General features: G+C 42.7%; 5 non-coding genes and 1 pseudogene across 5 annotated transcripts; 1 reads left to right on the top strand and 5 right to left on the bottom strand.

The window, feature by feature from the left end:
- Window positions 1-12,162: 12,162 nt before the first annotated feature.
- LOC140282412 (U5 spliceosomal RNA) lies at window positions 12,163-12,276 on the bottom strand. The gene has a single exon (XR_011909850.1). It is a non-coding gene; the product is annotated as a U5 spliceosomal RNA (small nuclear RNA).
- A 33,420-nt stretch (window positions 12,277-45,696) lies between these two features.
- LOC140282485 (U5 spliceosomal RNA) lies at window positions 45,697-45,810 on the top strand. The gene has a single exon (XR_011909914.1). It is a non-coding gene; the product is annotated as a U5 spliceosomal RNA (small nuclear RNA).
- A 12,727-nt stretch (window positions 45,811-58,537) lies between these two features.
- Window positions 58,538-58,728, bottom strand: LOC140282430 (U2 spliceosomal RNA). Its single transcript, XR_011909866.1, has one exon. It is a non-coding gene; the product is annotated as a U2 spliceosomal RNA (small nuclear RNA).
- Window positions 58,729-59,025: 297 nt separating this feature from the next.
- Window positions 59,026-59,139, bottom strand: LOC140282481 (U5 spliceosomal RNA). Its single transcript, XR_011909910.1, has one exon. It is a non-coding gene; the product is annotated as a U5 spliceosomal RNA (small nuclear RNA).
- A 3,694-nt stretch (window positions 59,140-62,833) lies between these two features.
- Window positions 62,834-62,907, bottom strand: LOC140282460 (U2 spliceosomal RNA; annotated as a pseudogene).
- A 285-nt stretch (window positions 62,908-63,192) lies between these two features.
- LOC140282480 (U5 spliceosomal RNA) lies at window positions 63,193-63,306 on the bottom strand. Its single transcript, XR_011909909.1, has one exon. It is a non-coding gene; the product is annotated as a U5 spliceosomal RNA (small nuclear RNA).
- Window positions 63,307-72,089: the final 8,783 nt, after the last annotated feature.

Here is a 72,089-nt window from a genome sequence, read left to right as displayed (position 1 = left end):
GTTTGAGTGAAGGAATTAATTTTATACATAAAATCCCAAATCATGCAGAACGTATGAAAATAAGCTTATTCTCGGATTACTGATCCTTCAGTGTTGCTCTTTCTTCTACTGCAAAATCCAGTGTTGTTCTTTGTTGAAGTCAATCTAGACATTGATAAATATGAAGGACAAAGCAGTTTTAACATAGTTTGAGTGAAGGCATTCATTTATAGTAAAATCAATAATCGTGCAGAACTCATGAAAATAAGCTTATTCTCGGATTCCTAAAACTTTTGATTTGCTCTTTCTTTTACTGCAAATTACAACGTTTTTTTTTTTTAAATCTATCTAGACATTGATAAATATTAAGGTAATAGCCGTTTTAACATAGTTTGAGTGAAGGAATTCATTTTATAGATAAAATCCCAAATCATGCAGAACTCCTCTAAAGGGGCGTATGGCCTTATCACAAGTGTGGTTCTTTCTCATTCAGGGTAATATGAGGAAGTTTATGCTTGAAATATATGTAGAAATGGGTACATATGAAGGACAAAGCAGTTTTAACTTAGTTTGAGTGAAGGAATTTATTTTATAGCAAAATCCGAAATCGTGCAGAACTCATGAAAGCAAGCTTATTCTCGGATTCCTGATCCTTCAGTGCTGCTCTTTCTTCTACTGCAAAATACAACGTTGTTCTTTGTTTAAGTCGATGTAGACATTGATAAATATGAAGGACAAAGCAGTTTTAATTTTGTTTGAGTGAAGGAATTCATTTTATAGTAAAATCCCAAATCGTGCAGAACTCATGAAAATAAGCTTATTCTCGGATTCCTAAAACTTTTGATCTGCTCTTTCTTTTACTGCAAATTACAACGGTTTTTTTTTTAAATCTATCTAGACATTGATAAATATTAAGGTAATAGCCGTTTTAACATAGTTTGAGTGAAGGAATTCATTTTATAGATAAAATCCCAAATCATGCAGAACTCCTCAAAAGGGGCGTATGGCTTAATCACAAGTGTGGTTCTTTCTCATTCAGGGTAATATGAGGAAGTTTATGCTTGAAATATATGTAGAAATGGGTACATATGAAGGACAAAGCAGTTTTAACTTAGTTTGAGTGAAGGAATTTATTTTATAGCAAAATCCGAAATCGTGCAGAACTCATGAAAGCAAGCTTATACTCGGATTCCTGAAACTTTAGATTTGTTCTTTCTTTTACTGCAAAGTACAACGTTGTTATTTGTGGAAATCTATCTAGACATTGATAAATACCAGCCGAACATCTCTGCTGTCGCTTTTGATAATTTATGGTTGGGCATTCTTACCTTTTCTTACCCGCTTTTTATAAATTATGATCCGACATTCACACCTACTTGTAGTCGAAAACCTTCTCTCCCGCTTTTGATGATGTATGGTTGGGCATTCGCACCTTTTGTTACCCATTTTTCAGTAATTATGGATGGACATTCAGACCTTACAGCCGAACACCTCCGCTGCCGCTTTTGATGGTGTATAGTCTGGTTTTCGAGCCTTTTCTTCCCCGGTTTTTACAAATTATGGTTGGACATTCACACCTTCTTGCAGCTGAACCACCTCAGCTCCCTGTTTTGATCATGTTTGGTCTGGCAATACTTCCTTTTCTTACCCGTTTGTGAGTAATTATGGCTGGACATTCACATCTTCTTGCAGCTGAACACCTCTCCCGCTTTTGATGATGAATGGTCCGGCATTCTTACCTTTTCTAACACATTTTTCAGCAATTATGGTCGGAGATTCACACCTACTCACAGCCGAACAACTCCGCTCCTGCATTTGATGGTGTATAGTCGGGCATTCTCACCCTTTCTCATCAGTTTTTTTCAAATTATGATTTGACATTCACACCTACTTGCAGTCGAACAGCTCTGCTCCTGCTTTTGATTATGTTTGGTTGGATATTCGAACCTTTTCTTAACTGCTTTTTAAAAACTTTGGTTGGACGTTCACACCTTCTTGTAGCCAAACATATCCACTCCTGCTTATGATGATGTATGGTTGGGCATTCGTACCTTTTTTTTACCCATTTTTCAGGAATTATAGGTGGACATTCACACCTTCTTGCAGCTGAACACCTCCTCTCCCACTTATGATCATGTGCGGTTTGATTTTTCGAAAATTTTCTTTCATGTTTTCTAGCAATTATGGTTGGACATTCACACCTTCTTGCAGCCGAACACCTCCGCTTTTGATGGTATGTATTCGGGCATTCGAACCTTTTCTTACCCGGTTTTTACAAATTATGGTTGGACAATCAGATCTTGCAGCTGAACCACCTCCGCTCCCTGTTTTGATCATGTATGGTCTGGCAATACTACCTTTTCTTATCCGTTTGTGAGTAATTATGGCTGGACATTCACACCTACTTGCAGTCGAACAGCTCTGCTCCCACTTTTGATTATGTTTGATTGGATATTCGAAACTTTTTTAACTGCTTTTTACAAACTTTGGTCGGACGTTCACAATTTCTTCCAGCCGAACACCTCCGCTTCCGCTTTTGATCATACATTGTCGGGCATTCGCCACTTTTCTTACTCGCTTTTTACAAACCATGGTCGGACTTTCACACCTGTTAGTAGCCGAACAACTCCGCTCCCGCTATTGATTGTGTACAGTCGGGTATTTTAACCTTTTCTTACCCGCTTTCTACCAACTATGGTCGGACATTCACACCTTCTTACAGCGGAACACCTCCGCTCCCTCCTTTGATGGTGTATGTTCGAGCATTCAAACCTTTTCTTACCCGCATTTACAAACTATGGTCAGACATTCAAACCTTCTTGTAGCCGAACACATCCACTCCTGCTTTTGATGATGTATGGTTGGGCAGTCGAACCTACTTGTTGCCCGCTTTTAATTAATTATGGGTGGATATTCACACCTTGTCGCAGCAAAACACCTCCGCTCCCTGTTTTGATCATGTATGGTTTGACATTCGCACCTTTTCTCACCCGCTTTTTACTATCGTCGGCCATTCACAGCTTCCTCTCCACCATACTTGTATGGTGGGATATTCACACCCACTTGCATCCGAAGACCTCCGCCCCCACTTTTGTTGATATTTAGTCGGTCATTCGCACCTTACCCGCTTTTGGCAAACTATGGCCTTCCAAACACCTCTGATCTAGCTTTTGATGATGTAAGGTTGGGCATTCAGACCTTGCTTCACCTGCTTTTCACCAAATATAGTCGGACATTCACACCTTCTTGCAGCCGAACACTTCCGCTTGACCTTTTAGTGTTCTATCACACCTTTTTTTTCACCGCATTTTATAGATTATGGTTGGAAATTCTCAATCACTCTCATCCGAAGACCTCTCCTCCCGCTTTTGTGAATATATTTGAACTTTAGGCAGACATTTACTCTTTCTTGCAGCTGAACCAACTCCGCTCCCTGTTTTGATCATGTATGGTCTGGCAATACTACCTTTTCTTACCCGTTTGTGAGTAATTATGGCTGGACATTCACACCTACTTGCAGCCGAAATCCACCTCTCTCGCTTTTGATGATGTATGGACCGGCATTCTTACCTTTTCTAACACATTTTTTAGCAATTATGGTCGGAGATTCACACCTACTCACAGCCGAACAACTCCGCTCCCGCATTTGATGGTGTATAGTCGGGCATTCTCATCCTTTCTCATCAGCTTTTTGCAAATTATGATCTGACATTCACACCTACTTGAAGTCGAACAGCTCTGCTCCCACTTTTGATTATGTTTGGTTGGATATTCGAACCTTTTCTTAACTGCTTTTTAAAAAACTTTGGTTGGACGTTCACACCTTCTTGTAGCCGAACATATCCACTCCTGCTTTTGATGATGTATGGTTGGGCATTCGCACCATTTTTTTACCCATTTTTCAAGAATTATGGGTGGACATTCACACCTTCTTGCAGCTGAACACCTCCTCTCCCACTTATGATCATTTGCGGTTTGATTTTCGAAAATTTTCTTTCATGTTTTCTAGCAATTATGGTTGGATATTCAGACCTTCTTGCAGCTGAACAACTCCGCTCCCGCTTTTGATCATACATTGTCGGGCATTCGCACCTTGTCTTACCCGCTTTTTACAAACTATAGTCAGACATTCACACCTTGCAGCTGAACCACCTCCGCTCCCTGTTTTGATCATGTATGGCCTGGCAATACTACCTTTTCTTACCCGTTTTTGAGTAATTATGGCTGGACATTCACAGGTTCTTGCAGCCAAACACCTCTCCTGCTTTTGATGATGTATGGTTGGGCATTCGCACCTTTTCTTAACCATTTTTCAGTAATTATTAGTGGACATTCAGACCTTCTTGCAGCTGAACACCTCCGCTCCCGCTTTAGATGGTGTATAGTCGGGCTTTCGAGCCTTTTCTTACCCGGTTTTTACAAATTATGGTTGGACATTCAGACCTTGCAGCCGAAAACCTCCGCTCCCTCTTTTGATCATACATTGTCAGGCATTCGCACCTTGTCTTACCCGCTTTTTACAAACTTTAGTCAGACATTCACACCTTGCAGCTGAACCACCTCCGCTCCCTGTTTTGATCATGTATGGTCTGGCAATACTACCTTTTCTTACCCGTGTGTGAGTAATTATGAATGGACATTCACACCTACTTGCAGCCGAACACCACCTCTCCTGCTTTTGATGATGTATGGACCGGCATTCTTACCTTTTCTAACACATTTTTCAGCAATTATGGTCGGAGATTCACACCTACTTACAGCCGAACAACTCCGCTACCGCATTTGATGTTGTAAAGTTGGGACTTCTCACCCTTTCTCATTAGCTTTTTGCAAATTATGATCTGACATTCACACGTACTTGCAGTCGAACAGCTCTGATCCCGCTTTTTATTATGTTTGGTTAGATATTCGAACCATTTCTTAACTGCTTTTTACAAACTTTGGTCGGACGTTCACACCTTCTTGCAGCCGAACACCTCCACTCCCTCTTTTGATGGTGTATATTCGGGTATACGAACCTTTTCTTACCCGCTTTTTACAAACCATGGTCGGACTTTCACACCTTCTCTTAGCTGAACAACTCCGCTCCGTCTTTTGATTGTGTACAGTTGGGTATTTTAACCTTTTCTTACCCACTTTTTACCAACTAATGTCGGACGTTCACACCTTACAGCGGAAGACCTCCGCTCCCGCTTTTGATGGTGTATAGTCGGGCTTTCGAGCCTTTTCCTCCCCGGTTTTTACAAATTATGGTTGGACATTCAGACCTTGCAGCCGAAAACCTCCGCTCCCACTTTTGATCATACATTGTCGGGCATTCGAACCTTGTCTTACCCGCTTTTTAAAATCTTTAGTCAGAAATTTACACTTTGCAGCTGAACCACCTCCGCTCCCTGTTTTGATCATGTATGGTCTGGCAATACTACCTTTTCTTACCCGTGTGTGAGTAATTATAAATGGACATTCACACCTACTTGCAGCCGAACACCACCTCTCCCGCTTTTGATGATGTATGGACCGACATTCTTACCTTTTCTAACACATTTTTCAGCAATTATGGTCGGAGATTCACACCTACTTACAGCCGAAAAACTCCGCTACCGCATTTGATGTTGTAAAGTTGGGACTTCTCACCCTTTCTCTTCAGCTTTTTCCAAATTATGATCTGACATTCACACGTACTTGCAGTCGAACAGCTCTGCTCCCGCTTTTTATTATGTTTGGTTAGATATTCGAACCATTTCTTAACTGCTTTTTACAAACTTTGGTCGGACGTTCGCACCTTTCAGCCGAACACCTCCACTCCCTCTTTTGATGGTGTATATTCGGGCATACGAACCTTTTCTTACCCGCTTTTTACAAACCATGGTCGGACTTTCACACCTTCTCTTAGCTGAACAACTCCGCTCCGTCTTTTGATTGTGTAGAGTCGGGTATTTTAACCTTTTCTTACCCGCTTTTTACCAACTATGGTCGGACGTTCACACCTTACAGCGGAAGACCTCCGCTCCCGCTTTTGATGGTGTATAGTCGGGCTTTCGAGCCTTTTCTTCCCCGGTTTTTACAAAATTATGGTTGGACATTCAGACCTTGCAGCCGAAAACCTCCGCTCCCACTTTTGATCATACATTGTCGGGTATTCGCACCTTGTCTTACCCGCTTTTTAAAAACTTTAGTCAGAAATTTACACTTTGCAGCTGAACCACCTCCGCTCCCTGTTTTGATCATGTATGGTCTGGCAATACAACCTTTTCTTACCCGTTTGTGAGTAATTATGGCTGGACATTCACACCTACTTGCAGCCGAACACAAATTCTCCCACTTTTGATGATGTATGGTCCGGCATTCTAGTCTTTTTTAACACATTTTTCAGCAATTATGGTCGGAGATTCACACCTACTCACAGCCGAACACTTCCGCTCCCACATTTGATGGTGTATAGTCGGGCATTCTCACCCTTTCTCATCAGCTTTTTACAAATTATGATCTGACATTCACACCTACTTGCAGTCGAACAGCTCTGCTCCCGCTTTTTATTATGTTTGGTTAGATATTCGAACGATTTCTTAACTGCTTTTTACAAACTTTGGTCGGACGTTCACATTTTCTTGCAGCCGAACACCTCCACCCCCTCTTTTGATGGTGTATATTCGGGCATACGAACCTTTTCTTACCCGCTTTTTACAAACCATGGTCGGACTTTCACACCTTCTCTTAGCTGAACAACTCCGCTCCATCTTTTGATTGTGTACAGTCGGGTATTTAAACCTTTTCTTACCCGCTTTTTACCAACTATGGTCGGACAATCACACCTTACAGCGGAACACCTCCGCTCCCGCTTTTGATGGTGTATAGTCGGGCTTTCAAGCCTTTTCTTCCCCGGTTTTTACAAATTATGGTTGGACATTCAGACCTTGCAGCCGAAAACCTCCGCTCCCACTTTTGATCATACATTGTCGGGCATTCGCACCTTGTCTTTCCCGCTTTTTAAAAACTTTAGTCAGAAATTTACACTTTGCAGCTGAACCACCTCCGCTCCCTGTTTTGATCATGTATGGTCTGGCAATACAACCTTTTCTTACGCGTTTGTGAGTAATTATGGTTGGAGATTCACACCTACTTGCAGCCGAACACAAATTCTCCCGCTTTTGATGATGTATGGTCCCGCATTCTAGTCTTTTCTAACACATTTATCAGCAATTATGGTCGGAGATTCACACCTACTCACAGCCGAACACTTCCACTCCCGCATTTGATTATGTTTGGTTGGATATTCAAACCTTTTCTTAACTGCTTTTTACAAACTTTGGTCGGACATTCACACCTTCTTGCAGCCAAACACCTCTGCTCCCTCTTTTGATCATACATTGTCGGGCATTCGCACCTTTTCTTACCCACTTTTTACAAACCGGTCGGACTTTCACACCTTCTTGTAGCCGAACACATCCACTCCTGCTTTTGATGATGTATGGTTGGGCATTCGCACCTTTTTTTTACCCATTTTTCAGGAATTATGGGTGAACATTCAAACCTTCTTGCAGCTGAACACCTCCTCTCCCACTTATGATCATTTGTGGTTTGATTTTCGAAAATTTTCTTTCATGTTTTCAAGCAATTATTGATGGACATTTAGACCTTCTTGCAGCTGAACACCTCCGCTCCTGCTTTTGATCATACATTGTCAGGCATTCACACCTTGTCTTACCCGCTTTTTACAAACTTTAGTCGAACATTCACACCGTTTTTTAGCCGAACACCACCTCTCCCGCTTTTGATGATGTATGGTCCGGCATTCTTACCTTTTCTAACACATTTTTCAGCAATTATGGTCGGACATTCACACCTTCTTGAAGCCGAACACTTCCACTCCACCTTTTAGTGTTCTATCACACCTTTTTTTTCACCGCATTTTCTAGATTATGGTTGGAAATTCTCAACCACTCTAATCCGAAGACCTCTCCTCCCGCTTTTGTTAATATATTTAAACTTTAGTCTGACATTCACACCTTCTTGCAGCTGAACCACCTCCGCTCCCTGTTTTGATCATGTATGGTCTGGCAATACTACTTTCTTACCCGTTTGTGAGTAATTATGGCTGGACATTCACACCTACTTGCAGTCGAACAGCTCTGGTCCCTTTTTTGATTATGTTTGGTTGGATATTCGAACCTTTTCTTAACTGCTTTTTACAAACTTTGGTCGGAGGTTCACACCTTCTTGCAGCCGAACACCTCCGCTCCCTCTTTTGATCATACATTGTAGGGCATTCGCACCTTTTCTTACCCACTTTTTACAAACCATTGTCGGAGTTTCACACCTTCTTGTAGCCGAACACATCCGCTCCCGCTATTGATTGTGTACATTCGGGTATTTTAACCTTTTCTTACCCGCTTTTTACCAACTATGGTCGGCTATTCACACCTTCTTACAGCGGAACACCTCCGTTCCCTCTTTTGATGGTGTATGTTCGGGCATTCAAACCTTTTCTTACCCGCTTTTTACAATCTATGCTCGGACATTCAAACCTTCTTGTAGCCGAACACATCCACTCCTGCTTTTGATGATGTATGGTTGGGCATTCGAACCTACTTGTTGCCCGCTTTTCATTAATTATGGGTGGACATTCACACCTTGTCGCAGCCAAACAAAATTCAATTCAGAAATGTGTGTGTGTAAGTCACAACACCCGTGACAGCATAAAGACAGAACTGGCAAGCAACAGCAGAGGTAAAATAACTGTTTTGATAATTCAAATCTTGCCTTCTTGTCAGTCCTCTGAGTCCCCAAAACCCTAGTCGTTTCCTTATTTTCCCCACAATATCTGGCCAATTTGTTTTTCCTTTTCCTTCTGTATCAAATTTGATCCCTAGTATTTTTTGGTCTCTGTGGGCAATTGTCAGGGGGAGTCCAGTCGCCTCTGATTCTGTCCATGATCCGTAAAATTTGGTTTGTGTCTTTTCTTTGTTTATTTTTGGCCCTGATCCCTTGGCGTACCAGTCAGTGACATCGAAAGTTCTATTTATAGATAAAATATCTGTACACAATATGTTAATGTCATCCATGTATAGGACACATTTAGCTACCAAGCCTGCACTGCCTGGGATTACAACTCCTTTAATCTGTTGATCATTTCTCAAGATCTGTGCTAAAGGCTCGATGCAACACACATACAAGAGAGCAGATAATGGGCATCCTTGCCGAACACCGCACTTCACTTTCACTGCATCAGTCAGGTGACCATTTATGACGAACCTACTGCTTATATCTTGGTACAGTAATCCCACACATGTCGTCAGTCTTTGGGGGAAACCCAGCTTTTGCAACACCTGAAAGAGATATTGATGCGAGACCCGATCAAAAGCTTTTTCAAAGTCTAAATTTAAGATGACAAGCCGGGTGTTTCTGTCTCTAGCGTAATCAATGATGTCTCGAATCAGTACGAGGCCGTTGGTGAGTTGTCTCCCTGAGATGGCACAAGCCCGGTCTGGGTGAATTACCTCCTCTAAAACAAAGGACATCCATGTCGCTAAAACCTTGCTAAAAAGTTTACAGTCAAAGTTTAAAAGTGTGATGGGCCTCCAATTCTTTAGGTCAGTCTTATAACTTTTTTTATAAAGTAGAGTCACTATTCCCACTCTAAATCTGTCAGGCAGTCGGTCGAGTTTTTCAAAATCTTTAAAAACATCTAAAATGTCTGATGATAAAAGGTCCCAAAAGGTCAGATAGAATTCTGCAGGAAGCCCGTCTAAACCCGGAGCTCGACTTCTCTTAAAACCTGTTAGGCATTTTTTTAACTCTAAAGCAGTAAAATCCTGTGTCAAGTGTGCATTCTCTTTTACGGTTTTGTCAACGAATTTTAAAATTTCTGCCGATGTTTCCAAGTGCACTGGTTTCTCTTTCTACATGTTACTATAAAAGGTATGTACAGTTTCAATCATCTCTTGTGTGGATTTTGTTAAAAACCCATCTTCTCTTTTTAGATTTTGAATACACTCCTTTTTATTTATAACTTTCTTAAAAAAGTACCGTGTGCATTTTTCACCTTCCTCAATTTCCTGCTCCCTGCTTCTTGCAAAAATTCCTTTACTCTTTATTTCTGCTAAAACTGACATTTCCTTTTTGACATCTTTGATTTCTTCATTAAAGTCTATGCCACACTGATTTAGTTTAAAGTAGCGCTGTAAGCGTTTCTGTAGTCCCATCATACATCTATTCTCTTTCCTTTTTTTACATTTACCTTGCTGTTTAAAAAAAGTCTGGGTCGTTTCCTTTACCATTTCCCACCATTGTGCATGTGTTTCGTAGAGGTCTTGAAGGGTCTGCCACTCTTTATAACATTCCTTGTACTGACTGACTATGATTTCATCCTCCAACAGGGAACAGTTGTGTTTCCACAGACCACTTCTTACCGTCACACCAGAAGGGGGTGAAAGGGTGCAGGAGAGCATAAGGTGGTCTGAAAAGAAAACAGGGGTTAATCTAACATCAGTGGGTGGGCAATCTCTAGTAAAGAAATAATCAATGCGAGAGGCTCTGGTGCCATCATGACTAAACCAGGTGAAGCACTCCTCTCTGGGATGCATGGTTTTAAAACAGTCAGTAAGCTTAAAATCCCTGCATATGCCCTTAAGTAAAATCGAAGTCTTATCCACTTTGTAATCTCCCCCTGCTCTTTTTCTATCTTTCCTGCTCAAGATACAGTTAAAATCCCCTCCTACAACTAAAGGTACTTGCCCTAGCATGTAAAGCTGTATATCTTCTAAAAGGTCATACCTGTCATTTTTTCCATTGAAACCATAAATATTTAAGAGGTTAAAGTCTTGCCCCATAAAATTCAAGTGTGCTAAAAGCGCCCGTCCGTCTCTCACCACTGTGCTACCTTTCACCAGAACATGTGGATTTTTAATTAGAATGGCCACACCATCATTTTTATTTTTATTTGAGCCACTCCATATCGATAAATGGGGCCACATTTCCTCCCATTGTCTATGGTTTTTTTTAAAAAGGTAGTCCACATTCTTGTATTAAAAACACATCTGATTTTATGGAGTCTAAGAAGGATAAAATACTCTGGGCTCTTGTCTTTGATTTCACACTTCTCACATTTAGTGTTGAGAAGGTGAGAACCATTAAAAGGATAAAGGAAAGTAGGTATGTCATTTTCGTTTTTCTAAGTTATCAAAACAAATTACACACTCAGGTTATTACTTGGGAAACTAGTTCTTCCTTCATTTCTTTAGGTGAAAAGTGAGTAGGGTGATCTATATTTCCTTTTCGCTGACGTAATGTTGCATTTAAGTCCCTGGGGGTTGATTGCAGAGCTAAAGTTAAAAAGGAGACCTCATTTAGTGAGTCGGAGTTCTTCCACTGAAGAACTTTCTGAAAGGGACCTGACCCTTCCCCTCTTCTTTGATACCACTGGGGAATCAGAGGACAACTCAGATGCCGTCCTCTTCGGCTGTTGACCTTCGGGGAGGTGAGTATCTTCACTAGACTCACCTGTCTGCTCTTCCTCCTCATTTAGCGTAGCTCCACCCTCTGCCTGTGAATTCTCACAGACTTCAGCACTGAGTGGTGAGGCCTCTACAGGCCCCTCCCCTTTTTGCTCCTCACTTCCAATCCAAGCTTTTGGCGGGAAGTTTGAATTTATTGGGTCAACCTCTTCACTTTGTTCACCAACTGCCACCTCTGGTCCTTCTCTTTGTTGGCTTGACTGTGGCTTTACAGTCTTTAATTTGTTGGCAAAAGATTTAGGGCAATCTCTGAAGAGGTGATTTAGTTCTCCACAGAGATTACATTTCCTGCCATTTGGACACTCTCCAAAAGTGTGCCCAATTTCTCTGCACTTCCCACATATCACCTTGGTACAAGCCTCAACCAGGTGCCCATGCTCACCGCACTTGCGGCAGAGCTTGGGCTGCCCCTGGGAGTGGATGTAACCTCGGTTTTCGAGGTGGCCAGAGTGTCACTTTGCATCTCCGCCCACCCGCTGCACTGAGCACTCTTCAGCCCTTTTAAATGGTATAACTTTGCACTCCCGCACGCTCCAGCGAGCACCATTCAAGCAACAACTTTGCACTCCAGCTTCGAACATCGGCACAGTCGCAACAAGTAAGGCGACTCTACTCAGAGAAGTCACTCTGCACAGTAACAAGATTTCTTTTGCACAGACAGAAAGGAATTCGCCCGCAAAGGTAAAGCCTGCCAAAAATAGAAACAACTCATTAGTGCTACTCTCCACAGAAATCTTTAGTAAAAGGCGCAAGACTTGTACGTTATGAAGAGAAACCAGAGTACGATTATCCGTCACTGCGGGAGCAGGGCATCAGGCTAGTTGGCATAGCCTCATCATGGTGAGCTTTGCTTGGTTGAGACGCTTGCCCCCCCCCCTTGCTCCTCAGCTGACCAAGTCGGAACAATCGGGCCCTATTCGATGGCTGCCTTGTCTTTTACTCTGTGCAAAAGACAAGGCAGCAACAAAAACACCACGGGAACACCGTATTGAGGCTTTGTTCTGACCGCTCATTCGGTGTCGCGTTTCTTTCAAGCAATTCTCCCGCTTAGCCCACACTCTGCTCGCTCCCAGAGCCATGTTAAAGTCTACTTCGGATTCACTCTCTTTTCTCAGCAGACTCTTGGGATTTTATCTATAAAATTAATTCCTTCACTCAAACTATGTTAAAACTGCTTTGTCCTTCATATTTACCATGTCTAGAAAGATTTAAACAAAAAAACCAACGTTTTACTTTGCAGTAAAAGAAAGAGCAAATCTAAAGTTTCAGGAATCCGAGAATAAGCTTTCTTTCATGAGTTCTTCACGATTTCGGATTTTGCTATAAAATGAATTCCTTCACTCAAACTAAATTAAAACTGCTAAACCGCTAATCTGTTACATGTAAGGCAGATGTCAAATTCACCAAAATAGGATCTAAGGGTATTTGGCCAATCGAGCTTTAGCAGCTTCGGTAAAAGAGTATAAGTTGAAGAGTTTGTGAATAAAGGTGTAAGCACACATAGTGAGCTCTAGGAAAATAGGCAGGGAGCAATGCTGGCTGGGGTATATGTTCTTGTATGTTGTCTGACTGTTTGATTTGAATGTGTTGTGTAAGTGTCCTGTTGAATGTTACATGTTTGGTCTTTGACACGCTTCACTGTGGTTGTTAACTTTGTGGTGTGTCCTGAAATGTTATATGTTTGGGCTGTGTGACATGCTTAATGCTTGTCAGTAGCTACCCACTTATTCATATATAGCAACTGACAACATAAGAAGTCCGGACATACTTTGATAGTAGTTGTAGAAGTATCCTTATTGATAATAGATAAACTAATTCATAGTTGTTTGTGCCTATGCGCCAAACAGCAGTTCAGAGTACCCACCCTTTTTGGAGTCTCTGGGGGAGGCACTGGAGAATGCTCCTACCGGAGACTCCCTCGTTCTGCTGGGGGACTTCAGTGCTCACGTGGGCAATGACAGTGAGACCTGGAGGGGTGTGATTGAGAGGAACGGCCCCCCCGATCTGAACCAGAGTGGTGTTATGTTGTTGGACTTCTGTGCTGGTCATGGACTGTCCATAACGAACACCATGTTCAGACATAAGGGTGTCCATATGTGCACTTGGCACCAGGACACCCTTGGCCACAGTTCGATGATCGACTTTGTGGTTGTATCATCAGACTTGCGGCCGTATGTCCTGGACACTCGGGTGAAGAGAGGGGCGGAGCTGTCAACTGATCACCACCTGGTGGTGAGTTGGCTCCGCTGGTGGGGGAGGATGCCGATCAGACCTGGCAGGCCCAAACGTATTGTGAGGGTCTGCTGGGAGCGTTTGTCAGAATCCCCCGTCCGAAGGAGCTTTAACTCCCACCTCCGGCAGAGCTTCAACCATATCCCGGGGGAGGTGGGGGACATTGAGTCCGAATGGGCCATGTTCCGTGACTCCATTGCCGAGGCAGCTGATCGGAGTTGTGGCCGTAAGGTGGTCGGTGCCTGTCGTGGCGGCAACCCTCGAACCTGCTGGTGGACACCAGTGGTGAGGGAAGCCGTCAAGCTGAAGAAGGAGTCCTATCGGGCCTTTTTGGCCAGTGGGACCCTGGAAGCAGCTGATAGGTACCGACAGGCCAGACGGGCCGCGGCTTCGGCGGTTGCTGAGGCAAAAACTCGGGCCTGGGAGGAGTTCGGTGAGACCATGGAGAACGATTTCCGTACGGCCTCGAAGAGATTCTGGTCCACCATCCGGCGTCTCAGGGGGGGGAAGCGGCTCACAGTCAACACTGTTTACAGTGGGGACGGGGCTTTGCTGACCTCAACTAGGGATGTTGTGAGTCGGTGGGGGGAGTACTTGGAGGAACTCCTCAATCCTACCAACACGTGCTCGGAAGAGGCAGAGTCGGAGAGCTCGGAGACGGGGCCTCCCATTTCTGGGGCTGAGGTTGCCGAGGTGGTCAAAAAGCTCCTCGGTGGCAAGGCCCCGGGGTTAGATGAGGTCCGTCCTGAGTTTCTCAAGGCTCTGGATGTTGTAGGGCTGTCTTGGCTGACACGCCTCTGCAGCATCGCGTGGACATCGGGGACAGTGCCTCTGGACTGGCAGATTGGGGTGGTGGTCCCCCTCTTTAAAAAGGGGGACCGGAGGGTGTGTTCCAACTATAGGGGTATCACACACCTCAGCCTCCCTGGTAAGGTCTATTCGGGGGTATTGGAGAGGAGGATCCGTCGGATAATCGAGCCTCGGATTCAGGAGATGCAGTGTGGCTTTCGTCCTGGCCGTGGAACAGTGGACCAGCTCTATACCCTCGGCAGGATCCTGGAGGGTGCATGGGAGTTCGCCCAACCAGTCTACATGTGTTTTGTGGACTTGGAGAAAGCGTTCGACCGTGTCCCTCGTGGAGTCCTGTGGGGGGTGCTCCGGGAATATGGAGTGCCGGACCCCTTGATAGGGGCCGTTCGGTCTCTGTATGACCGGTGCCAGAGTTTGGTCCGCATTGCCGGCAGTAAGTCGGATACGTTTCCGGTGAGAGTTGGACTCCGTCAGGGCTGCCCTTTGTCACCGATTCTGTTCCTAACTTTTATGGACAGAATTTCTAGGCGCAGCCAGGGCGTTGAGGGTGTCCGATTTGGCGACCTCAGAATCGGGTCTCTGCTTTTTGCAGATGATGTGGTTCTGTTAGCGTCGTCAGGCCGTGACCTTCAGCTCTCACTGGAGCAATTCGCAGCCGAGTGTGAAGCGGCTGGGATGAGAATCAGCACCTCCAAATCCGAGACTATGGTTCTCAGCCGGAAAAGGGTGGAATGCTCTCTCCGGGTCGGGAATGAGATCCTTCCCCAAGTGGAGGAGTTCAAGTATCTCGGGGTCTTGTTCACGAGTGAGGGACGAATGGAGCGGGAGATTGACGGGCGGATCGGTGCGGCGTCTGCAGTGTTGCGGGCTCTGCACCGACCCGTCGTTGTGAAGAGGGAGCTGAGCCAGAAGGCGAAGCTCTCTATTTACTGGTCAATCTACGTTCCCAATCCTCACCTATGGTCACGAGTTGTGGGTAGTGACCGAAAGAACAAGATCGCGAATACAAGCGGCCGAAATGGGTTTCCTCCGCAGGGTGTCTGGGCTCTCCCTTAGAGATAGGGTGAGAAGCTCAGTCATCCGGGAGGGGCTCGGTGTAGAACCGCTGCTCCTCCGCATTGAGAGGAGTCAGATGAGGTGGCTCGGGCATCTGGTTAGGATGCCCCCTGGGCGCCTCCCTGGGGAGGTGTTCCGGGCACGTCCCACTGGGAGGAGACCCCGGGAAAGACCCAAGAAAAGGCTGGAAAGCCCGACTATACACCATCAAAAGCGGGAGCGGAGGTGTTCAGCTGCAAGAAGGTCTTAATGTCCATCAATAATTGCTAGAAAACATGAAAGAAAATTTTCGAATATCAAACCGCACATGATCATAAGCGGGAGAGGAGGTGTTCGGCTGCAAGAAGGTGTGAATGTCCTCCCATAATTCATGAAAAATGGGTAAAAAAAGGTGCGAATGACAAACCATACATTATCAAAAGCAGGTGTGAATGTCAGATCATAATTTGCAAAAAGCTGATGAGAAAAGGTGAGAATGCCCGACTATACACCATGAAATGCGGGAGCGGAGTGTTTCGGCTGTGAGCAGGTGTGAATCTCCGACCATAATTGCTGAAAAATGTGTTAGAAAAGGTAAGAATGCCGGTCCATACATCATCAAAAGCGAGAGAGGTGGTGTTCGGCTGCAAGTAGGTGTGAATGTCCAGCCATAATTACTCACAAACAGGTAAAAAAGGTAGTATTGCCAGACCATACATGATCAAAACAGGAAGCGGAGGTGGTTCAGCTGCAAGAAGGTGTGAATGTCCGACTAAAGTTTAAATATATTAACAAAAGCGGGAGGAGAGGTCTTCGGATGAGAGTGGTTGAGAATTTCCAACCATAATCTATAAAATGCGGTGAAAAAAAAGGTGTGATAGAACACTAAAAGGTGGAGCGGAAGTGTTCGGCTGCAAGAAGGTGTGAATGTCCGACCATAATTGCTGAAAAATGTGTTAGAAAAGGTAAGAATGCCGGTCCATACATCATCAAAAGCGAGAGAGGTGGTGTTCGGCTGCAAGTAGGTGTGAATGTCCAGCCATAATTACTCACAAACGGGTAAGAAAAGGTAGCATTGCCAGACCATACATGATCAAAAGAGGGAGCGGAGGTGGTTCAGCTTCAAGAAGGTGTGAATGTCCAACTAAAGTTTAAATATATTCACAAAAGCGGGAGGAGAGGTCTTCGGATGAGAGTGGTTGAGAATTTCCAACCATAATCTATAAAATGCGGTGAAAAAAAAGGTGTGATAGAACACTAAAAGGTGGAGCGGAAGTGTTCGGCTGCAAGAATGTGTGAATGTCCGACCATAATTGCTGAAGAATGTGTTAGAAAAGGTAAGAATGCTGGACCATACATCATCAAAAGCGGGACAGGTGGTGTTCGGCTGCAAAAAGGTGTGAATGTTTGACTAAACTTTGTAAAAAGCGGGTAAGACAAGGTGCGAATGCCTGACAATGTATGATCAAAAGCAGGAGCGGAGGTGTTCAGCTGGAAGAAGGTCTAAATTACCATCAATAATTGCTAGAAAACATGAAAGAAAATTTTCGAAAATCAAACCGCAAATGATCATAAGTGGGAGAGGAGGTGTTCAGCTGCAAGAAGGTTTGAATGTCTACCCATAATTCCTAAAAAATGGGTAAAAAAAGGTGCGAATGCCCAACCATACATCATCAAAAGCAGGAGTGGATGTGTTCGGCTACAAGAAGGTGTGAATGTCCGACCAAAGTTTGTAAAAAGCAGTTAAGAAAAGGTTCGAATATCCAACCAAACATAATCAAAAGCGGGAGCAGAGCTGTTCGACTGCAAGTAGGTGTGAATGTCAGATCATAATTTGCAAAAAGCTGATGAGAAAGGGTGAGAATGCCCGACTATACACCATCAAATGCGGGAGCGGAGTGTTTCGGCTGTGAGTAGGTGTGAATCTCCGACCATAATTGCTGAAAAATATGTGTTAGAAAAGGTAAGAATGCCGGTCCATACATCATCAAAAGTGAGAGAGGTGGTGTTCGGCTGCAAGTAGGTGTGAATGTCCAGCCATAATTACTCACAAACGGGTAAAAAAGGTAGTATTGCCAGACCATACATGATCAAAACAGGAAGCGGAGGTGGTTCAGCTGCAAGAAGGTGTGAATGTCCGACTAAAGTTTAAATATATTAACAAAAGCGGGAGGAGAGGTCTTCGGATGAGAGTGGTTGAGAATTTCCAACCATAATCTATAAAATGCGGTGAAAAAAAAGGTGTGATAGAACACTAAAAGGTGGAGCGGAAGTGTTCGGCTGCAAGAAGGTGTGAATGTCCGACCATAATTGCTGAAAAATGTGTTAGAAAAGGTAAGAATGCCGGACCATACATCATCAAAAGCGGGAGAGGTGGTGTTCGGCTGCAAAAAGGTGTGAATGTTCGACTAAAGTTTGTAAAAAGCGGCTAAGACAAGGTGCGAATGCCTGACAATGTATGATCAAAAGCAGGAGCGGAGGTGTTCAGCTGCAAGAAGGTCTAAATGTCCATCAGTAATTGCTAGAAAACATGAAAGAAAATTTTCGAAAATCAAACCGCAAATGATCATAAGTGGGAGAGGAGGTGTTCAGCTGCAAGAAGGTTTGAATGTCCACCCATAATTCCTGAAAAAATGGGTAAAAAAAAGGTGCGAATGCCAAACCATACATCATCAAAAGCAGGAGTGGATGTGTTCGGCTACAAGAAGGTGTGAATGTCCGACCAAAGTTTGTAAAAAGCAGTTAAGAAAAGGTTCGAATATCCAACCAAACATAATCAAAAGCGGGAGCAGAGCTGTTCGACTGCAAGTAGGTGTGAATGTCAGATCATAATTTGCAAAAAGCTGATGAGAAAGGGTGAGAATGCCCGACTATACACCATCAAATGCGGGAGCGGAGTGTTTCGGCTGTGAGTAGGTGTGAATCTCCGACCATAATTGCTGAAAAATGTGTTAGAAAAGGTAAGAATGCCGGACCATACATCATCAAAAGCGGGAGCGGAGGTTTTCAGCTGCAAGAAGGTCTGAATGTCCACTAATAATTACTGAAAAATGGTTAAGAAAAGGTGCGAATGCCCAACCATACATCATCAAAAGCAGGAGAGGTGTTTGGCTGCAAGAACCTGTGAATGTCCAGCCATAATTACTCACAAACGGGTAAGAAAAGGTAGTATTGCCAGACCATACATGATCAAAACAGGGAGCGGAGGTGGTTCAGCTGCAAGGTGTGAATGTCTGACTATAGTTTGTAAAAAGCGGGTAAGACAAGGTGCGAATGCCCGACAATGTATGATCAAAAGCGGGAGCGGAGTTGTTCAGCTGCAAGAAGGTCTGAATATCCAACCATAATTGCTAAAAAACATGAAAGAAAATTTTCGAAAATCAAACCGCACATGATCATAAGTGGGAGAGGAGGTGTTCAGCTGCAAGAAGGTGTGAATGTCCACCCATAATTCTTGAAAAATGGGTAAAAAATGGTGCGAATGCCCAACCATACATCATCAAAAGCAGGAGTGGATATGTTCGGCTACAAGAAGGTGTGAACGTCCAACCAAAGTTTTTTAAAAAGCAGATAAGAAAAGGTTCGAATATCCAACCAAACATAATCAAAAGTGGGAGCAGAGCTGTTCGACTTCAAGTAGGTGTGAATGTCAGATCATAATTTGCAAAAAGCTGATGAGAAAGGATGAGAATGCCCGACTATACACCATCAAATGCGGGAGCGGAGTTGTTCGGCTGTGAGTAGGTGTGAATCTCCGACCATAATTGCTAAAAAATGTGTTAGAAAAGGTAAGAATGCCGGTCCATACATCATCAAAAGCGAGAGAGGTGGATTTCGGCTGCAAGTAGGTGTGAATGTCCAGCCATAATTACTCACAAACGGGTAAGAAAAGGTAGTATTGCCAGACCATACATGATCAAAACAGGGAGCGGAGTTGGTTCAGCTGCAAGAAAGAGTAAATGTCTGCCTAAAGTTCAAATATATTCACAAAAGCGGGAGGAGAGGTCTTCGGATGAGAGTGATTGAGAATTTACAACCATAATCTATAAAATGCGGTGAAAAAAAAGGTGTGATAGAACACTAAAAGGTCAAGCGGAAGTGTTCGGCTGCAAGAAGGTGTGAATGTCCGACTATATTTGGTGAAAAGCAGGTGAAGCAAGGTCTGAATGCCCAACCTTACATCATCAAAAGCTAGATCAGAGGTGTTTGGAAGGCCATAGTTTGCCAAAAGCGGGTAAGGTGCGAATGACCGACTAAATATCAACAAAAGTGGGGGCGGAGGTCTTCGGATGCAAGTGGGTGTGAATATCCCACCATACAAGTATGGTGGAGAGGAAGCTGTGAATGGCCGACGATAGTAAAAAGCGGGTGAGAAAAGGTGCGAATGTCAAACCATACATGATCAAAACAGGGAGCGGAGGTGTTTTGCTGCGACAAGGTGTGAATATCCACCCATAATTAATGAAAAGCGGGCAACAAGTAGGTTCGACTGCCCAACAATACATCATCAAAAGCAGGAGTGGATGTGTTCGGCTACAAGAAGGTTTAAATGTCTGACCATAGTTTGTAAATGCGGGTAAGAAAAGGTTTGAATGCTCGAACATACACCATCAAAGGAGGGAGCGGAGGTGTTCCGCTGTAAGAAGGTGTGAATGTCCGACCATAGTTGGTAGAAAGCGGGTAAGAAAAGGTTAAAATACCCGACTGTACACAATCAATAGCGGGAGCGGAGTTGTTCGGCTACTAACAGGTGTGAAAGTCCGACCATGGTTTGTAAAAAGCGAGTAAGAAAAGTGGCGAATGCCCGACAATGTATGATCAAAAGCGGAAGCGGAGGTGTTCGGCTGGAAGAAATTGTGAACGTCCGACCAAAGTTTGTAAAAAGCAGTTAAAAAAGTTTCGAATATCCAATCAAACATAATCAAAAGTGGGAGCAGAGCTGTTCGACTGCAAGTAGGTGTGAATGTCCAGCCATAATTACTCACAAACGGGTAAGAAAAGGTAGTATTGCCAGACCATACATGATCAAAACAGGGAGCGGAGGTGGTTCAGCTGCAAGATCTGATTGTCCAACCATAATTTGTAAAAACCGGGTAAGAAAAGGTTCGAATGCCCGAATACATACCATCAAAAGCGGAGGTGTTCGGCTGCAAGAAGGTGTGAATGTCCAACCATAATTGCTAGAAAACATGAAAGAAAATTTTCGAGAAATCAAACCGCACATGATCATAAGTGGGAGAGGAGGTGTTCAGCTGCAAGAAGGTGTGAATGTCCACCTATAATTCCTGAAAAATGGGTAAAAAAAAGGTACGAATGCCCAACCATACATCATCATAAGCAGGAGTGGATATGTTCGGCTACAAGAAGGTGTGAACGTCCAACCAAAGTTTTTAAAAAGCAGTTAAGAAAAGGTTCGAATATCCAACCAAACATAATCAAAAGCAGGAGCAGAGCTGTTCGACTGCAAGTAGGTGTGAATGTCAGATCATAATTTGAAAAAAACTGATGAGAAAGGGTGAGAATGCCCGACTATACACCATCAAATGCAGGAGCGGAGTTGTTCGGCTGTGAGTAGGTGTGAATCTCCAACCATAATTGCTGAAAAATGTGTTAGAAAAGGTAAGAATGCCGGTCCATACATCTGGCTGCAAAAAGGTGTAAATGTTCGACTAAAGTTTGTAAAAAGCTGGTAAGACAAGGTGCGAATGCCTGACAATGTATGATCAAAAGCAGGAGCGGAGGTGTTCAGCTGCAAGAAGGTCTAAATGTCCATCAATAATTGCTAGAAAACATGAAAGAAAATTTTCCAAAATCAAACCGCACATGATCATAAGTGGGAGAGGAGGTTTTCAGCTGCAAGAAGGTGTGAATGTCCACCTATAATTCCTGAAAAATGGGTAAAAAAAAGGTGCGAATGCCCAACCATACATCATCAAAAGTAGGAGTGGATGTTTTCGGCTACAAGAAGGTGTGAACGTCCAACCAAAGTTTGTAAAAAGTAGTTAAGAAAAGGTTCGAATATCCAACCAAACTGTTTGACTGCAAGTAGGTGTGAATGTCAGATCATAATTTGCAAAAAGCTGATGAGAAAAGGTGAGAATGCCCGACTATACACCATCAAATGCGAGAGCGGAGTTGTTCGGCTGTGCGTAGGTGTGAATCTCCAACCATAATTGCTGAAAAATGTGTTAGAAAAGGTAAGAAATCCGGTCCATACATCATCAAAAGCGAGAGAGGTGGTGTTCAGCTGCAAGTAGGTGTGAATGTCCAGCCATAAAAGTATGTTGGAGAGGAAGCTGTGAATAGCCGACCATAGTTTGCAAAAAGCGGGTGAGAAAAGGTGCGAATGTCCAGCCATACATGATCAAAACAGGGAGCGGAGGTGTTTGGCTGCGACAAGGTGTGAATGTCCACCCATAATTAATGAAAAGCGGGCAACAAGTAGGTTCGAATGCCCAACCATACATCATCAAAAGCAGGAGTGGATGTGTTCGGCTACAAGAAGGTTTGAATGTCCGAGCATAGATTGTAAAAAGCGGGTAAGAAAAGGTTTGAATGCCCGAACATACACCATCAAAAGAGGGAACGGAGGTGTTCCGCTGTAAGAAGGTGGGAATAGCCGACCATAGTTGGTAAAAAGCGGGTAAGAAAAGGTTAAAATACCCGAATGTACACAATCAATAGCGGGAGCGGATGTGTTCGGCTACAAGAAGGTGTAAAACTCCAACAATGGTTTGTAAAAAGCGGGTAAGAAAAGGTTCGAATGCCCTACAATGTATGATCAAAAGAGGGAGCGGAGGTTTTCGGCTACAAGAAGGTGTGAAAGTCCACCCATGGTTTGTAAAAAGCGGGTAACAAAAGATTCGAATGCCCGACTATACACCATCAAAAACGGGAGCGGAGGTGTTCAGCTACAAGAAGGTGTGAAAGTCCACCCATAGTTTGTAAAAAGCGGGTAAGAAAAGGTTCGAATGCCCGAATATACACCATCAAAAGCGGAAGCGGAGATGTTCGGCTGCAAGAAGGTGTTAACGTCCGACCAAAGTTTGTAAAAAGCAGGGAAAAGCGATAAAAAGCTTTTCGTGAGTTCATGCATTTTATTTTGCTTATAAAATGCATTCCTTCACTCAAACTATGTTAAAACTTATTTGTCCTTCATATTTACCATGTCTAGAAAGATTTCAACAAAAAAACAACGTAGTACTTTGCAGTAAAAGAAAGAGCAAATCTAAAGTTTCAGGAATCCGAGTATAAGCTTGCTTTCATGAGTTCTGCACGATTTCGGATTTTGCTGTGAAATTAGTTGCTTTGCTCAAACCAAGTTAAAACTGCTTTGTCCTTCCATATTTATCAATATCGAGATAGAGGAGTGGATGTGTTCGGCTACAAGAAGGTTTGAATGTCCGAGCATAGAATGCAAAAAGCGGGTAAGAAAAGGTTCGAATGCCCGAACATACACCATCAAAAGAGGGAGCGGAGGTGTTCCACTGTAAGAAGATGTGGATGTCCAACCATAGTTGGTAAAAAGCAGGTAAGAAAAGGTTAAAATACCCGACTGTACACAGTCAATAGCGGGAGCGGATGTGTTCGGCTACAAGAAGGTGTGAAAGTCCGACCATGGTTTGTAAAAAGCGGGTGAGAAAAGGCTTGTATGCCCGGATATACACCATCAAAAGCGGAAGCGGAGGTGTTCGGCTGCAAGAAGGTGTGAACTTCCGACCAAAGTTTGTAAAAAGAAGTTAATAAAAGGTTCGAATATCCAACCAAACATAATCAAAAAAGGGAGCAGAGCTGTTCGACTGAAAGTAGGTGTGAATGTCCAGCCATAATTACTCACAAACGGGTAAGAAAAGGTAGTATTGCTAGACCATACATGATCAAAATAGGGAGCGGAGGTGGTTCAGCTGCAAGAAGGTGTGAATGTCCGACTAAAGTTCAAATATATTAACAAAAGCGGGAGGAGAGGTCTTCGGATGAGAGTGGTTGAGAATTTCCAACCATAATCTATAAAATGCGGTGAAAAAAAAGGTGTGATAGAACACTAAAAGGTGGAGTGGATGTGTTCGGCTGCAAGAAGGTGTGAATGTCCGACCATAATTGCTGAAAAATGTGTTAGAAAAGGTAAGAATGCCGGACCATACATCATCAAAAGCGGGAGAGGTGGTGTTCGGCTGCAAAAAGGTGTGAATGTTCGACTAAAGTTTGTAAAAAGCGGGTAAGACAAGATGCGAATGCCTGACAATGTATGATCAAAAGCAGGAGTGGAGGTGTTCAGCTGCAAGAAGGTCTAAATGTCCATCAATAATTGCTAGAAAACATGAAAGAAAATTTTCGAAAATCAAACCACAAATGATCATAAGTGGGAGAGGAGGTGTTCAGCTGCAAGAAGGTTTGAATGTTCACCCATAATTCCTGAAAAATGGGTAAAAAAAAGGTGCGAATGCCCAACCATACATCATCAAAAGCAGGAGTGGATATGTTCGGCTACAAGAAGGTGTGAATGTCCGACCAAAGTTTGTAAAAAGCAGTTAAGAAAAGGTTCGAATATCCAACAAAACATAATCAAAAGCGGGAGCAGAGCTGTTCGACTGCAAGTAGGTGTGAATATCAGATCATAATTTGCAAAAAGCTGATGAGAAAGGGTGAGAATGCCCGACTATACATCATCAAAAGCAGGAGAGGTGTTTGGCTGCAAGAACCTGTGAATGTCCAGCCATAATTACTCACAAACGGGTAAGAAAAGGTAGTATTGCCAGACCATACATGATCAAAACAGGGAGCGGAGGTGGTTCAGCTGCAAGGTGTGAATGTCTGACTATAGTTTGTAAAAAGCGGGTAAGACAAGGTGCGAATGCCCGACAATGTATGATCAAAAGCGGTAGCGGAGTTGTTCAGCTGCAAGAATGTCTGAATATCCAACCATAATTGCTAGAAAACATGAAAGAAAATTTTCGAAAATCAAACCGCACATGATCATAAGTGGGAGAGGAGGTGTTCAGCTGCAAGAAGGTGTGAATGTCCACCCATAATTCTTGAAAAATGGGTAAAAAATGGTGCGAATGCCCAACCATACATCATCAAAAGCAGGAGTGGATATGTTCGGCTACAAGAAGGTGTGAACGTCCAACCAAAGTTTTTTAAAAAGCAGATAAGAAAAGGTTCGAATATCCAACCAAACATAATCAAAAGTGGGAGCAGAGCTGTTCGACTTCAAGTAGGTGTGAATGTCAGATCATAATTTGCAAAAAGCTGATGAGAAAGGATGAGAATGCCCGACTATACACCATCAAATGCGGGAGCGGAGTTGTTCGGCTGTGAGTAGGTGTGAATCTCCGACCATAATTGCTAAAAAATGTGTTAGAAAAGGTAAGAATGCCGGTCCATACATCATCAAAAGCGAGAGAGGTGGATTTCGGCTGCAAGTAGGTGTGAATGTCCAGCCATAATTACTCACAAACGGGTAAGAAAAGGTAGTATTGCCAGACCATACATGATCAAAACAGGGAGCGGAGTTGGTTCAGCTGCAAGAAAGAGTAAATGTCTGCCTAAAGTTCAAATATATTCACAAAAGCGGGAGGAGAGGTCTTCGGATGAGAGTGATTGAGAATTTACAACCATAATCTATAAAATGCGGTGAAAAAAAAGGTGTGATAGAACACTAAAAGGTCAAGCGGAAGTGTTCGGCTGCAAGAAGGTGTGAATGTCCGACTATATTTGGTGAAAAGCAGGTGAAGCAAGGTCTGAATGCCCAACCTTACATCATCAAAAGCTAGATCAGAGGTGTTTGGCTGCAAGAAGGCCATAGTTTGCCAAAAGCGGGTAAGGTGTGAATGACCGACTAAATATCAACAAAAGTGGGGGCGGAGGTCTTCGGATGCAAGTGGGTGTGAATATCCCACCATACAAGTATGGTGGAGAGGAAGCTGTGAATGGCCGACGATAGTAAAAAGCGGGTGAGAAAAGGTGCGAATGTCAAACCATACATGATCAAAACAGGGAGCGGAGGTGTTTTGCTGCGACAAGGTGTGAATATCCACCCATAATTAATGAAAAGCGGGCAACAAGTAGGTTCGACTGCCCAACAATACATCATCAAAAGCAGGAGTGGATGTGTTCGGCTACAAGAAGGTTTAAATGTCTGACCATAGTTTGTAAATGCGGGTAAGAAAAGGTTTGAATGCTCGAACATACACCATCAAAGGAGGGAGCGGAGGTGTTCCGCTGTAAGAAGGTGTGAATGTCCGACCATAGTTGGTAGAAAGCGGGTAAGAAAAGGTTAAAATACCCGACTGTACACAATCAATAGCGGGAGCGGAGTTGTTCGGCTACTAACAGGTGTGAAAGTCCGACCATGGTTTGTAAAAAGCGAGTAAGAAAAGTGGCGAATGCCCGACAATGTATGATCAAAAGCGGAAGCGGAGGTGTTCGGCTGGAAGAAATTGTGAACGTCCGACCAAAGTTTGTAAAAAGCAGTTAAAAAAGTTTCGAATATCCAATCAAACATAATCAAAAGTGGGAGCAGAGCTGTTCGACTGCAAGTAGGTGTGAATGTCCAGCCATAATTACTCACAAACGGGTAAGAAAAGGTAGTATTGCCAGACCATACATGATCAAAACAGGGAGCGGAGGTGGTTCAGCTGCAAGATCTGATTGTCCAACCATAATTTGTAAAAACCGGGTAAGAAAAGGTTCGAATGCCCGAATACATACCATCAAAAGCGGAGGTGTTCGGCTGCAAGAAGGTGTGAATGTCCAACCATAATTGCTAGAAAACATGAAAGAAAATTTTCGAGAAATCAAACCGCACATGATCATAAGTGGGAGAGGAGGTGTTCAGCTGCAAGAAGGTGTGAATGTCCACCTATAATTCCTGAAAAATGGGTAAAAAAAAGGTACGAATGCCCAACCATACATCATCATAAGCAGGAGTGGATATGTTCGGCTACAAGAAGGTGTGAACGTCCAACCAAAGTTTTTAAAAAGCAGTTAAGAAAAGGTTCGAATATCCAACCAAACATAATCAAAAGCAGGAGCAGAGCTGTTCGACTGCAAGTAGGTGTGAATGTCAGATCATAATTTGAAAAAAACTGATGAGAAAGGGTGAGAATGCCCGACTATACACCATCAAATGCAGGAGCGGAGTTGTTCGGCTGTGAGTAGGTGTGAATCTCCAACCATAATTGCTGAAAAATGTGTTAGAAAAGGTAAGAATGCCGGTCCATACATCTGGCTGCAAAAAGGTGTAAATGTTCGACTAAAGTTTGTAAAAAGCTGGTAAGACAAGGTGCGAATGCCTGACAATGTATGATCAAAAGCAGGAGCGGAGGTGTTCAGCTGCAAGAAGGTCTAAATGTCCATCAATAATTGCTAGAAAACATGAAAGAAAATTTTCCAAAATCAAACCGCACATGATCATAAGTGGGAGAGGAGGTTTTCAGCTGCAAGAAGGTGTGAATGTCCACCTATAATTCCTGAAAAATGGGTAAAAAAAAGGTGCGAATGCCCAACCATACATCATCAAAAGTAGGAGTGGATGTTTTCGGCTACAAGAAGGTGTGAACGTCCAACCAAAGTTTGTAAAAAGTAGTTAAGAAAAGGTTCGAATATCCAACCAAACTGTTTGACTGCAAGTAGGTGTGAATGTCAGATCATAATTTGCAAAAAGCTGATGAGAAAAGGTGAGAATGCCCGACTATACACCATCAAATGCGAGAGCGGAGTTGTTCGGCTGTGCGTAGGTGTGAATCTCCAACCATAATTGCTGAAAAATGTGTTAGAAAAGGTAAGAAATCCGGTCCATACATCATCAAAAGCGAGAGAGGTGGTGTTCGGCTGCAAGTAGGTGTGAATGTCCAGCCATAAAAGTATGTTGGAGAGGAAGCTGTGAATAGCCGACCATAGTTTGCAAAAAGCGGGTGAGAAAAGGTGCGAATGTCCAGCCATACATGATCAAAACAGGGAGCGGAGGTGTTTGGCTGCGACAAGGTGTGAATGTCCACCCATAATTAATGAAAAGCGGGCAACAAGTAGGTTCGAATGCCCAACCATACATCATCAAAAGCAGGAGTGGATGTGTTCGGCTACAAGAAGGTTTGAATGTCCGAGCATAGATTGTAAAAAGCGGGTAAGAAAAGGTTTGAATGCCCGAACATACACCATCAAAAGAGGGAACGGAGGTGTTCCGCTGTAAGAAGGTGGGAATAGCCGACCATAGTTGGTAAAAAGCGGGTAAGAAAAGGTTAAAATACCCGAATGTACACAATCAATAGCGGGAGCGGATGTGTTCGGCTACAAGAAGGTGTAAAACTCCAACAATGGTTTGTAAAAAGCGGGTAAGAAAAGGTTCGAATGCCCTACAATGTATGATCAAAAGAGGGAGCGGAGGTTTTCGGCTACAAGAAGGTGTGAAAGTCCACCCATGGTTTGTAAAAAGCGGGTAACAAAAGATTCGAATGCCCGACTATACACCATCAAAAACGGGAGCGGAGGTGTTCAGCTACAAGAAGGTGTGAAAGTCCACCCATAGTTTGTAAAAAGCGGGTAAGAAAAGGTTCGAATGCCCGAATATACACCATCAAAAGCGGAAGCGGAGATGTTCGGCTGCAAGAAGGTGTTAACGTCCGACCAAAGTTTGTAAAAAGCAGGGAAAAGCGATAAAAAGCTTTTCGTGAGTTCATGCATTTTATTTTGCTTATAAAATGCATTCCTTCACTCAAACTATGTTAAAACTTATTTGTCCTTCATATTTACCATGTCTAGAAAGATTTCAACAAAAAAACAACGTAGTACTTTGCAGTAAAAGAAAGAGCAAATCTAAAGTTTCAGGAATCCGAGTATAAGCTTGCTTTCATGAGTTCTGCACGATTTCGGATTTTGCTGTGAAATTAGTTGCTTTGCTCAAACCAAGTTAAAACTGCTTTGTCCTTCCATATTTATCAATATCGAGATAGAGGAGTGGATGTGTTCGGCTACAAGAAGGTTTGAATGTCCGAGCATAGAATGCAAAAAGCGGGTAAGAAAAGGTTCGAATGCCCGAACATACACCATCAAAAGAGGGAGCGGAGGTGTTCCACTGTAAGAAGATGTGGATGTCCAACCATAGTTGGTAAAAAGCAGGTAAGAAAAGGTTAAAATACCCGACTGTACACAGTCAATAGCGGGAGCGGATGTGTTCGGCTACAAGAAGGTGTGAAAGTCCGACCATGGTTTGTAAAAAGCGGGTGAGAAAAGGCTTGTATGCCCGGATATACACCATCAAAAGCGGAAGCGGAGGTGTTCGGCTGCAAGAAGGTGTGAACTTCCGACCAAAGTTTGTAAAAAGAAGTTAATAAAAGGTTCGAATATCCAACCAAACATAATCAAAAAAGGGAGCAGAGCTGTTCGACTGAAAGTAGGTGTGAATGTCCAGCCATAATTACTCACAAACGGGTAAGAAAAGGTAGTATTGCTAGACCATACATGATCAAAATAGGGAGCGGAGGTGGTTCAGCTGCAAGAAGGTGTGAATGTCCGACTAAAGTTCAAATATATTAACAAAAGCGGGAGGAGAGGTCTTCGGATGAGAGTGGTTGAGAATTTCCAACCATAATCTATAAAATGCGGTGAAAAAAAAGGTGTGATAGAACACTAAAAGGTGGAGTGGATGTGTTCGGCTGCAAGAAGGTGTGAATGTCCGACCATAATTGCTGAAAAATGTGTTAGAAAAGGTAAGAATGCCGGACCATACATCATCAAAAGCGGGAGAGGTGGTGTTCGGCTGCAAAAAGGTGTGAATGTTCGACTAAAGTTTGTAAAAAGCGGGTAAGACAAGATGCGAATGCCTGACAATGTATGATCAAAAGCAGGAGTGGAGGTGTTCAGCTGCAAGAAGGTCTAAATGTCCATCAATAATTGCTAGAAAACATGAAAGAAAATTTTCGAAAATCAAACCACAAATGATCATAAGTGGGAGAGGAGGTGTTCAGCTGCAAGAAGGTTTGAATGTTCACCCATAATTCCTGAAAAATGGGTAAAAAAAAGGTGCGAATGCCCAACCATACATCATCAAAAGCAGGAGTGGATATGTTCGGCTACAAGAAGGTGTGAATGTCCGACCAAAGTTTGTAAAAAGCAGTTAAGAAAAGGTTCGAATATCCAACAAAACATAATCAAAAGCGGGAGCAGAGCTGTTCGACTGCAAGTAGGTGTGAATATCAGATCATAATTTGCAAAAAGCTGATGAGAAAGGGTGAGAATGCCCGACTATACATCATCAAAAGCAGGAGAGGTGTTTGGCTGCAAGAACCTGTGAATGTCCAGCCATAATTACTCACAAACGGGTAAGAAAAGGTAGTATTGCCAGACCATACATGATCAAAACAGGGAGCGGAGGTGGTTCAGCTGCAAGGTGTGAATGTCTGACTATAGTTTGTAAAAAGCGGGTAAGACAAGGTGCGAATGCCCGACAATGTATGATCAAAAGCGGTAGCGGAGTTGTTCAGCTGCAAGAAGGTCTGAATATCCAACCATAATTGCTAGAAAACATGAAAGAAAATTTTCGAAAATCAAACCGCACATGATCATAAGTGGGAGAGGAGGTGTTCAGCTGCAAGAAGGTGTGAATGTCCACCCATAATTCTTGAAAAATGGGTAAAAAATGGTGCGAATGCCCAACCATACATCATCAAAAGCAGGAGTGGATATGTTCGGCTACAAGAAGGTGTGAACGTCCAACCAAACTTTTTTAAAAAGCAGATAAGAAAAGGTTCGAATATCCAACCAAACATAATCAAAAGTGGGAGCAGAGCTGTTCGACTTCAAGTAGGTGTGAATGTCAGATCATAATTTGCAAAAAGCTGATGAGAAAGGATGAGAATGCCCGACTATACACCATCAAATGCGGGAGCGGAGTTGTTCGGCTGTGAGTAGGTGTGAATCTCCGACCATAATTGCTAAAAAATGTGTTAGAAAAGGTAAGAATGCCGGTCCATACATCATCAAAAGCGAGAGAGGTGGATTTCGGCTGCAAGTAGGTGTGAATGTCCAGCCATAATTACTCACAAACGGGTAAGAAAAGGTAGTATTGCCAGACCATACATGATCAAAACAGGGAGCGGAGTTGGTTCAGCTGCAAGAAAGAGTAAATGTCTGCCTAAAGTTCAAATATATTCACAAAAGCGGGAGGAGAGGTCTTCGGATGAGAGTGATTGAGAATTTCCAACCATAATCTATAAAATGCGGTGAAAAAAAAGGTGTGATAGAACACTAAAAGGTCAAGCGGAAGTGTTCGGCTGCAAGAAGGTGTGAATGTCCGACTATATTTGGTGAAAAGCAGGTGAAGCAAGGTCTGAATGCCCAACCTTACATCATCAAAAGCTAGATCAGAGGTGTTTGGCTGCAAGAAGGCCATAGTTTGCCAAAAGCGGGTAAGGTGCGAATGACCGACTAAATATCAACAAAAGTGGGGGCGGAGGTCTTCGGATGCAAGTGGGTGTGAATATCCCACCATACAAGTATGGTGGAGAGGAAGCTGTGAATGGCCGACGATAGTAAAAAGCGGGTGAGAAAAGGTGCGAATGTCAAACCATACATGATCAAAACAGGGAGCGGAGGTGTTTTGCTGCGACAAGGTGTGAATATCCACCCATAATTAATGAAAAGCGGGCAACAAGTAGGTTCGACTGCCCAACAATACATCATCAAAAGCAGGAGTGGATGTGTTCGGCTACAAGAAGGTTTAAATGTCTGACCATAGTTTGTAAATGCGGGTAAGAAAAGGTTTGAATGCTCGAACATACACCATCAAAGGAGGGAGCGGAGGTGTTCCGCTGTAAGAAGGTGTGAATGTCCGACCATAGTTGGTAGAAAGCGGGTAAGAAAAGGTTAAAATACCCGACTGTACACAATCAATAGCGGGAGCGGAGTTGTTCGGCTACTAACAGGTGTGAAAGTCCGACCATGGTTTGTAAAAAGCGAGTAAGAAAAGTGGCGAATGCCCGACAATGTATGATCAAAAGCGGAAGCGGAGGTGTTCGGCTGGAAGAAATTGTGAACGTCCGACCAAAGTTTGTAAAAAGAAGTTAATAAAAGGTTCGAATATCCAACCAAACATAATCAAAAAAGGGAGCAGAGCTGTTCGACTGAAAGTAGGTGTGAATGTCCAGCCATAATTACTCACAAACGGGTAAGAAAAGGTAGTATTGCTAGACCATACATGATCAAAATAGGGAGCGGAGGTGGTTCAGCTGCAAGAAGGTGTGAATGTCCGACTAAAGTTCAAATATATTAACAAAAGCGGGAGGAGAGGTCTTCGGATGAGAGTGGTTGAGAATTTCCAACCATAATCTATAAAATGCGGTGAAAAAAAAGGTGTGATAGAACACTAAAAGGTGGAGTGGATGTGTTCGGCTGCAAGAAGGTGTGAATGTCCGACCATAATTGCTGAAAAATGTGTTAGAAAAGGTAAGAATGCCGGACCATACATCATCAAAAGCGGGAGAGGTGGTGTTCGGCTGCAAAAAGGTGTGAATGTTCGACTAAAGTTTGTAAAAAGCGGGTAAGACAAGATGCGAATGCCTGACAATGTATGATCAAAAGCAGGAGCGGAGGTGTTCAGCTGCAAGAAGGTCTAAATGTCCATCAATAATTGCTAGAAAACATGAAAGAAAATTTTCGAAAATCAAACCACAAATGATCATAAGTGGGAGAGGAGGTGTTCAGCTGCAAGAAGGTTTGAATGTTCACCCATAATTCCTGAAAAATGGGTAAAAAAAAGGTGCGAATGCCCAACCATACATCATCAAAAGCAGGAGTGGATGTGTTCGGCTACAAGAAGGTGTGAATGTCCGACCAAAGTTTGTAAAAAGCAGTTAAGAAAAGGTTCGAATATCCAACAAAACATAATCAAAAGCGGGAGCAGAGCTGTTCGACTGCAAGTAGGTGTGAATATCAGATCATAATTTGCAAAAAGCTGATGAGAAAGGGTGAGAATGCCCGACTATACATCATCAAATGCGGGAGCGGAGTTGTTCGGCTGTGAGTAGGTGTGAATCTCCGACCATAATTGCTGAAAAATGTGTTAGAAAAGGTAAGAATGCCGGTCCATACATCATCAAAAGCGAGAGAGGTGGTGTTCGGCTGCAAGTAGGTGTGAATGTCCAGCCATAATTACTCACAAACGGGTAAGAAAAGATAGTATTGCCAGACCATACATGATCAAAACAGGGAGCGGAGGTGGTTCAGCTGCAAGAAGGTGTGAATGTCCGACTAAAGTTCAAATATATTAACAAAAGCGGGAGGAGAGGTCTTCGGATGAGAGTGGTTGAGAATTTCCAACCATAATCTATAAAATGCGGTGAAAAAAAAGGTGTGATAGAACACTAAAAGGTGGGGTGGAAGTGTTCGGCTGCAAGAAGGTGTGAATGTCCGACCGTAATTGTTGAAAAATGTGTTAGAAAAGGTAAGAATGCCAGACCATACATATTCAAAAGCGGGAGAGGTGGTGTTCGGCTGCAAGAAGGTCTAAATGTCCATCAATAATTGCTAGAAAACATGAAAGAAAATTTTCGAAAATCAAACCACAAATGATCATAAGTGGGAGAGGAGGTGTTCAGCTGCAAGAAGGTTTGAATGTTCACCCATAATTCCTGAAAAATGGGTAAAAAAAAGGTGCGAATGCCCAACCATACATCATCAAAAGCAGGAGTGGATGTGTTCGGTTACAAGAAGGTGTGAATGTCCGACAAAAGTTTGTAAAAAATTAGTTAAGAAAAGGTTCGAATATCCAACAAAACATAATAAAAAGCGAGAGCAGAGCTGTTCGACTGCAAGTAGGTGTGAATATCAGATCATAATTTGCAAAAAGCTGATGAGAAATTGTGAGAATGCCCGACTATACACCATCAAATGCGGGAGCGGAGTTGTTCGGCTGTGAGTAGGTGTGAATCTCCGACCATAATTGCTGAAAAATGTGTTAGAAAAGGTAAGAATGCCGGTCCATATATCATCAATAGCGAGAGAGGTGGTGTTCGGCTGCAAGTAGGTGTGAATGTCCATTCATTATTACTTACACACGAGTAAGAAAAGGTAGTATTGCCAGACCATACATGATCAAAATAGGGAGCGGAGTTGGTGCAGCTGCAAGAAGGTGTGAATGTTCGACTAAAGTTTGTAAAAAGCGGGTAAGACAAAGTGCGAATGCCCGACAATGTATGATCAAAAGAGGGAGCGGAGGTGTTCGGCGGCAAGAAGGTCTGAATGTCCCACCATAATTTGTAAAAACCGGGAAGAAAAGAATCGAAAGCCCGACTATACACCATCAAAAGCGGGAGCAGAGGGGTTCAGCTGCAAGAAGGTCTGTGAATGTCCTCCCATAATTCCTGAAAAATGGGTAAAAAAAGGTGCGAATGCCCAACCATACATTATCAAAACAGGGAGCGGAGATGGTTCAGCTGCAAGGTGTAAATTTCTGACTAAAGTTTTTAAAAAGCGGTTTAAAAACTGATTTGTCCTTCATAGTTATCCATGTCTAAAAATGTTTGAAGCAACTTCCTCACATTACCCTGAATGAGAAAGAACCACACTTGTGATTAAGCCATACGTTCCTTTTGAGGAGTTCTGCATGATTTGGGATTTTGCTATTAAATAAATTCCTTCACTCAAACCGAGTGAAAACTGATTTTACCTTCATATTTATGAATGTCTAGATCGACTTCAACAAAGAACAACATTGTATTTTGCAGTAGAAGAAGTTGAAATTGATCTAGACATTGATAAATATGAAGTTCAAAGCAGTTTCCACTTGGTTTGAGTGAAGAAATTAATTTTATAGCAAAATCGGAAATCCTGCACTCCTCAAAAGGAACGTATTGCTCAACCAAAGGGATGCTTCTTTCTCATTCAGGGTAATATGAGGAACTTTATGCTTGATACATTTTTAGACATGGATAATTATGAAGGACAAAGCAATTTTAACTTGGTTTGAGCAAAGCAATTCATTTACAGGAAAATCCGAAATCGTGCAGAACTCATGAAAGCAAGCTTTTTCTCGGATTCCTGATCCTCCAGTGTTGCTCTTTCCTATACTGTAAAATACAACGTTATTCTTTGTTGAAATTGATCTAGACATTGATAAATATGTAGGACAAAGCAGTTTTCACTTGGTTTGAGTGAAGGAATTAATTTTATACATAAAATCCCAAATCATGCAGAACGTATGAAAAGAAGCTTATTCTCGGATTCCTGATCCTTCAGTGTTGCTCTTTCTTCTACTGCAAAATACACTGTTGTTATTTATTGAAGTCGATCTAGACATTGATAAATATGAAGGACAAAGCAGTTTTCACTTGGTTTGAGTGAAGGAATTAATTTTATAGATAAAATCCCAAATCATGCAGAACTCCTCAAAAGGGGCGTATGGCCTTATCACAAGTGTGGTTCTTTCTCATTCAGGGTAATATGAGGAAGTTTATGCTTGAAATATATGTAGAAATGGGTACATATGAAGGACAAAGCAGTTTTAACTTAGTTTGAGTGAAGGAATTTATTTTATAGCAAAATCCGAAATCGTGCAGAACTCATGAAAGCAAGCTTATACTCGGATTCCTGAAACTTTAGATTTTTTCTTTCTTTCACTGCAAAGTACAACGTTGTTTTTTGTGGAAATCTATCTAGACATTGATAAATACCAGCCGAACATCTCTGCTGTCGCTTTTGATAATTTATGGTTGGGCATTCTTACCTTTTCTTACCCGCATTTTATAAATTATGATCCGACATTCACACCTACTTGCAGTCGAACACCTTCTCTCCCGCTTTTGATGATGTATGGTTGGGCATTCGCACCTTTTTTTACCCATTTTTCAGTAATTATGGATGGACATTCAGCCCTTCTTACAGCCGAAAACCTCCGCTGCCGCTTTTGATGGTTTATAGTCTGGCTTTCGAGCCTTTTCTTCCCCGGTTTTTACAAATTATGGTTGGACATTCAGACCTTGCAGCCGAAAACCTCCGCTCCCTCTTTTGATCATACATTGTCGGGCATTCGCACCTTGTCTTACCCGCTTTTTACAAACTTTAGTCGGACATTCACACCTTCTTGCAGCTGCACCAACTCCGCTCCCTGTTTTGATCATGTTTGGTCTGGCAATACTTCCTTTTCTTACCCGTTTGTGAGTAATTATGGCTGGACATTCACATCTTCTTGCAGCTGAACACCTCTCCCACTTTTGATGATGAATGGTCCGGCATTCTTACCTTTTCTAACACATTTTTCAGCAATTATGGTCGGACATTCACACCTACTCACAGCCGACCAACTCCGCTCCCGCATTTGATGGTGTATAGTCGGGTATTCTTACCCTTTCTCATCAGCTTTTTGCAAATTATGATCTGACATTCACACCTACTTGCAGTCGAACAGCTCTGCTCCCGCTTTTGATTATGTTTGGTTAGATATTCGAACATTTTCTTAACTGCTTTTTACAAACTTTGGTCGGACGTTCACACCTTCTTGCAGACGAACAACTCCTTCCCGCTATTGATTGTGTACAGTCGGTATTGTAACCTTTTCTTACCCGCTTTTTACCACCAATGGTCGGACGTTCTTACCTTCTTACAACGGAACACCTCCGCTCCCTCTTTTGATGGTGTATATTCGGGCATTCGAACCTTTTCTTACCCGCCTTTTATATATGGTCGGACATTCAGACCTTCTTGCAGCTGAACACCTCCGCTCCCACTTTTGATGGTGTATAGTCGGGCTTTCGAGCCTTTTCTTCCCCGGTTTTTACAAATTATGGCTGGACATTCAGACCTTGCAGCCGAAAACCTCCACTCCCTCTTTTGATCAAACATTGTCGGGCATTCGCACCTTGTTTTACCCGCTTTTTACAAACTTTAGTCAGAAATTCACACCTTGCAGCTGAACCACCTCCGTTCCCTGTTTTGATCATGTATGGTCTGGCAATACTACCTTTTTTTACCCGTTTGTGAGTAATTATGGCTGGACATTCACACCTACTTGCAGCCGAACACCACCTCTCCCGCTTTTGATGATGTATGGACCGGCATTCTTACCTTTTCTAACACATTTTTCAGCAATTATGGTCGGAGATTCACAACTACTCACAGCCGAACAACTCCGCTACCGCATTTGATGGTGTATAGTCAGGACTTCTCACCCTTTCTCATCAGCTTTTTGCAAATTATGATCTGACATTCACACCTACTTGCAGTCGAACAGCTCTGCTCCCGCTTTTGATTATGTTTGGTTGGATATTCGAACCTTTTCTTAACTACTTTTTACAAACTTTGGTTGGACATTCACACCTTCTTGTAGCCGGACACATCCACTCCTGCTTTTGATGATGTATGGTTGGGCATTCGCACCCTTTTTTTACCCATTTTTCAGGAATTATGGGTGGACATTCAAACCTTCTTGCAGCTGAACACCTCCTATCCCACTTATGATCATTGGCGGTTTGATTTTCGAAAATTTTCTTTCATGTTTTCTAGCAATTATTGATGGACATTTAGACCTTCTTGCAGCTGAACACCTCCGCTCCTGCTTTTGATCATACATTGTCAGGCATTCGCACCTTGTCTTAGCCGCTTTTTACAAACTTTAGTCGAACATTCACACCTTTTTGCAGCCGAACACCACCTCTCCCGCTTTTGATGATGTATGGTCCGGCATTCTTACCTTTTCTAACATATTTTTCAACAATTATGGTCGGACATTCACACCTTCTTGCAGCCGAACCCTTCCGCTCCACCTTTTAGTGTCCTAAAACACCTTTTTTTTCGCCGCATTTTATAGATTATGGTTGGAAATTCTCAACCAATCTCATCCGAAGACCTCTCCTCCCGCTTTTGTTAATATATTTAAACTTTAGTCGGACATTCACACCTTCTTGAAGCTGAACCACCTCCGCTCCCTGTTTTGATCATGTATGGTCTGGCAATACTACCTTTTTTACCCGTTTGTGAGTAATTATGGCTGGACATTCACACCTACTTGCAGCCGAACACCACCTCTCTCACTTTTGATGATGTATGGACCGGCATTCTTACCTTTTCTAACACATTTTTCAGCAATTATGGTCGGAGATTCACACCTACTCACAGCCGAAACACTCCGCTCCCGCATTTGATGGTGTAAAGTCGGGCATTCTCACCCTTTCTCATCAGCTTTTTGCAAATTATGATCTGACATTCACACCTACTTGCAGTCGAACAGCTCTGCTCCCGCTTTTGATTATGTTTGGTTGGATATTCGAACCTTTTCTTAACTGCTTTTTACAAACTTTGGTCGGACATTCACACCTTCTTGTAGCCGAACACATCCACTCCTGCTTTTGATGATATATGGTTGGGCATTCGCACCTTTTTTTTACCCATTTTTCAGGAATTATGGGTGGACATTCAAACCTTCTTGCAGCTGAACACCTCCTCTCCCACTAATGATCATTTGCGGTTTGATTTTCGAAAATTTTCTTTCATGTTTTCTAGCAATTATTGATGGACATTTAGACCTTCTTGCAGCTGAACACCTCCGCTCCTGCTTTTGATCATACATTGTCAGGCATTCGCACCTTGTCTTACCCGCTTTTTACAAACTTTAGTCGAACATTCACACCTTCTTGCAGCCGAACACCACCTCTCCCGCTTTTGATGATGTATGATCCGGCATTCTTACCTTTTCTAACACATTTTTCAACAATTATGGTCGGACATTCACACCTTCTTGCAGCCGAACACTTCCGCTCCACCTTTTAGTGTTCTATCACACCTTTTTTTTCACCGCATTTTATAGATTATGGTTGGAAATTCTCAACCACTCTAATCCGAAGACCTCTCCTCCCGCTTTTGTTAATATATTTAAAATTTAGTCGGACATTCACACCTTCTTGCAGTTGAACCACCTCCGCTCCCTGATTTGATCATGTATGGTCTGGCAATACTACCTTTTTTTACCCGTTTGTGAGTAATTATGTCTGGACATTCACACCTACTTGCAGCCGAACACCACCTCTCTCGCTTTTGATGATGTATGGACCGGCAGTCTTACCTTTTCTAACGCATTTTTCAGCAATTATGGTCGGAGATTCACACCTACTCACAGCCGAAACACTCCGCTCCCGCATTTGATGGTGTATAGTCGGGCAATCTCACCCTTTCTCATCAGCTTTTTGCAAATTATGATCTGACATTCACACCTACTTGCAGTCGAACAGCTCTGCTCCCGCTTTTGATTATGTTTGGTTGGACTTTCGAACCTATTCTTAACTACTTTTTACAAACTTTGGTTGGACATTCACACCTTCTTGTAGCCGAACACATCCACTCCTGCTTTTGATGATGTATGGTTGGGCATTCGCACCTTTTTTTACCCATTTTTCAGAAATTATGGGTGGACATTCAAACCTTCTTGCAGCTGAACCCCTCCTCTCCCACTTATGATCATTTGCGGTTTGATTTTCAAAAATTTTCTTTCATGTTTTCTAGCAATTATTGATGGACATTTAGACCTTTTTGCAGCTGAACACCTCCGCTCCTGCTTTTGATCATACATTGTCAGGCATTCGCACCTTCTCTTACCCGCTTTTTACAAACTTTAGTCAAACATTCACACCTTTTTGCAGCCGAACACCACCTCTCCCGCTTTTGATGATGTATGGTCCGGCATTCTTACCTTTTCTAACACATTCTTCAACAATTATGGTCGGACATTCACACCTTCTTGCAGCCGAACACTTCCGCTCCACCTTTAAGTGTTCTATCACACCTTTTTTTTCACCGCATTTTATAGATTATGGTTGGAAATTCTCAACCAGTCTCATCCGAAGACCTCTCCTCCCGCTTTTGTGAATATATTTAAACTTTAGTCGGACATTCACACCTTCTTGAAGCTGAACCACCTCCACTCCCTCTTTTGATCATGTATGGTCTGGCAATGCTACCTTTTCTTACCCGTTTGTGAGTAATTATGGCTGGACATTCACACCTACTTGCAGCCGAACACCACCTCTCTCGCTTTTGATGATGTATGGACCGGCATTCTTACCTTTTCTAACACATTTTTCAGCAATTATGGTTGGAGATTCACACCTACTCACAGCCGAAACACTCCGCTCCCGCATTTCATGGTGTATAGTCGGGCATTCTCACCTTTTCTCATCAGCTTTTTGCAAATTATGACCTGACATTCACACCTGCTTTTGATAATGTATGGTTTGTCATTCGCACCTTTTTTTACCCATTTTTCATGAATTATGGGAGGACATTCACACCTTCTTGCAGCCGAACACCTCCTCTCCCGCTTATGATCATGTGCGGTTTGATATTCGAAAATTTTCTTTCATGTTTTCTAGCAATTATTGATGGACCTTCAGACCTTCTTGCAGCTGAACACCTCCGCACCCGCTTTTGATGGTGTATAGTCGGGCTTTCCAGCCTTTTCTTCCCCGGTTTTTACAAATTGTGGTTGGACATTCAGACCTTCTTGCAGCCGAAAACCTCCGCTCCCTCTTTTAATCATACATTGTCGGGCATTCACACCTTTTCTTACCCGCTTTTTACAAACTTGCACCTTCTTACAGCGGAACACCTCCGCTCCCTCTTTTGATGGTGTATGTTCGGGCATTCAAACCTTTTCTTACCCACTTTTTACAAACTATGGTCGGATATTCAAACCTTCTTGTAGCCGAACACATCCACTCCTGCTTTTGATGATGTATGGTTGGGCATTCAAACCTACTTGTTGCCCGCTTTTTACTATGGTCGGCCATTCACAGCTTCCTCTCCACCATACTTGTATGGTGGGATGTTCACACCCACTTGCATCCACTTTTGTTGATATTTAGTCGGTCATTCGCACCTTAACCGCTTTTGGCAAACTATGGCCTTCTTGCAGCCAAACACCTCTGATCTCTCTTTTGATGATGTAAGGTTGGGCATTCAGACCTTGCTTCACCTGCTTTTCACCAAATATAGTCGGACATTCACACCTTCTTGCAGCCAAACACTTCCGCTCCACCTTTTAGTGTTCTATGGGGCATTCACACCTTTTTTTTCACCGCATTTTATAGATTATGGTTGGAAATTCTCACCCACTCTCATCCAAAGACCTCTCCTCCCGCTTTTGTTAATATACAGTCAGGCCTTCGAACCTTTTCTTACCCGCTTTTTACAAATTATGGTCGGACATTCACACCTACTTGCAGCCAATATTTCCGCTCCACCTTTTAGTGATGTATGGTTGGCATTTGCACCTTTTCTTACCCTCTTTTTATACTGATTGCTGAAGATTAAGTTGTTCTTTCTCAAACTACAAATTTTTTTTTATTGTTGAAACTTGATTTGAAGTGGATAAATAAAGAGGACAAACAGTTTTAAGTCAGGCTGATAGAAGGAATTAATTTTTTAGCAAAATCTGTACTTCGTCATATGTCGAGAGATGCTTATTGCTGAAGAAGTTCTTTCTCATTCTACAAAGTACAACGTTGTTTATTGTTGAAACTTGATTAGACATGAATAAATATGAAGGACAAAGCAGTCTTAACTTGGTTTAAGTTAAGGAATTCGTTTTATAGGAGAATCCGAATTCGTGCATAACTCGTAAAATAGAGCTTATTTTCGGATTCCTGAAGAATGAGTCTGGTTCTTTCTCATAATACAAAGTTTGTTGTTTATTGTTGAAACTTCATCAGAAGTGAAGAAATAAATGAATGCCTATCAAGAAATGTGGGATCTAAACTCTAGTGCTTCCTCTAAAATAATTTCCATCCATCCATCATCTGCCGCTTATCCTGGGGTCGGGTCGCGGGGGCAGCAGCTTGAGTAGAGAAACCCAGACGTCTCTGTCCCCGGCCACTTCCTCCAGCTCTTCCGGGGGGACCCCGAGGCGTTCCCAGGCCAGCCGAGAGACATAGTCTCTCCAGCGTGTCCTGGGTCTTTCCCGGGGTCTCCTCCCAGTGGGACGTGCCTGGAACACCTCCCCAGGGAGGCGCCCAGGGGGCATCCTAACCAGATGCCCGAGCCACCTCATCTGACTCCTCTCAATGCGGAGGAGCAGCGGTTCTACTCCGAGCCCCTCCCGGATGACTGAGCTTCTCACCCTATCTCTAAGGGAGAGCCCAGACACCCTGCGGAGGAAACCCATTTCGGCCGCTTGTATTCGCGATCTTCTTCTTTCGGTCACTACCCACAACTCGTGACCATAGGTGAGGATGGGAACGTAGATTGACCAGTAAGTAGAGAGCTTCGCCTTCTGGCTCAGCTCCCTCTTCACAACGACGGGTCGGTGCAGAGCCCGCAACACTGCAGACGCCGCACCAATCCGCCCGTCAATCTCCCGCTCCATTCGTCCCTCACTCGTGAACAAGACCCCGAGATACTTGAACTCCTCCACTTGGGGAAGGATCTCATTCCCGACCCGGAGAGAGCATTCCACCCTTTTCCGGCTGAGAACCATAGTCTCGGATTTGGAGGTGCTGATTCTCATCCCAGCCGCTTCACACTCGGCTGCGAATCGCTCCAGTGAGAGCTGAAGGTCACGGCCTGACGACGCTAACAGAACCACATCATCTGCAAAAAGCAGAGACCCGATTCTGAGGTCGCCAAATTGGACACCCTCAACGCCCTGGCTGCGCCTAGAAATTCTGTCTATAAAAGTTAGGAACAGAATCGGTGACAAAGGGCAGCCCTGACGGAGTCCAACTCTCACCAGAAACGTATCCGACTTACTGCCGGCAATGCGGACCAAACTCTGGCACCGGTCATACAGAGACCGAACGGACCCTATCAAGGGGTCCGGCACTCCATATTCCCGGAGCACCCCCCACAGGACTCCACGAGGGACACGGTCGAACGCTTTCTCCAAGTCCACAAAACACATGTAGACTGGTTGGGTGAACTCCCATGCACCCTCCAGGATCGTGCCGAGGGTATAGAGCTGGTCCACTGTTCCACGGCCAGGACGAAAGCCACACTGCATCTCCTGAATCCGAGGCTCGATTATCCGACGGATCCTCCTTTCCAATACCCCCGAATAGACCTTACCAGGGAGGCTGAGGTGTGTGATACCCCTATAGTTGGAACACACCCTCCGGTCCCCTTTTTTAAAGAGGGGGACCACCACCCCAATCTGCCAGTCCAGAGGCACTGTCCCCCATGTCCACGCGATGCTGCAGAGGCGTGTCAGCCAAGACAGCCCTACAACATCCAGAGCCTTGAGAAACTCAGGACGGACCTCATCCACCCCCGGGGCCTTGCCACCGAGGAGCTTTTTGACCACCTCGGCAACCTCAGCCCCAGAAATGGGAGGCCCCGTCTCCGAGCTCTCCGACTCTGCCTCTTCCGAGCACGTGTTGGTAGGATTGAGGAGTTCCTCGAAGTACTCCCCCCACTGACTCACAACATCCCTAGTTGAGGTCAGCAAAGCCCCGTCCCCACTGTAAACAGTGTTGACTGTGAGCCGCTTCCCCCCCCTGAGACGCCGGATGGTGGACCAGATTCTCTTCGAGGCCGTCCGGAAATCGTTCTCCATGGTCTCACCGAACTTCTCCCAGGCCCGAGTTTTTGCTTCAGCAACCGCCGAAGCCGCGGCCCGTCTGGCCTGTCGGTACCTATCAGCTGCTTCCAGGGTCCCACTGGCCAAAAAGGCCCGATAGGACTCCTTCTTCAGCTTGACGGCTTCCCTCACCACTGGTGTCCACCAGCAGGTTCGAGGGTTGCCGCCACGACAGGCACCGACCACCTTACGGCCACAACTCCGATCAGCTGCCTCGGCAATGGAGTCACGGAACATGGCCCATTCGGACTCAATGTCCCCCACCTCCCCCGGGATATGGTTGAAGCTCTGCCGGAGGTGGGAGTTAAAGCTCCTTCTGACGGGGGATTCTGACAAACGCTCCCAGCAGACCCTCACAATACGTTTGGGCCTGCCAGGTCTGATCGGCATCCTCCCCCACCAGCGGAGCCAACTCACCACCAGGTGGTGATCAGTTGACAGCTCCGCCCCTCTCTTCACCCGAGTGTCCAGGACATACGGCCGCAAGTCCGATGATACAACCACAAAGTCGATCATCGAACTGCGGCCAAGGGTGTCCTGGTGCCAAGTGCACATATGGACACCCTTATGTCTGAACATGGTGTTCGTTATGGACAGTCCATGACCAGCACAGAAGTCCAACAACATAACACCACTCTGGTTCAGATCGGGGGGGCCGTTCCTCTCAATCACACCCCTCCAGGTCTTACTGTCATTGCCCACGTGAGCATTGAAGTCCCCCAGCAGAACGAGGGAGTCTCCGGTAGGAGCATTCTCCAGTGCCTCCCCCAGAGACTCCAAAAAGGGTGGGTACTCTTAACTGCTGTTTGGCGCATAGGCACAAACAACAGTCAGGACTCGTACCCCCACCCGAAGGCGGAGGGAGGCTACCCTCTCGTTCACTGGGGTAAACCCCAATGTACTGGCACACAGCCGGGGGGCAATAAGTATGCCCACACCTGCTCTGCGCCTCTCACCACGGGCAACTCCAGAGTGGAAGAGAGTCCAACCCCTCTCAAGAGGACTGGTTCCAGAGCCCAAGCCGTGCGTCGAGGTGAGTCCGACGATATCTAGCCGGAACCGCTCAGCCTCGCGCACCAGCTCCGGCTCCTTCCCCAACAGAGAGGTGACATTCTAAAATAATTTCCTTTCTCAATTCAGAAATTTGTGTGTGTAAGTCACAACACCCGTGACACCAAAACGGCTTTCTTTTCTCTCTTTTCTCTACACTCTACACTGTGAGCACACACACCAAATCAGAAAGGCTTTTTTCTTTCTTTTCTACATTATGGACTGTGGGGACACAAAACCGCTCTCTCTTTTTTTTTTTGATTGTGTGCCAGGGCGTTGTCTCACGTATTAGATTATGCTTAAGATACGAATGGGTTTATCAGTCACATCAGAATCCATACATACTGATCCTCCCGTAATAAAATGGTCGGATCTTATCAAACACACTTTGTTTCTTGTGACAATCAAGTCAGCGAAACAGCGTATACACGTCAAGACCCTGAATCAAGTTTGCCACAAGAACTCATAAGTTTGGCAGTATTGCTCTGCCGTCAGCAATCATATACCCATTTTATTTTCGTGAGACATGTGCAGGCACCTGTTCATCTACTGTTCTATCACTATGAATTAGTTTATCTATTATCAATAAGGATACTTCTACAACTACTATCAAAGTATGTCCGGACTTCTTATGTTGTCAGTTGCTATATATGAATAAGTGGGTAGCTACTGACAAGCATTAAGCATGTCACACAGCCCAAACATATAACATTTCAGGACACACCACACAGTTAACAACAGGACACTTACACAACACATTCAAATCAAACACACAGACAACATACAAGAACATATACCCCAGCAGGCATTGCTCCCTGCCTATTTTCCTACAGCTCACTATGTGTGTGCACACCTTTATTCACAAACTCTTCAACTTATACTCTTTTACCGAAGCTGCTACAGCTCGATTGGCCGAATACCCTTAGATCCTATTTCGGTGAATTTGAAATCTGCCTTACATGTAACAGATTAGCGGTTTAGCAGTTTTAATTTAGTTTGAGTGAAGGAATTCATTTTATAGCAAAATCCGAAATCGTGAAGAACTCATGAAAGTAAGCTTATTCTCGGATTCCTGGAACTTTAGATTTGCTCTTTCTTTTACTGCAAAATACAACGTTGTTTTTTCTTTGACAGTTTTAACATAGTTTGAGTGAAGGAATTAATTTTATAGATAAAATCCCAAGAGTCTGCTGAGAAAAGAGAGTGAATGCGAAGTAGACTTTAACACGGCTCTGGGAGCGAGCAGAGTGTGGGCTAAGCGGAAGAATTGCTTGAAAGAAAAGCGACACCGAATGAGCGGTCAGAACAAAGCCTCAATACGGTGTTCCCGTGGTGTTTTTGTTGCTGCCTTGTCTTTTGCACAGAGTAAAAGACAAGGCAGCCATCGAATAGGGCCCGATTGTTCCTACTTGGTCAGCCGAGGAGCAAGGGGGGGGGGGGAAAGCGTCTCAATCAAGCAAAGCTCACCATGGGAAAGGTGGCTATGCCAACTAGCCTGATGCCCTGCTCCCGCAGTGACGGATAATCGTACTCTGGTTTCTCTTCATAACGTACAACTCTTTCGCCTTTTATTAAAGACTTCCGTGGAGAGCAGCACTAATGAGTTGTTTCTATTTTTGGCAGGCTTTACCTTTGCGGGTGAAGCCCTTTCTGTCTGTGCAAAAAAAATCTTGTTACTGTGCAGAGTGACTTCTCTGAGTAGAGTCGCCTTACCTGTTGCGACTGTGCCGATGTTTGAAGCTGGAGTGCAAAGGTGTTGCTTGAATGGTGCTTGCTGGAGCGTGCGGGAGTGCAAAGTTATACCATTTAAAAGGGCTGAAGAGTGCTCATTGCAGCGGGTGGGCCATAGTAAAAAGTGGTTGAGAAAAGGTGCGAATGTCAAACCATACATGATCAAAATAGGGAGCGGAGGTGTTTGGCCGCGACAAGGTGTGAATGTCCACCCATAATTAATGAAAAGCGGGCAACGAGTAGGTTCGAATGCCCAACCATACATCATCAAAAGCAGGAGTGGATGTGTTCGGCTACAAGAAGGTTTGAATGTCTGACCATAGTTTGTAAAAAGCGGGTAAGAAAAGGTTCGAATGCCCGAACATACACCATCAAAGGAGGGAGCGGAGGTGTTCCGCTGTAAGAAGGTGTGAATGTCCGACCATAGTTGGTAAAAAGCGGGTAAGAAAAGGTTAAAATACCCGACTGTACACAATCAATAGCGGGAGCGGAGTTATTCGGCTACTAAAAGGTGTGAAAGTCCGACCATGGTTTGTAAAAAGCGGGTAAGAAAAGGTTCGAATGCCCGACAATGTATGATCAAAAGAGGGAGCACAGGTTTTCGGCTGAAAGAAGGTCTGAATGTCCAACCATAATTTGTTAAAACTGGGGAAGAAAAGGCTCGAAAGCCCGACTATACACCATCAACAGCTGGAGCGGAGGTGTTCAGCTGCAAGAAGGTCTGAATGTCCATCAATAATTGCTAGAAAACATGAAAGAGAATTTTCGAATATCAAACCAAACATGATCATAAGCGGGAGAGGAGGTGTTCAGCTGCAAGAAGGTGTGAATGTCCACCCATAATTCCTGAAAAAATGGGTAAGAAAAGTTGCGAATGACAAACCATACATTATCAAAAGCAGGTGTGAATGTCAGATCATAATTTGCAAAAAGATGATGAGAAAAGGTGAGAATTCCCGACTATACACCAACAAATGTCGGAGCGGAGGTGTTCGGCTCTGAATAGGTGTGAATGTCCGACCATAATTGCTGAAAAATGTGTTAGAAAAGGTAAGAATGCCGGTCCATACATCATCAAAAGCGAGAGAGGTGGTGTTCGGCTGCAAGTAGGTGTGAATGTCCAGCCATAATTACTCACAAACGGGTAAGAAAAGGTAGCATTGCCAGACCATACTTGATCAAAACAGGGAGCGGAGGTGGTTCAGCTGCAAGAAGGTGTGAATGTCCAACTAAAGTTCAAATATATTAACAAAAGCAGGAGGAGAGGTCTTCGGATGAGAGTGTATGAGAATTTCCAACAATAATCTATAAAATGCGGTGAAAAAAAAGGTGTGATAGAACACTAAAAGGTGGAGCGGAAGTGTTCGGCTGCAAGAAGGTGTGAATGTCCGACCATAATTGCTGAAAAATGTGTTAGAAAAGGTAAGAATGCCCGACCATACATCATCAAAAGCGGGAGAGGTGGTGTTCGGCTGCAAAAAGGTGTGAATGTCCAGCCATAATTACTCACAAACGGGTAAGAAAAGGTAGTATTGCCAGACCATACATGATCAAAACAGGGAGCGGAGGTGGTTCAGCTGCAAGAAGGTGTGAATGTCCGACTAAAGTTCAAATATATTAACAAAAGCGGGAGGAGAGGTCTTCGGATGAGAGTGGTTGAGAATTTCAAACCATAATCTATAAAATGCGGTGAAAAAAAAGGTGTGATAGAACACTAAAAGGTGGAGCGGAAGTGTTGGGCTGCAAGAAGGTGTGAATGTCCGACAATATTTGGTGAAAAGCAGGTGAAGCAAGGTCTGAATGCCCAACCTTACATCATCAAAAGCGAGATCAGAGGTGTTTGGCTGCAAGAAGGCCATAGTTTGCCAAAAGCGGGTAAGGTGCGAATGACCGACTAAATATTAACAAAAGTGGGGGCGGAGGTCTTCGGATGCAAGTGGGTGTGAATATCCCACCATACAAGTATGGTGGAGAGGAATCTGTGAATAGCCGACCATAGTTTGCAAAAAGCCGGTGAGAAAAGTTGCGAATGTCCAACCATACATGATCAAAACAGGAAGCGGAGGTGTTTGGATGCGACAAGGTGTGAATGTCCACCCATAATTAATGAAAAGTGGGAAACAAGTAGGTTTGAATGCCCAACCATACATCATCAAAAGCAGGAGTGGATGTGTTCGGCTACAAGAAGGTTTGAATGTCCGACCATAGTTGGTAAAAAGCGGGTAAGAAAAGGTTCGAATGCCCGAACATACACCATCAAAAGAGGGAGCGGAGGTGTTCCGCTGTAAGAAGGTGTGAATGTCCGACCATAGTTGGTAAAAAGCGGATAAAAAAAGGTGAAAATACCCGACTGTACACAATCAATAGTGGGAGCGGAGTTGTTCGGCTACTAACAGGTGTGAAAGTCCGACCATGGTTTGTAAAAAGCGAGTAAGAAAAGGTGCGAATGCCCGACAATGTATGATCAAAAGCGGGAGCGGAGGTGTTCGGCTGGAAGGTGTGAACGTCCGACCAAAGTTTGTAAAAAGCAGTTAAAAAAAGGTTCGAATATCCAACCAAACATAATCAAAAGTGGGAGCAGAGCTGTTCGACTGCAAGTAGGTGTGAATGTCCAGCCATAATTACTCACAAACGGGTAAGAAAAGGTAGTATTGCCAGACCATACATGATCAAAACAGGGAGCGGAGGTGGTTCAGCTGCAAGATCTGATTGTCCAACCATAATTTGTAAAAACCGGGTAAGAAAAGGTTCGAATGCCCGAATACATACCATCAAAAGCGGAAGCGGAGGTGTTCGGCTGCAAGAAGGTGTGAATGTCCAACCATAATTGCTAGAAAACATGAAAAAAATTTTTCGAAAATCAAACCGCACATGATCATAAGTGGGAGAGGAGGTGTTCAGCTGCAAGAAGGTGTGAATGTCCACCTATAATTCCTGGAAAATAGGTAAAAAAAAGGTACGAATGCCCAACCATACATCATCATAAGCAGGAGTGGATATGTTCAGCTACAAGAAGGTGTGAACGTCCAACCAAAGTTTTTAAAAAGCAGTTAAGAAAAGGTTCGAATATCCAACCAAACATAATCAAAAGCAGGAGCAGAGCTGTTCGACTGCAAGTAGGTGTGAATGTCAGATCATAATTTGAAAAAAACTGATGAGAAAGGGTGAGATTGCCCGACTATACACCATCAAATGCAGGAGCGGAGTTGTTCGGCTGTGAGTAGGTGTGAATCTCCGACCATAATTGCTGAAAAATGTGTTAGAAAAGGTAAGAATGCCGGTCCATACATCTGGCTGCAAAAACGTGTGAATGTTGGACTAAAGTTTGTAAAAAGCTGGTAAGACAAGGTGCGAATGCCTGACAATGTATGATCAAAAGCAGGAGCGGACGTGTTCAACTGCAAGAAGGTCTAAATGTCCATCAATAATTGCTAGAAAACATGAAAGAAAATTTTCCAAAATCAAACCGCACAAGATCATAAGTGGGAGAGGAGGTTTTCAGCTGCAAGAAGGTGTGAATGTCCACCTATAATTCCTGAAAAATGGGTAAAAAAAAGGTGCGAATGCCCAACCATACATCATCAAAAGTAGGAGTGGATGTGTTCGGCTACAAGACGGTGTGAACGTCCAACCAAAGTTTCTAAAAAGTAGTTAAGAAAAGGTTCGAATATCCAACCAAACTGTTTGACTGCAAGTAGGTGTGAATGTCAGATCATAATTTGCAAAAAGCTGATGAGAAAAGGTGAGAATGCCCGACTATACACCATCAAATGCGGGAGTGGAGTTGTTCGGCTGTGCGTAGGTGTGAATCTCCAACCATAATTGCTGAAAAATGTGTTAGAAAAGGTAAGAAATCCGGTCCATACATCATCAAAAGCGAGAGAGGTGGTGTTCGGCTGCAAGTAAGTGTGAATGTCCAGCCATACAAGTATGTTGGAGAGGAAGCCGTGAATAGCCGACCATAGTTTGCAAAAAGCGGGTGAGAAAAGGTGCGAATGTCCAGCCATACATGATCAAAACAGGGAGCGGAGGTGTTTGGCTGCGACAAGGTGTGAATGTCCACCCATAATTAATGAAAAGCGGGCAACAAGTAGGTTCGAATGCCAAACCATACATCATCAAAAGCAGGAGTGGATGTGTTCGGCTACAAGAAGGTTGGAATGTCCGAGCATAGATTGTAAAAAGCGGGTAAGAAAAGGTTTGAATGCCCGAACATACACCATCAAAAGAGGGAACGGAGGTGTTCCGCTGTAAGAAGGTGTGAATAGCCGACCATAGTTGGTAAAAAGCGGGTAAGAAAAGGTTAAAATACCCGAATGTACACAATCAATAGCGGGAGCGGATGTGTTCGGCTACAAGAAGGTGTGAAACTCCGAAAATGGTTTGTAAAAAGCGGGTAAGAAAAGGTGCGAATGCCCTACAATGTATGATCAAAAGAGGGAGCGGAGGTTTTCGGCTACAAGAAGGTGTGAAAGTCCACCCATGGTTTGTAAAAAGCGGGTAACAAAAGATTCGAATGCCCGACTATACACCATCAAAAACGGGAGAGGAGGTGTTCAGCTACAAGAAGGTGTGAAAGTCCACCCATGGTTTGTAAAAAGCGGGTAAGAAAAGGTTCGAATGCCCGAATATACACCATCAAAAGCGGAAGCCGAGATGTTCGGCTGCAAGAAAGTGTTTACGTCCGACCATGGTTTGTAAAAAGCGGGTGAGAAAAGGTTCGAATGCCCGAATATACACCATCAAAAGAGGGAGTGGAGGTGTTTGGCTGCAAGAAGGTGTGAACGTCCGACCAAAGTTTGTAAAAAGCGGTTAAGAAATGGTTCGAATATCTAACCAAACATAATAAAAAGCGGGAGCAGAGCTGTTCGACTGCAAGTACGTGTGAATGTCAGATCATAATTTGCAAAAAGCTGATGAGAAAGGATGAGAAGTCCCAACTTTACAACATCAAATGCGGTAGCGGAGTTGTTCGGCTGTAAGTAGGTGTGAATCTCCGACCATAATTGCTGAAAAATGTGTTAGAAAAGGTAAGAATGCCGGTCCATACATCATCAAAAGCGGGAGAGGTGGTGTTCGGCTGCAAGTAGGTGTGAATGTCCATTCATAATTACTCACACACGGGTAAGAAAAGGTAGTATTGCCAGACCATACATGATCAAAACAGGGAGCGGAGTTGGTGCAGCTGCAAGAAGGTGTGAATGTCCGACTAAAGTTTGTAAAAAGCGGGTAGGACAAAGTGCGAATGCCCGACAATGTATGATCAAAAGAGGGAGCGGAGGTGTTCGGCTGCAAGAAGGTCTGAATGTCCAACCATAATTTGTAAAAACCGGGAAGAAAAGAATTGAAAGCCCGACTATACACCATCAAAAGCGGGAGCAGAGGGGTTCAGCTGCAAGAAGGTCTGCATGTCCATCAATAATTGCTTTAAAACATGAAAGAAAATTTTCGAATATCAAACCGCACATGATCACAAGCGGGAGAGGAGGTGCAAGGTGTGAATGTCCTCCCGTAATTCCTGAAAAATGTGTAAAAAAAGGTGCGAATGCCCAACCATACATTATCAAAACAGGGAGCGGAGATGGTTCAGCTGCAAGGTGTAAATTTCTGACTAAAGTTTTTAAAAAGCGGTTTAAAAACTGATTTGTCCTTCATTGTTATCCATATATAAAAATGTTTGAAGCATAAAGTTCCTCATATTACCCTGAATGAGAAAGAACCACACTTGTGATTAAGCCATACGTTCCTTTTGAGAAGTTCTGCATGATTTGGGATTTTGCTATTAAATAAATTCCTTCACTCAAACCGAGTGAAATCTGATTTTACCTTCATATTTATGAATGTCTAGATCGACTTCTACAAAGAACAACATTGTATTTTGCAGTAGAAGAAGTTGAAATTGATCTAGACATTGATAAATATGAAGTTCAAAGCAGTTTCCACAGTTTCCAAAGCAATCCCAAATCATGCAGAACGTATGAAAAGAAGCTTATTCTCGGATTCCTGATCCTTCAGTGTTGCTCTTTCTTCTACTGCAAAATACACTGTTGTTATTTATTGAAGTCGATCTAGACATTGATAAATATGAAGGACAAAGCAGTTTTCACTTGGTTTGAGTGAAGGAATTAATTTTATACATAAAATCCCAAATCGTGCAGAACTCATGAAAATAAGCTTATTCTCGGATTCCTAAAACTTTTGATCTGCTCTTTCTTTTACTGCAAATTACAACGTTTTTTTTTTTTTAAATCTATCTAGACATTGATAAATATTAAGGTAATAGCCGTTTTAACATAGTTTGAGTGAAGGAATTCATTTTATAGATAAAATCCCAAATCATGCAGAACTCCTCAAAAGGGGCGTGTGGCCTTATCACAAGTGTGGTTCTTTCTCATTCAGGGTAATATGAGGAAGTTTATGCTTGAAATATATGTAGAAATGGGTACATATGAAGGACAAAGCAGTTTTAACTTAGTTTGAGTGAAGGAATTTATTTGATAGCAAAATCCGAAATCGTGCAGAACTTATGAAAGCAAGCTTATTCTCGGATTCCTGATCCTTCAGTGCTGCTCTTTCTTCTACTGCAAAATACAACGTTGTTCTTTGTTTAAGTCGATGTAGACATTGATAAATATGAAGGACAAAGCAGTTTTGATTTGGTTTGAGTGAAGGAATTAATTTTATAGTAAAATCCCAAATCGTGCAGAACTCATGAAAATAAGCTTATTCTCGGATTCCTAAAACTTTTGATCTGCTCTTTCTTTTACTGCAAATTACAACGTTTTTTTTTTAAAATCTATCTAGACATTGATAAATATTAAGGTAATAGCCGTTTTAACATAGTTTGAGTGAAGGAATTCATTTTATAGTAAAATCCCAAATCGTGCAGAACTCATGAAAATAAGCTTATTCTCGGATTTCTAAAACTTTTGATCTGCTCTTTCTTTTACTGAAAATTACAACGTTTTTTTTTTTTAAATCTATCTAGACATTGATAAATATTAAGGTAATAGCCGTTTTAACATAGTTTGAGTGAAGGAATTAATTTTATAGATAAAATCCCAAATCATGCAGAACTCCTCAAAAGGGGCGTATGGCCTTATCACAAGTGTGGTTCTTTCTCATTCAGGGTAATATGAGGAAGTTTATGCTTGAAATATATGTAGAAATGGGTACATATGAAGGAAAAAGCAGTTTTAACTTAGTTTGAGTGAAGGAATTTATTTTATAGCAAAATCCGAAATCGTGCAGAACTCGTGAAAGCAAGCTTATCCTCGGATTCCTGATCCTTCAGTGCTGCTCTTTCTTCTACTGCAAAATACAACGTTGTTCTTTGTTTAATTCGATGTAGACATTGATAAATATGAAGGACAAAGCAGTTTTAATTTGGTTTGAGTTAAGGAATTCATTTTATAGTAAAATCCCAAATCGTGCAGAACTCATGAAAATAAGCTTATTCTCGGATTCCTAAAACTTTTGATCTGCTCTTTCTTTTACTGCAAATTACAACGGTTTTTTTTTTTAAATCTATCTAGACATTGATAAATATTAAGGTAATAGCCGTTTTAACATAGTTTGAGTGAAGGAATTCATTTTATAGATAAAATCCCAAATCATGCAGAACTCCTCAAAAGGGGCGTATGGCCTTATCACAAGTGTGGTTCTTTCTCATTCAGGGTAATATGAGGAAGTTTATGTTTGAAATATATGTAGAAATGGGTACATATGAAGGACAAAGCAGTTTTAATTTGGTTTGAGTGAAGGAATTAATTTTATAGTAAAATCCCAAATCGTGCAGAACTCATGAAAATAAGCTTATTCTCGGATTCCTAAAACTTTTGATCTGCTCTTTCTTTTACTGCAAATTACGTTTTTTTTTTTTTTTAAATCTATCTAGACATTGATAAATATTAAGGTAATAGCCGTTTTAACATAGTTTGAGTGAAGGAATTCATTTTATAGATCCCAAATCATGCAGAACTCCTCAAAAGGGGCGTATGGCTTAATCACAAGTGTGGTTCTTTCTCATTCAGGGTAATATGAGGAAGTTTATGCTTGAAATATATGTAGAAATGGGTACATATGAAGGACAAAGCAGTTTTAACTTAGTTTGAGTGAAGGAATTTATTTTATAGCAAAATCCGAAATCGTGCTGAACTCATGAAAGCAAGCTTATACTCGGATTCCTGAAACTTTAGATTTGTTCTTTCTTTTACTGCAAAGTACAACGTTGTTTTTTGTGGAAATCTATCTAGACATTGATAAATACCAGCCAAACATCTCTGCTGTCGCTTTTGATAATTTATGGTTGGGCATTCTTACCTTTTCTTACCCGCTTTTTATAAATTATGATCCGACATTCACACCTACTTGCAGTCGAACACCTTCTCTCCCGCTTTTGATGATGTATGGTTGGGCATTCGCACCTTTTTTTACCCATTTTTCAGTAATTATTGATGGACATTCAGACCTTCTTACAGCCGAAAACCTCCGCTGCCGCTTTTGATGGTTTATAGTCTGGCTTTCGAGCCTTTTCTTCTCCGGTTTTTACAAATTATGGTTGGACATTCAGACCTTGCAGCCGAAAACCTCCGCTCCCTCTTTTGATCATACATTGTCGGGCATTCGCACCTTGTCTTACCCGCTTTTTACAAACTTTAGTCGGACATTCACACCTTCTTGCAGCTGAACCACCTCCGCTCCCTGTTTTGATCATGTTTGGTCTGGCAATACTTCCTTTTCTTACCCGTAAGTAATTATGTCTGGACATTCACATCTTCTTGCAGCTGAACACCTCTCCCGCTTTTGATGATGAATGGTCCAGCATTCTTACCTTTTCTAACACATTTTTCAGCAATTATGGTCGGACATTAACACCTACTCACAGCCGACCAACTCCGCTCCCACATTTGATGGTGTATAGTCGGGTATTCTCACCCTTTCTCATCAGCTTTTTGCAAATTATGATCTGACATTCACACCTACTTGCAGTCGAACAGCTCTGCTCCCGCTTTTGATTATGTTTGGTTAGATATTCGAACATTTTCTTAACTGCTTTTTACAAACTTTGGTCGGACGTTCACACCTTCTTGCAGACGAACAACTCCTTCCCGCTATTGATTGTGTACAGTCGGTATTGTAACCTTTTTTTACCCACTTTTTACCAACAATGGTTGGACATTCACACCGTCTTACACCGGAACACCTCCGCTCCCTCTTTTGATGGTGTATGTTCGGGCATTCGAACCTTTTCTTACCCGCCTTTTATCTATGGTCGGACATTCAGACCTTCTTTCAGCTGAACACCTCCGCTCCCACTTTTGATGGTGTATGTTTGGGCTTTCGAGCCTTTTCTTCCCCGGTTTTTACAAATTATGGTTTGACATTCAGACCTTGCAGCCGAAAACCTCCGCTCCCTGTTTTGATCATACATTGTCGGGCATTCGCACCTTGTCTTACCCGCTTTTTACAAACTTTAGTCAGAAATTCACACCTTGCAGCTGAACCATGTATGGTCTGGCAATACTACCTTTTTTACCCGTTTGTGAGTAATTATGGTCGGAGATTCACACCTACTCACAGCCGAAACAATCCGCTCCCGCATTTGATGGTGTATAGTCGGGCATTCTCACCCTTTCTCATCAGCTTTTTGCAAATTATGATCTGACATTCACACCTGCTTTTGATAATGTATTGTTGCGCATTCGCACCTTATCTTAACCATTTTCCAGTAATTATTGGTGGACAGTCAGACCTTCTTGCAGCGGAACACCTCTGCTCCTGCTTTTGATCATACATTGTCAAGCATTCGCACCTTGTCTTACCCGCTTTTTACAAACTTTAGTCGAACATTCACACCTTTTTGCAGCCGAACACCACCTCTCCCGCTTTTGATGGTGTATAGTCGGGCATTCTCATCCTTTCTCATCAGCTTTTTGCAAATTATGATCTGACATTCACACCTGCTTTTGATAATGTATGGTTGGGCATTCGCAACTTTTTTTTTACACATTTTTTAGGAATTATGGGAGGACATTCACACCTTCTTGCAGCCGATCACCTCCTCTCCCTTTTATGATCATGTGTGGTTTGATATTCGAAAATTTTCTTTCAACTTTTAAAGCAATTATTGATGGACATTCAGACCTTCTTGCAGCTGAACCCCTCTGCTCCCGCTTTTGATGGTGTATAGTCGGGCTTTCGAGCTTTTCTTCCCGGTTTTTACAAATTATGGTTGGACATTCAGACCTTCTTGCAGCCGATCATACATTGTCGGGCATTCGCACTTTGTCTTACCCGCTTTTTATAAACTTTAGTCGGACATTCACACCTTTATGCAGCTGAACTACCTCCGCTCCCTGTTTTGATCATGTATGGTCTGGCAATACTACCTTTTCTTACCCGTTTGTGAGTAATTATGAATGGACATTTACACCTACTTGCACCCGAACACCACCTCTAAGCTTTTGATGATGTATGGACCGGCATTCTTACCTTTTCTAACACATTTTTCAGCAATTATGGTCGGACATTCACACCTACTCACAGCCGAACACCTCCGCTCCCGCATTTGATGGTGTATAGTCGGGTATTTTAACCTTTTCTTACCCGCTTTTTGCCAACTATGGTCGGAGATTCACACCTACTCACAGCCGAACAACTCCACTCCCGCATTTGATGGTGTATAGTCGGGCATTCTCGCCCTTTCTCATCAGCTTTTTTCAAATTATGATCTGACATTCACACCTACTTGCAGTCGAACAGCTCAGCTCCCGCTTTTGATTATGTTTGGTTAGATATTGGAACCTTTTCTTAACTGCTTTTTACCAACTATGGTCGGACATTCACACCTTCTTACAGCGGAACACCTCCGCTCCCTCTTTTGATGGTGTATGTTCGGGCATTCAAACCTTTTCTTACCCGCTTTTTACAAACTATGGTCGGATATTCAAACCTTCTTGTAGACGAACACATCCGCTCCTGCTTTTGATGATGTATGGTTGGGCATTCGAACCTACTTGTTGCCCGCTTTTTACTATGGTCGGCCATTCACAGCTTCCTCTCCACCATACTTGTATGGTGGGATATTCACACCCACTTGCATCCGAAGACCTCCGCCCCCACTTTTGTTAATATTTAGTCGGTCATTCGCACCTTACCCGCTTTTGGCAAACTATGGCCTTCTTGTAGCCAAACACCTCTGATCTCGCTTTTGATGATGTAAGGTTGGGCATTCAGAACTTGCTTCACCTGCTTTTAACCAAATATTGTCGGACATTCACACCTTCTTGCAGCTGAACACTTCCGCTCCACCTTTTAGTGTTCTATGGGGCATTCACACCTTTTTTTTTCACCGCATTTTATAGATTATGGTTGGAAATTCTCACCCACTCTCATCCAAAGACCTCTCCTCCCGTTTTTGTTAATATATAGTCGGGCATTCGAACCTTTTCTTACCCGCTTTTTACAAATTATGGTCGGACATTCACACCTACTTGCAGCCGAATACCTCCGCTCCACCTTTAAGTGATGTATGGTTGGCATTTGCACCTTTTCTTACGCTCTTTTTTTACTGATTGCTGAAGATTAAGTTGTTCTTTCTCAAACTACAAAATTTTTTTCATTGTTGAAACTTGATTTGAAGTGGATAAATAAGGAGGACAAACAGTTTTAAGTCAGGCTCATAGAAGGAATTAATTTTATAGCAAAATCTGTACTTCGTCATATGTCGAGAGATGTTTATTGCTGAAGAAGTTCTTTCTCATTCTACAAAGTACAACGTTGTTTATCTTTGAAACTTGATTAGACATGAATAAATATGAAGGACAAAGCAGTCTTAACTTGGTTTGAGTTAAGGAATTAGTTTTATAGGAGAATCCGAATTCGTGCATAACTCGTAAAATAGAGCTTATTTTCGGATTCCTGAAGAATGAGTCTGGTTCTTGTTTATTGTTGAAACTTCATCAGAAGTGAAGAAATAAATGAATGCCTATCAACAAATGTGGGATCTAAACTCTACTGCTTCCTCTAAAATAATTTCCTTTCTCAATTCAGAAATGTGTGTGTGTAAGTCACAACACCCGTGACACCAAAACGGCTTTCTTTTCTCTCTTTTCTCTACACTCTGCACTGTGAGCACACACACCAAATCTGAAAGGCTTTTTTCTCTCTTTTCTACATTATGGACTGTGGGGACACAAAACCGCTCTCTCTTTTTTTTTTTTGATTGTGTGCCAGGGCGTTGTCTCTCGTATTAGATTATGCTTAAGATACGTTATGAAGAGAAACCAGAGTACGATTATCCGTCACTGCGGGAGCAGGGCATCAGACGCTTGCTCTCCCCCCCTTTCTCCTTGGTTGACCAACTAGGAACAATCGGGCCCTATTCGATGGCTGCCTTGTCTTTTACTCTGTGCAAAAGACAAGGCAGCCACAAACACCATGGGAACACCGTGTTGAGAATTTGTTCTGACCGCTCATTCGCTGTCGCGTTTCTTTCAAGCAATTCTCCCGGTTAGCCCGCACTCGGCTCGCTCCCAGAGCCGTGTTAAAGTCTACTTTGCATTCACTCTCTTTTCTCAGTAGACTAAAAGAAACTTCCATCCTGCACCGCTGTTTGCTTTTTCACAAGAGCAGAGAAGAGCGAACTGTTCCCAGCGGCACTGCAGTACCAGGTCGATGCTTGGAGTGAACGGAGCAAGCTTCTTTTTCAACTCCTATTGCTAAAAATCCAATTAATATGTAGTCCTCGTATAGAGAACATATCAGATATTAAACTGATAAGAACAGATACTACACTTGATCTTAGCCAAAAGGCAGAGAAGCGATAACTGTCCACTGGTTCACGTCCGAGGGCCCTTCCTGGCACAATGCGCACTTGTAGCAGTGTTCTTTTTATGGCCATAGGTGGCCAGAGTGTCACTTTGCACCTCCGCCCACCCGCTGCACTGAGCACTCTTCAGCCCTTTTAAATGGTATAACTTTGCACTCCCACACGCTCCAGCAAGCAACAACTTTGCACTCCAGCTTCGAACATCGGCACAGTTGCAACAAGTAAGGCGACTCTACTCAGAGAAGTCACTCTGCACACTAACAAGATTTCTTTTGCACAGACAGAAAGGGCTTCACCCGCAAAGGTAAAGCCTGCCAAACATAGAAACAACTCATTAGTGCTGCTCTTCACGGAAGTCTTTAGTAAAAGGCGACAGACTTGTACGTTATGAAGAGAAACCAGAGTACGATTATCCATCACTGCGGGAGCAGGGCATCAGGCTAGTTGACATAGCCACCTTCCCCATGGTGAGCTTTGCTTGGTTGAGACGCTTGCTCTCCCCCCCTTTCTCCTCGGCTGACCAAGTAGGAACAATCGGGCCCTATTCGATGGCTGCAACACCTGAAAGAGATATTGATGCGAGACCCGATCAAAAGCTTTTTCAAAGTCTAAATTCAAGATGACAAGATGGGTGTTTCTGTCTCTAGCGTAATCAATGATGTCTTGAATCAGTACAAGGCTGTCAGGGAGTTGTCTCCCTGAGATGGCACAAGCCTGGTCTGGGTGAATTACCTCCTCTAAAACAAAGGATATCCGTGTCGCTAAAGCCTTGCTAAAAAGTTTACTGTCAAAGTTTAAAAGTGTGATGGGCCTCCAATTATTTAGGTCAGTCTTATCATTTTTTTTTATAAAGTAGAGTCACTATTCCCACTCTAAAACTGTCAGGCAGTCGGTCAAGTTTTTCAAAATCTTTAAAAACATCTAAAATGTCTGATGATAAAAGGTCCCAAAAGGTCAGATAGAATTCTGCAGGAAGCCCGTCTAAACCCGGAGCTCGACTTCTCTTAAAACCTGTTAGGCATTTTTTTTAACTCTAAAGCAGTAAAATCCTGTGTCAAGTGTGCATTCTCTTTTACGGTTTTGTCAACGAATTTAAAAATTTCTGCCGATGTTTCCAAGTGCACTGGTTACTCTTTTTACATGTTACTATCAGTGGGTGGGCAATCTCTAGTAAAGAATCAATGCGAGAGGCTCTGGTGCCATCATGACTAAACCAGGTGAAGCCCTCCTCTCTGGGATGCATGGTTTTAAAACAGTCAGTAAGCTTAAAATCCCTGAAGTATGCCCTGAAATAAAATCGAAGTCTTATCCACTTTAAAATCTCCCCCTGCTCTTTTTCTATCTTTCCTGCTCAAGATACAGTTAAAATCCCCTCCTATAACTAAAGGTACTTGCCCTAGCATGTAAAGCTGTATATCTTCTAAAAGGTCATACCTGTCATTTTTTCCATTGAAACCATAAATATTTAAGAGGTTAAAGTCTTGCCCCATAAAATTCAAGTGTGCTAAAAGTGCCCGTCCGTCTCTCACCACTGTGCTACCTTTCACCAGAACATGCGGATTTTTAATTAGAATGGCCAAACCATCATTTTTATTTTGATTTGAGCCACTCCGATAAATAAAAGATAAAAGAGTATAAGTTGAAGAGTTTGTGAATAAAGGTCTGCGCACACATAGTGAGCTGTAGGAAAATAGGCAGGGAGCAATGCCGGCTGGGGTATATGTTCTTGTATGTTGTCTGACTGTTTGATTTGAATGTGTTGTGTAAGTGTCCTGTTGAATGTTACATGTTTGGGCTTTGACACGCTTCACTGTGGTTGTTAACTGTGTGGTGTGTCCTGAAATGTTATATGTTTGGGCTGTGTGACATGCTTAATGCTTGTCAGTAGCTACCCACTTATTCATATATAGCAACTGACAAGATAAGAAGTCCGGACATACTTTGATAGTAGTTGTAGAAGTATCCTTACTGATAATAGATAAACTAATTCATAGTGATAGAACAGTAGATGAACAGGTGCCTGCACATGTCTCACGAAAATAAAATGGGTGTATGATTGCTGACGGCAGAGCAATACTGCCAAACTTATGAGAAAAAAAAGGAAGCACTAGAGTTTAGATCCCACATTTGTTGATAGGCATTCATTTATTTCTTCACTTCTGATGAAGTTTCAACAATAAACAACAAACTTTGTATTATGAGAAAGAACCAGACTCATTCTTCAGGAATCCGAAAATAAGCTCTATTTTACAAGTTATGCACGAATTCGGATTCTCCTATAAAACAAATTCCTTAACTCAAACCAAGTTAAGACTGCTTTGTCCTAAAAAACGTTGTACTTTTAGAATGAGAAAGAACTTCTTCAGCAATAAGCATCTCTCGACATATGACGAAGTACAGATTTTGCTATAAAATTAATTCCTTCTATCAGCCTGACTTAAAACTGTTTATCCTCTTTATTTATCCACTTCAAATCAAGTTTCAACAATTAAAAAAATTTTGTAGTTTGAGAAAGAACAACTTAATCTTCAGCAATCAGTATAAAAAGAGGGTAAGAAAAGGTGCAAATGCCAACCATACTTCACTAAAAGGTGGAGCGGAAGTATTCGGCTGCAAGTAGGTGTGAATGTCCGACCATAATTTGTAAAAAGCGGGTAAGAAAAGGTTCGAATGCCTGACTATATATTAACAAAAGCGGGAGGAGAGGTCTTCGGATGAGAGTGGGTGAGAATTTACAACCATAATCTATAAAATTAGGTGAAAAAAAAGGTGTGAATGCCCCATAGAACACTAAAAGGTGGAGCGGAAGTGTTCGGCTGCAAGAAGGTGTGAATGTCCGACTATATTTGGTGAAAAGCAGGTGAAGCAAGGTCTGAATGCCCAGTCTTACATCATCAAAAGCGACATCAGAGGTGTTTGGCTGCAAGAAGGCCATACTTTGCCAAAAGCGGGTAAGGTGCGAATGACCGACTAAATATCAACAAAAGTGGGGGCGGAGGTCTTCGGAGGCAAGTGGATGTGAATATCCCACCATACAAGTATGGTGGAGAGGAAGCTGTGAATGGCCGACCATAGTAAAAAGCGGGCAACAAGTAGGTTCGAATGCCCAACCATACATCATCAAAAGCAGGAGTGGATGTGTTCGGCTGCAAGAAGGTGTGAATGTCCACCCATAATTACTGAAAAATGAGTAAAAAAAGGTTCGAATGCCCAACCATACATCATCAAAAGCAGGAGTGGATGTGTTCGGCTACAAGAAGGTTTGAATGCCCGACGATAGTTTGTAAAAAGCAGGTAAGAAAAGGTTCGAATGCCCGAACATACATCATCAAAAGAGGGAGCGGAGGTGTTCAGGTGTAAGACAGTGTGAATGTCCGACCATAGTTAGCAAAATGCGGGTAAGAAAAGGTTAAAATACCCGACTGTACACAATCAATAGCGGTAGCAGAGTTGTTCGCCTACAAGTAGGTGTGAATGTCAGATCATAATTTTCAAAAAGCTGATGAGAAAGGGTGAGAATGCCCGGCCATATACCATCAAAAGCGGGAGAGGTGGTTTTCGGCTGCAAGAAGGTGTGAATGTCCAGCCATAATTACTCACAAACGGGTAAGAAAAGGTAGTATTGCCAGATCATACATGATCAAAACAGGAAGCGGAGGTGGTTCAGCTGCAAGGTGTGAATTTCTGACAAAAGTTTGTAAAAAGCGGGTAAGACAAGGTGCGAATGCCCAACAATGTATGATCAAAAGAGGGAGCGGAGGTGTTCGGCTGCAAGAAAGTGTGAATGTCCGACTAAAGTTTGTAAAAAGCGGGTAAGACAAGGTGCGAATACCCGACTATAAACCATCAAAAGCGGCAGCGGAGGTTTTCGGCTGTAAGAAGGTCTGAATGTCCACCCATGATTACTGAAAAATGGGTAAGGAAAGGTTCGAATGCCCGAACATACACCATCAAAAGAGGAAGCGGAGGAGCTCTGCTTTAAGACGGTCTGAATGTCCATCAATAATTGCTAGAAAACATAAAAGAAAATTTTCGGGAGTTTGCGGGAGAGAAGGTGTTCGACTGCAAGTAGGTGTGAATGTCAGATCATAATTTGTAAAAAGCGGGTAAGAAAAGGTAAGAAAGAATAAGAACAGATACTATACTTGATCTTAGCCAAAAGGCAGAGAAGCGATAACTGTCCACTGGTTCACGTCCGAGGGCCCTTCCTGGCACAATGCGCACTTGTAGCGGTGTTCTTTTTATGGCCATAGGTGGCCAGAGTGTCACTTTGCACCTCCGCCCACCCGCTGCACTGAGTACTCTTCAGCCCTTTTAAATGGTATAACTTTGCAATCCCCCACGCTCCAGCAAGCACCATTCAAGCAACATCGGCACAGTCGCAACAAGTAAGGCGACTCTACTCAGAGAAGTCACTCTGCACAGTAACAAGATTTCTTTTGCACAGACAGAAAGGGCTTCACCCGCAGAGGTAAAGCCTGCCAAAAATAGACACAACTCATTAGTGCTGCTCTCCACGGAAGTCTTTAGTTAAAGGCGAAAGACTTCTACGTTATGAAGAGAAACCAGAGTACGATTATCCATCACTTCGGGAGCAGGGCATCAGGCTAGTTGGCATAGCCACCTTCCCCATGGTGAGCTTTGCTTGGTTGAGACGCTTGCTCCCCCCCCTTGCTCCTCGGCTGACCAAGTAGGAACAATCGGACCCTATTCGATGGCTGCCTTGTCATTTACTCTGTGCAAAAGACAAGGCAGCAACAAAAACACCACGGGAACACCGTATTGAGGCTTTGTTCTGACCGCTCATTCGGTGTCGTGTTTCTTTCAAGCAATTCTCCCGGTTAGCCCCTTGGGATTTTATCTATAAAATTAATTCCTTCACTCAAACTATGTTAAAACTGCTTTGTCCTTCATATTTACCATGTCTAGAAAGATTTAAACAAAAAAAACAAAGTTGTACTTTGCAGTAGAAGAAAGCGGATCTAAAGTTTCAGGAATCCGAGAATAAGCTTACTTTCATGAGTTCTTCACGATTTCGGATTTTGCTATAAAATGAATTCCTTCACTCAAACTAAATTAAAACTGCTAAACCGCTAATCTGTTACATGTAAGGCAGATGTCAAATTCACCGAAATAGGATCTAAGGGTATTCGGCCAATCGAGCTGTAGCAGCTTCGGTAAAAGAGTATAAGTTGAAGAGTTTGTGAATAAAGGTGTGCGCACACATGGTGAGCAGTAGGAAAATAGGCAGGGAGCAATGCCGGCAGGGGTATATGTTCTTGTATGTTGTCTGACTGTTTGATTTGAATATGTTGTGTAAGTGTCCTGTTGAATGTTACATGTTTGGGCTTTGACACGCTTCACTGTGGTTGTTAACTGTGTGGTGTGTCCTGAAATGTTATATGTTTGGGCTTTGTGACATGCTTAATGCTTGTCAGTAGCTACCCACTTATTCATATATAGCAACTGACAACATAAGAAGTCCGGACATACTTTGATAGTAGTTGTAGAAGTATCCTTATTGATAATAGATAAACTAATTCATAGTGATAGAACAGTAGATGAACAGGTGTATGATTGCTGACGGCAGAGCAATACTGCCAAACTTATGAGTTCTTGTGGCAAACTTGATTCAGTGTCTTGACGTGTATACGCTGTTTCCCTGACTTGATTGTCACAAGAAACACAGTGTGTTTGATAAGATCCGACCATTTTATTACGGGAGGATCAGTATGTATGGATTCTGATGTGACTGAAAAACCCATTCGTATCTTAAGCATAATCTAATACGAGAGACAACGCCCTGGCACACCATCAAAAAAAAAAAAGAGAGAGCGGTTTTGTGTCCCCACAGTCCATAATGTAGAAAAGAGAGAAAAAAGCCTTTCAGATTTGGTGTGTGTGCTCACAGTGCAGAGTGTAGAGAAAAGAGAGAAAAGAAAGCCGTTTTGGTGTCACGGGTGTTGTGACTTACACACACACATTTCTGAATTGAGAAAGGAAATTATTTTAGAGGAAACACTAGAGTTTAGATCCCACATTTGTTGATAGGCATTCATTTATTTCTTCACTTCTGATGAAGTTTCAACAATAAACAACAAACTCTGTATTATGAGAAAGAACCAGACTCATTCTTCAGGAATCCGAAAATAAGCTCTATTTTACGAGTTATGCACGAATTCGGATTCTCCTATAAAACGAATTTCTTAACTCAAACCAAGTTAAGACTGCTTTTTCCTTCATATATATTCATGTCTAATCAAGTTTCAACGATAAACAACGTTGTACTTTGTAGAATGAGAAAGAACTTCTTCAGCAATAAACATCTCTCGACATATGACGAAGTACAGATTTTGCTATAAAATTAATTCCTTCTATGAGCCTGACTTAAAACTGTTTGTCCTCCTTATTTATCCACTTCAAATCAAGTTTCAACAATGAAAAAAATTTTGTAGTTTGAGAAAGAACAACTTAATCTTCAGCAATCAGTATAAAAAGAGGGTAAGAAAAGGTGCAAATGCCAACCATACATCACTTAAAGGTGGAGCGGAAGTATTCAGCTGCAAATAGGTGTGAATGTCCGACCATAATTTGTAAAAAGCGGGTAAGAAAAGGTTCGAATGCCCGACTATATATTAACAAAAGCGGGAGGAGAGGTCTTTGGATGAGAGTGGGTGAGAATTTCCAACCATAATCTATAAAATGCGGTGAAAAAAAAGGTGTGAATGCCCCATAGAACACTAAAAGGTGGAGCGGAAGTGTTCGGCTGCAAGAAGGTGCGAATGTCCGACAATATTTGGTGAAAAGCAGGTGAAGCAAGGTCTGAATGCCCAACCTTACATCATCAAAAGCGAGATCAGAGGTGTTTGGCTGCAAGAAGGCCATAGTTTGCCAAAAGCGGGTAAGGTGCGAATGACCGACTAAATATCAACAAAAGTGGGGGCAGAGGTCTTCGGATGCAAGTGGGTGTGAATATCCCACCATACAAGTATGGTCGAGAGGAAGCTGTGAATAGCCGACCATAGTTTGGAAAAAGCCGGTGAGAAAAGTTGCGAATGTCCAACCATACATGATCAAAACAGGGAGCGGAGATGTTTGGCTGCGACAAGGTATGAATGTCCACCCATAATTAATGAAAAGCGGGCAACAAGTAGGTTTGAATGCCCAACCATACATCATCAAAAGCAGGAGTGGATGTGTTCGGCTACAAGAAGGTTTGAATGTCCGAGCATAGTTTGTAAAAAGGGGGTAAGAAAAGGTTCGAATGCCCGAACATACACCATCAAAAGAGGGAGCGGAGGTGTTCCGCTGTAAGAAGGTGTGAATGTCCGACCATAGTTGGTAAAAAGCGGATAAAAAAAGGTGAAAATACCCGACTGTACACAATCAATATTGGGAGCGGAGTTGTTCGGCTACTAACAGGTGTGAAAGTCCGACCATGGTTTGTAAAAAGCAGTTAAAAAAAGGTTCGAATATCCAACCAAACATAATCAAAAGTGGGAGCAGAGCTGTTCGACTGCAAGTAGGTGTGAATGTCCAGCCATAATTACTCACAAACGGGTAAGAAAAGGTAGTATTGCCAGACCATACATGATCAAAACAGGGAGCGGAGGTGGTTCAGCTGCAAGATCTGATTGTCCAACCATAATTTGTAAAAACCGGGTAAGAAAAGGTTCGAATGCCCGAATTCATACCATCAAAAGCGGAAGCGGAGGTGTTCGGCTGCAAGAAGGTGTGAATGTCCAACCATAATTGCTAGAAAACATGAAAGAAAATTTTCGAAAATCAAACCGCACTTGATCATAAGTGGGAGAGGAGGTGTTCAGCTGCAAGAAGGTGTGAATGTCCACCTATAATTCCTGGAAAATAGGTAAAAAAAAGGTACGAATGCCCAACCATACATCATCATAAGCAGGAGTGGATATGTTCGGCTACAAGAAGGTGTGAACGTCCAACCAAAATTTTTAAAAAGCAGTTAAGAAAAGGTTCGAATATCCAACCAAACATAATCAAAAGCAGGAGCAGAGCTGTTCGACTGCAAGTAGGTGTGAATGTCAGATCATAATTTGAAAAAAAACTGATGAGAAAGGGTGAGATTGCCCGACTATACACCATCAAATGCAGGAGCGGAGTTTTCGGCTGTGAGTAGGTGTGAATCTCCGACCATAATTGCTGAAAAATGTGTTAGAAAAGGTAAGAATGCCGGTCCATACATCTGGCTGCAAAAAGGTGTGAATGTTGGACTAAAGTTTGTAAAAAGCTGGTAAGACAAGGTGCGAATGCCTGACAATGTATGATCAAAAGCAGGAGCGGACGTGTTCAGCTGCAAGAAGGTCTAAATGTCCATCAATAATTGCTAGAAAACATGAAAGAAAATTTTCCAAAATCAAACCGCACAAGATCATAAGTGGGAGAGGAGGTTTTCAGCTGCAAGAAGGTGTGAATGTCCACCTATAATTCCTGAAAAATGGGTAAAAAAAAGGTGCGAATGCCCAACCATACACCATCAAAAGTAGGAGTGGATGTGTTCGGCTACAAGACGGTGTGAACGTCCAACCAAAGTTTCTAAAAAGTAGTTAAGAAAAGGTTCGAATATCCAACCAAACTGTTTGACTGCAAGTAGGTGTGAATGTCAGATCATAATTTGCAAAAAGCTGATGAGAAAAGGTGAGAATGCCCGACTATACACCATCAAATGCGGGAGTGGAGTTGTTCGGCTGTGCGTAGGTGTGAATCTCCAACCATAATTGCTGAAAAATGTGTTAGAAAAGGTAAGAAATCCGGTCCATACATCATCAAAAGCGAGAGAGGTGGTGTTCGGCTGCAAGTAAGTGTGAATGTCCAGCCATACAAGTATGTTGGAGAGGAAGCCGTGAATAGCCGACCATAGTTTGCAAAAAGCGGGTGAGAAAAGGTGCGAATGTCCAGCCATACATGATCAAAACAGGGAGCGGAGGTGTTTGGCTGCGACAAGGTGTGAATGTCCACCCATAATTAATGAAAAGCGGGCAACAAGTAGGTTCGAATGCCCAACCATACATCATCAAAAGCAGGAGTGGATGTGTTCGGCTACAAGAAGGTTTGAATGTCCGAGCATAGATTGTAAAAAGCGGGTAAGAAAAGGTTTGAATGCCCGAACATACACCATCAAAAGAGGGAACGGAGGTGTTCCGCTGTAAGAAGGTGTGAATAGCCGACCATAGTTGGTAAAAAGCGGGTAAGAAAAGGTTAAAATACCCGAATGTACACAATCAATAGCGGGAGCGGATGTGTTCGGCTACAAGAAGGTGTGAAACTCCGACAATGGTTTGTAAAAAGCGGGTAAGAAAAGGTGCGAATGCCCTACAATGTATGATCAAAAGAGGGAGCGGAGGTTTTCGGCTACAAGAAGGTGTGAAAGTCCACCCATGGTTTGTAAAAAGCGGGTAACAAAAGATTCGAATGCCCGACTATACACCATCAAAAACGGGAGAGGAGGTGTTCAGCTACAAGAAGGTGTGAAAGTCCACCCATGGTTTGTAAAAAGCGGGTAAGAAAAGTTTGGAATGCCCGAATATACACCATCAAAAGCGGAAGCGGAGATGTTCGGCTGCAAGAAAGTGTTTACGTCCGACCATGGTTTGTAAAAAGCGGGTAAGAAAAGGTTCGAATGCCCGAATATACACCATCAAAAGAGGGAGTGGAGGTGTTTGGCTGCAAGAAGGTGTGAACGTCCGACCAAAGTTTGTAAAAAGCGGTTAAGAAATGGTTCGAATATCTAACCAAACATAATAAAAAGCGGGAGCAGAGCTGTTCGACTGCAAGTACGTGTGAATGTCAGATCATAATTTGCAAAAAGCTGATGAGAAAGGGTGAGAAGTCCCAACTTTACAACATCAAATGCGGTAGCGGAGTTGTTCGGCTGTAAGTAGGTGTGAATCTCCGACCATAATTGCTGAAAAATGTGTTAGAAAAGGTAAGAATGCCGGTCCATACATCATCAAAAGCGGGAGAGGTGGTGTTCGGCTGCAAGTAGGTGTGAATGTCCATTCATAATTACTCACACACGGGTAAGAAAAGGTAGTATTGCCAGACCATACATGATCAAAACAGGGAGCGGAGTTGGTGCAGCTGCAAGAAGGTGTGAATGTCCGACTAAAGTTTGTAAAAAGCGGGTAGGACAAAGTGCGAATGCCCGACAATGTATGATCAAAAGAGGGAGCGGAGGTGTTCGGCTGCAAGAAGGTCTGAATGTCCAACCATAATTTGTAAAAACCGGGAAGAAAAGAATTGAAAGCCCGACTATACACCATCAAAAGCGGGAGCAGAGGGGTTAGGCTGCAAGAAGGTCTGCATGTCCATCAATAATTGCTTTAAAACATGAAAGAAAATTTTCGAATATCAAACCGCACATGATCACAAGCGGGAGAGGAGGTGCAAGGTGTGAATGTCCTCCCGTAATTCCTGAAAAATGTGTAAAAAAAGGTGCGAATGCCCAACCATACATTATCAAAACAGGGAGCGGAGATGGTTCAGCTGCAAGGTGTAAATTTCTGACTAAAGTTTTTAAAAAGCGGTTTAAAAACTGATTTGTCCTTCATTGTTATCCATATCTAAAAATGTTTGAAGCATAAACTTCCTCATATTACCCTGAATGAGAAAGAACCACACTTGTGATTAAGCCATACGTTCCTTTTGAGGAGTTCTGCATGATTTGGGATTTTGCTATTAAATAAATTCCTTCACTCAAACCGTGTGAAATCTGATTTTACCTTCATATTTATGAATGTCTAGATCGACTTCAACAAAGAACAACATTGTATTTTGCAGTAGAAGAAGTTGAAATTGATCTAGACATTGATAAATATGAAGTTCAAAGCAGTTTCCACTTGGTTTGAGTGAAGGAATGAATTTTATAGCAAAATCGGAAATCCTGCACTCCTCAAAAGGAACGTATTGCTCAACCAAAGGGATGCTTCTTTCTCATTCAGGGTAATATGAGGAACTTTATGCTTGATACATTTTTAGACATGGATAATTATGAAGGACAAAGCAATTTTAACTTGGTTTGAGCAAAGCAATTCATTTACAGGAAAATCCGAAATCGTGCAGAACTCATGAAAGCAAGCTTTTTCTCGGATTCCTGATCCTCCAGTGTTGCTCTTTCCTATACTGTAAAATACAACGTTATTCTTTGTTGAAATTGATCTAGACATTGATAAATATGTAGGACAAAGCAGATTTCACTTGGTTTGAGTGAAGGAATTAATTTTGTACATAAAATCCCAAATCGTGCAGAACCCATGAAAATAAGCTTATTCTCGGATTCCTAAAACTTTTGATCTGCTTTCTTTTACTGCAAATTACAACGGTTTTTTTTTAAATCTATCTAGACATTGATAAATATTAAGATAATAGCCGTTTTAACATAGTTTGAGTGAAGGAATTCATTTTATAGATAAAATCCCAAATCATGCAGAACTCCTCAAAAGGGGCCTATGGCCTTATCACAAGTGTGGTTCTTTCTCATTCAGGGTAATATGAGGAAGTTTATGCTTGAAATATATGTAGAAATGGGTACATATGAAGGACAAAGCAGTTTTAACTTAGTTTGAGTGAAGGAATTTATTTTATAGCAAAATCCGAAATCGTGCAGAACTCATGAAAGCAAGCTTATCCTCGGATTCCTGATCCTTCAGTGCTGCTCTTTCTTCTACTGCAAAATACAACGTTGTTCTTTGTTTAAGTCTATCTAGACATTGATAAATATGAAGGACAAAGCAGTTTTAATTTGGTTTGAGTGAAGGAATTAATTTTATAGTAAAATCCCAAATCGTGCAGAACTCATGAAAATAAGCTTATTCTCGGATTCCTAAAACTTTTGATCTGCTCTTTCTTTTACTGCAAATTACATCGGTTTTTTTTTTTTAAATCTATCCAGACATTGATAAATATTAAGGTAATAGCCGTTTTAACATAGTTTGAGTGAAGGAATTCATTTTATAGATCCCAAATCATGCAGAACTCCTCAAAAGGGGCGTATGGCTTAATCACAAGTGTGGTTCTTTCTCATTCAGGGTAATATGAGGAAGTTTATGCTTGAAATATATGTAGAAATGGGTACATATGAAGGACAAAGCAGTTTTAACTTAGTTTGAGTGAAGGAATTTATTTGATAGCAAAATCCGAAATCGTGCAGAACTCATGAAAGCAAGCTTATACTCGGATTCTTGAAACTTTAGATTTGTTCTTTCTTTTACTGCAAAGTACAACGTTGTTTTTTGTGGAAATCTATCTAGACATTGATAAATACCAGCCGAACATCTCTGCTGTCGCTTTTGATAATTTATGGTTGGGCATTCTTACTTTTTCTTACCCGCATTTTATAAATTATGATCCGACATTCACACCTACTTGCACTCGAACACCTTCTCTCCCGCTTTTGATGATGTATGGTTGGGCAATCGCACCTTTTTTTACCCATTTTTCAGTAATTATGGATGGACATTCAGCCCTTCTTACAGCCGAAAACCTCCGCTGCCGCTTTTGATGGTTTATAGTCTGGCTTTCGAGCCTTTTCTTCCCCGGTTTTTACAAATTATGGTTGGACATTCAGACCTTGCAGCCGAAAATCTCTGCTCCCTCTTTTGATCATACATTGTCGGGCATTCGCACATTGTCTTACCCGCTTTTTACAAACTTTAGTCGGACATTCACACCTTCTTGCAGCTGAACCACCTCCGCTCCCTGTTTTGATCATGTTTGGTCTGGCAATACTTCCTTTTCTTACCCGTTTGTGAGTAATTATGGCTGGACATTCACATCTTCTTGCAGCTGAACACCTCTCCCGCTTTTGATGATGTATGGACCGGCATTCTTACCTTTTCTAACACATTTTTCAGCAATTATGGTCGGAGATTCACACCTACTCACAGCCGAACAACTCCGCTCCTGCATTTGATGGTGTAGAGTCGGGCAATCTCACCCTTTCTCATCAGTTTTTTTTCAAATTATGATCTGACATTCACACCTACTTGCAGTCGAACAGCTCTGCTCCTGCTTTTGATTATGTTTGGTTGGATATTCGAACCTTTTCTTAACTGCTTTTTAAAAACTTTGGTTGGACGTTCACACCTTCTTGTAGCCGAACATATCCACTCCTGCTTATGATGATGTATGGTTGGGCATTCGTACCTTTTTTTTACCTATTTTCCAGGAATTATAGGTGGACATTCACACCTTCTTGCAGCTGAACACCTCCTCTCCCACTTATGATCATGTGCGGTTTGATTTTCGAAAATTTTCTTTCATGTTTTCTAGCAATTATGGTTGGACATTCAGACCTTCTTGCAGCTGAACAACTCCGCTCCCGCTTTTG

This window comes from Leuresthes tenuis, unplaced genomic scaffold, assembly GCF_036924035.1.
Source record: "Leuresthes tenuis unplaced genomic scaffold, fLeuTen1.0.hap1 SCAF_22, whole genome shotgun sequence".
NCBI classification, from domain to species: Eukaryota; Metazoa; Chordata; class Actinopteri; order Atheriniformes; family Atherinopsidae; genus Leuresthes; species Leuresthes tenuis.
Note: the sequence above shows the minus strand (reverse complement) of the source record. Positions and strands in the feature narration are given on the sequence as shown.